Here is a 72,089-nt window from a genome sequence, read left to right as displayed (position 1 = left end):
GTTTTTACAATTCTTTTCTCCTTGTAAGGTATTTATTTAGAAGTTCTGTGTTCAAAATCACTAGGCACAATTTTATTTTTTCTGTGTGATATGGTACAGTTTAGTATGTAGTTCATTTTTGTTTCTATTTCTTGTTAATGTTGCATTGCGCTCCTCCCCTTTAAATTTTTGAATAAAAATATGAAGTATACAATTTAAATACATTGCTGGTAGCAATATAAAATGGTATAAACCCTACAAAGTTGAATTAGCGGTATTTAGCAATTTATATGTATATTTACCTTTGCCTCAGCATTGTCATGTGGAAGAATCTATCCCAAAGAAAAGCTGCAAAAATAACTAATAATTTGTCCATAAACTTATTTATTATAAAATTCTTTATAAAAGAAAAAGAAGTGAAGACATCAGATTAAAATAAATAGAAAGTTGACTAAAGTAAAGTACAACAATATGTAAGAGTTCCTTTTCCCTACAGCTTTGTGAATGGAGTATGTTTCCAAAGTTTTGGATTTTTGCCAAGCATCTGAGATATGAGTTATAGCAGCAGAGTATAGTTTTAACTTGCATTTTCTTTAGGAGTAAAGTGAAGCAGAATTTATAAGTGCAAATGTTGTTTGTATTTTCTTTTCTGTGAGCAGTTTAGTCAGAACTTTTGTGCATTTTTCTATTCCATTGTTGGTTTTGTCTTCCTATTTTTTAATAAAACCTTATAGATATATTAAATGATAGCACTTTATCTATACAATATGTATCAATATTTCCCCAGTTTTCAATTTACCTTTTGATGTTGCTTGTGAAAAGTTGGATTTTCAAACATTTTATTTATTTCTGTGTTTCAACCATACAGCCAAGTTTGTCACTCTTTTTTATTGTTTATGGATTTTGAGTCATAGTTATGAGTTTTCCACACTCTGTCAGATATGAGACTGGGGCCATTTCCTCCCATGATTTTCTAATGACCCACAAATGACTTCAGACCCATGATCTTTCTTATCTGACTTTAATTGATCAATAAAGCTTTCCACTTGAAACTTGGGCTTTGGAGTAATAATAAATTTTTCAATTAAACTACTACATTTTAAAATAAGTTTGGAGTTGGTTTGTTAACCGAAAATGCTAATTAATACATTGTCCAATGCTCCTAGTTACATTTGCTTAAAAGTCCATTATTTCCCCTGCCGATTGCCATGTTGTCTTTATCGTATACTACATTCACATAAAAAGTTGGGTCTATTTGGGATTGGTCTGTCTGTGTGTATATGCTGCATTAATACACACTGTGAAATACAAAGCCTTTTTGCATGTTTTAAAATCTATAATTGCTTTTTAGAATTATGTCACTTTTTAAATAGTAGTAAAACTGTAATGAGCTCCTCTTTTTGATTGAATAAATCAATATTATATAAATCATAATTTCAAAAAAGTTTATGTCATTGAGCAAGATAGTGAAACAGGAAGTCTCAAGCTCCACTTCCCTCCTCACAGAAAGTTCATCTAGCAGCTATCCACAGACCAGAATATCTATTTGAAATACTTTGAAACAAGCCTGAGACACCTGCATGGCCTGCAGAAGTGAATGAAAACCAAATTAGAAGAGTAAGAGTAAGAACGGTATCACACTGACCGTGCTGCCCCTGCCGCTCCCCAAGTTGGCACCGCCCCAGGAGGGGATTTCCCTGGACCTACGGTATCCACAGGGGAAGAGAGAAGTGGAAGCAGTCACTCAGCTTCGCTAGCATTTTGAAACGTTTCCCAGGAAGGCCCCTCCAGTCTCAAATCAGAGAAACACTGCGGGTAAGGGCACTGCTCCATTGCCTAGGGTCAGGTAAAAACGAAGAAGGGAGGCAGAAGTCATATTCACCAGCCTGCGGAACTTGGTGGCACCTCCATACTCCTGCCAGCTGTACCACCCTACTGGAGATATCTGCCAACTTCGCAGCCCATCCCCAAGCTTGAGCTGGTCGCCTTCAGAAGCACGGTGGGAAGTTCAACCTACTTGAGTCCCTAGATGACTAGTCTCCACGCCCAGCCTCGGAGTCCACCGAGGGTGATGTCCGCCTCTGCCCAGGGCTAGACCTGACTGACTGGGGAATTCAAGGAGCAGCTCCACTCAGCCAAAACGTCCACTTGCCAAGGCATTCAGAGAGACACTGAGGCTAGACCTGCTTCACCGGGGAGGTTAAACAGCCAATGAACTCAGCCAAAAGCCCATCCCACGACTCCGCCCTGACAGGGAGGCAATGCTCAGTCGTGCATTTCTGAAGAGCATAGCATCTGGCCCCTCCGTCCTGAGCAGTGACTCTGCCTAATTTCGGGGTCCCGCCTGCAGCCCACCTAACTGCAGATCTCAAATCGCAGAACGGCTCAGCCAGAAAACACATCTTGTGACCCACCTGACCACAAACCATCACAGTACCCAGCCAGGAGCTCCGCCTGGTGGCAGAGCCCAGCCAGTGGCCTCAGCAGAAAGGGGCCCAGAGAGCAAACCCACCCAACATTAGAAAAAAGGCAACCAGAAAAATCCACAACAAGCTCTGCCTGCCCTGAGTTATCATCAGGCAGCCCTTCCAAAATCCAAGGCTATACTAACTAGAGAAGGCCTATCCCTGCTGAACACCTATAAAGGCCAGAAGAGGGGGCTGTCTGTTACGACTTTTGATATAAATATTGACAGATTTGCTTTGACATATTTTTACAAATTTGTATATGACCTTAAAAATGTATGAAAGATTTCAGTTCTGCCTTCATTTCACTTCATTTCTCCTTACCATGTGAATTATAAACATATATGTTTTAAAAATTGTTCCAAAAATAGGCCAGGTGCGGTGGCTCACGCCTGTAATCCTAGCACTTTGGGAAGCCGAGTTGGGCAGATCACAAGGTCAGGAGTTTGAGACCAGCCTGACCAACATGACGAAACCCCGTCTCTACTAAAAATACAAAAATTAACTGGGCGTGGTAGTGAGCGCCTGTAATCCCAGCTACTCAGGAGGTTGAGGCAGGAGAATCACTTGAACCTGAGAGGTGGAGGTTGCAGTGAGCCGAGATTGTGCCATTGCACTCCAGCCTGGGTGACAGAGCGAGACTCTATCTCAAAGAAAAAATAAATTGTTCCAAAAATAATAGGTCATAAAATAATGGCAATGACTTTCATTTACATTTATGGGTGGGAGGTGGGTTGAAAGAATCAGGAAATGTGAGGCCAAAGGTGGTGGCTCATATCTGTAATCCCAGCACTTTGGGAGGCTGAGGTGGAAGGATTTCTTGAGGCCAGGAGTTTGAGACCAGAGTAGGTAACATGAAGGGACCCCCATCTCTACAACAAATAAAATAATTAGCTGGGTGTGATGGTGCACACCTGAAATCCCAGCTACTCAGAAGGCTGAGGAGGGAGGATCCCTTGAGCCCAGGATTTCAGCTATGATGGCACAATTGCATGCCATCTGGGTGACAGAGAGAGACCTTGTCAAAATAAATAAAATAAAATAAAATAAATACAAATAAAAAACTAGGAAACGTGAACAGGGTAGTAGGATTAAGTGTGAGTAAAACTTCCCTTGGTTTAACTTTTTATTGATATGGTTTTGACTCTTAGAACTATGGTAATTTTTCACATACCCTCTCACACCTCCCCCAAAATTGTCACATAAATTGAGATGTGGAGAGAAATGAATGTAGAATGCAAACAGTAGAATTAAGCCTAACTGTATCACAAACAAATTACATAACCATTCTGAGTGAAATGGAGAACAAAAGGACTAACTTAAATGACTTTGGTAAACACTATCCAAATTTTCATATTGTAAGGCTAAAGACAAAAAGAAAAACAAACCTGTACACAAGTTTTATAATCTAGTTAGCATTTTTTATGGGAATATGAGTAAGCAAATATCAAACTACATTATGCTAATAGGTAAATATATTGTGGATGATGCAGGCCAGATTTCTCACTGCCAGGGAAAGGAGTTATAAGTAAGGAAAGAGGAGAGGCTATAGGATTAGTTTAACTAACTAGTGATTAACTCTACTTAATAAGTACTAAAAATAGATCAATGTCAGTAAGAAAGACATAAGTTGAGTCTGTTCATAATAGTGTATTTTATCATATATTAATAATATATTTCACCACATGTTGTTATTGATATCTTGAAAAAGGACATTGATGGACTGCATATCAAATTTTCTGATGACAGGAAAAAGCATACATAGTACATATGCTAATTGACATATTACTTGATGTTTTTACAACAAAGCTATTGCTAAAGAAAAAATTATTCTGACACTTGTTAAAATAGGAAGAAAGACTTTATTCAGGATTATTCTGATGGGTGTCAAGACTAACACAACAGGTGAAAGAGATCAGGCTCAATTCTGAATACAGTAAAAACAGGTGGAGATTTATAGCCAATGAGAAGAGTGAAGGGGTCAGTGGATGGAAAATTACTAAGAGAAGACACCACGGGTAGGGGGATCCTTGCTAAAGACAGAGCAGGGTGATCAGATAACCAGGGTGTGGGATGAGGAATTTGACCAAATATTGAGAATAATCACGTATCAAGAGTGGCAGGTTTTCTCTAAATTAAGTAAAATAGGAATCTTTCTAAAACGAAGCTATGCAGGACTAGCAAGGATAGGAGTCAAGGTGAAGGCCCAGTAGAGAAAAATGTGCAGAGGAGCCTCACAAATGTTGGGTCAAAGAGAGTCTGTCACTGTTATTGCTCCAAAAGTCTCTAGTATACAGATTTAAATGACAAAAAAAAAATGGGAAAATTAAAAAAAAATTGATTATTTCATTTGTCACATGGAACAAAAACCAAATATGCTCAGATGAAAAATATTTTCTAACAGCTATCATAGATAACATTAAGTGCACTTATTCAAAAATATTATTTATATATTGTTCAACATTGGCTGTTAAATAAAGAATCACTGTTAATGATTATAAGTACTAGCAGAGTTCACAGAAATGGGAGATGGGGTGTTTGTACCACAAAAGTCTGTATTGTTCAGGGAGGACGTGAATTGTGTAGGTGGAAATGGGATTGTGGAGAGATCTAGCTCCTGTTTAGGGTCACAACTTTATGCAAGATCCAAGAAAGGATGCAGGTGAATTTAAGACTGTAAAATGGATATTTTTGAAGTGGTTAATAATTTTTACAGTGAACAACTAAAATAGTCAGAGAAATATACTTGTTTCTAACTCAGCTAGGAAAATAAGTACTTTGAGGTATATCATGCTGGCTTACCCTCCCTTTCCTCATAGAAGTGGGTGTAAGAGACATTGGATATAGAGGGGTTTGGTGAACAATTACTCATAATTTGTGCACACATGCATGCACACACACATAAGCAACTGAGTTTGTCTGACTCAGGTCATTTAATATTATACTGTTCTGCCTATTACCACTAGTTTACTGGCTGCATGTGCTTTTAAATAAAATTTTCCTCCAATTCATAGAAAATCTATAAAAAATGAGGGATTTAAAAAACCCATCTCGGTATAATATAAGCTATTGGAAATTCTTAATTTAAACAAGTGGAGAGATCAATTATCATGTCATTATGTCAAGATACTGCATCAGAAATATTTAATACAAATTTTCCATTGGGTAGCAAATAAATAGATGGTTATAATGGAACTCTAGTTAGTCTATCAGCCAGAGTTCAGTTAATAAAAGAGAAGTTACAAAAATATTTCAGTAAGTAAAACATTTATTATTATTAGATAGCTACAAAACCGTGGGACAGGCTTAAGCCTGAAGGTCTGTGAGAGCTGCTTCTAGCTCTCAGATCTGCTGCTAACTTTTAGAAAATCCAAAACTTATAGAAACTACTAGCAATTTGGGAAACTGCTGGCAACAATCCCTCCTGCCTTCTGTACTCAGGTAAGCGATTTCTAGAAAAAGGCTGAAAGATCTTTGCGAAGTACTATGTTCGCCTAGGAATATCTAATTTGTTCAGTTCTGATAAAAGAATGGGTAATGTTTTCATTCTTTCTTCCAGATCTCAGGTAAGAGCTTCTACTTGGTAGAATCTAGTCTGGCACTCTTGAGCACGGCTCTGTAATAGAAGGAAGACGTTAGATGGGGAGAGATGGTGTCAAAAATAATCTGGGACTATTAAAATATTATATCTTGGGTTCTGAGAAAGGTAAAGATAGTTAAAGTGGAAAAAGAGGCATTGTTATTATATGCAGTAATACCGTGGGAACAATTCTAAAGCATTTTTAATAAACTTGGTCACACACACTGGTTACTGTCATAGAATAAATATTAACTACATCACAGTGTATATAATGCTACTAATTAGCCTGGATAATACTTATATTATGTCAACTTTTCAATTACGTCTTGATGATAGAGACTTATCATATACATTTGTCCATTGCAGTCCCCTAGACTGGTGTCTTAAAAATGGATATTTAACATGTATTTTCTGAGAAATATATACACTTTTATTTAGTTAGAGAAGCTGTGGTAAAATATGTCATCCACAAACCTGCCTCCTGTCTTCCTTTCCCTCCCTGTCATTTCTTTTTATATTGCTAAGAGACGTTGCTAAGAGCTGATTTCCACTGAGATTAGGAAGTATACAAGAATATTATGTTGTTTTAGTAAACACAAAATTGAAAATCAGACAAATATAGGAAAATACAATTGATTCAAAGAGTTTAAAAAGTATCCTTAAAAATAAAATGCAGAAAGGGAAAAGTGGAAAAAAGGTATCAAGTTATATTCTACAAATAAAAAATGGCAATACCTAAATAATTCTAATAAGAATATTCTCAATTTAGAAAAAAACTTAAAATTTTCTTTTTACCAGTTGAAACAGGTAAAAAGCATTGGAAAAACTTATAAACCCCCAAAATGAACCTATCAAAGTTACCCGTGAATTACCTGGATGTAATCTTAAGAAATATAATGGTTTCAGATAACTTTTACATGGGTCAACAGTGATGTGGCAAACAGAAAATCTCCTGGAGTAAAGGCTGAAGGAAATTCAGCTTACTAAAAGGACATAGAAAGACAAAACATATAAATTTTGCTCTAGGACTTTCTAGCTGTGGCACTATGCATGTGTGTGTGTGTGTGTGTGTGTGTGCGTGTGTGTGTGGGTTTCTTCTCTAGAGTTCCATAATAATTTCTATCTATACTAAAGAGGTATGATTCTGAGTACTTTGCTGAAACTATCCTCATGGCCATGTTGGCGATAGTAGTCCTTCAGCTCTTCCACTGTTGAAGTCCTGGTACAAGATTAGCTGTTTACAGTAAATTTTTCAGTATTAACTGTTTTACTGGAGAAATACGCTAATATGTGAGATAAGGATGCTTCCATGCAGTTTCAATTTCTTCAAACTATGTTATCTTGGGATAGGTGACAATTTTGAGAAGGAAGAGTAATGTCACAAGCCAAACAAAAATTTTTGCTTTGAAATAACAATTTCTAATAAGTAATTTGACAGAGTATATATGAATACAAGCATATATTTTGGAATTGGACAAAACGTGTCTGAATGTCATCATAAAATACAAGAAAAAATGACTTTTGTTTGCAGTTTTGCTAACTCAAATGTCATATTGTAGACTAGTCTGAGGAGTTCCAATTTCAGTCATCAAAGAGGAAAGACTGTCATCAGTAAAATGATGGTGGTAAGGTGGTAAAGCACCTATGTTTCTGTCCTCTTCTCCACTCAGGACTCATTCAAACTTAGTAAGTAAAACAAGAAATAGAACACAATAGTGCAGGAGACATCTGCAACCACAAAACAGCATATGTAAGGAAAAGCTGCCAAGTGTGTGAAAATGTGACAAGAGTGTGGCAAGATACCAGGAGGGGACACCATTGGTGCTGTGTTTAGACAAAGCAGCAGTGTGCAGCTCGGCAGATGCAAACTCTTAATCAGAAATAGAAGCGTCCAAAGATATTGTTGGTAGGCATTACCCTGGGGTGTTTCCGGTAATAGAAAAAGGAGAGGAGGCAGGGTACATGGGGAAACAGACATGTCATTATTTTAGAATGTCTACTATTAGAAAAGCAGTGTGGAGAAGAACAGATGAACTGAAGGCAGCACTGCAGAGGTGACTTCTGTTTTCTGGGAAGAAACAGTCTGAAGGACACATCCATACACAATGGTTTTCCCTGCAATTCCCTGGGAACTCTCAAGGATTCCTGGGAATACTCAGCACTACTATTGTGCTTCTTTCATGCAAACCTCTTATAAACAGTGGTCTCCAAAAGAACTTATCTCTCTCAAAAATGAGAGTATTTTCTAAAAGAAGCCAGCATACGATCTATGCTTTTTTCTTAAAAGAAGAACATAAAAGTAAAAGAATAAAAAACAAATGGCAAACAAAAACTATTGAATAGGATAATACTGTCATGAAGCAGATGAAAAATATGAACAAATATATTTCTGAATTAAAACAAAATCTAATGATTCACTTGCTATTTTTTTTAAAGAAAAGCTTAAATTAGTAATCAGGAAATATCAGTGAAACAACAGACGGGTTGAAATGAGCTGGCATAGCTCAGGAAAATGAAGAAAAACAAAATCATCACAGAAATTAAAGCCACTTTGAAAATTATACAAAGGAGAATATACTACTGAAAACACAAGAATAAACAAAAGGCACAAATATGAGAAAAATAAAAAATATAAAAATATAGATAAACAAAGATAAAATGGTTTGGAAGAGACACAAAAAGGAATCAATTTACAGAAAGTCAGCATCCCTGAATAAGAGATCTAAATGACTGAGATAGAAGTGTTCAAATATGTAAAGAATTTATTTTCACAAATATTATTAGCTTTGAAACTAAAAATATAAGGGGCAGATTGTTTCCTAATAAAAATTAGATTTAGACGGCTAAACTAATATAAATCCTAACAAAGTTCCTAGATTTTGAAAATATAGAAACTTTTAGAAATACTGACCAGTCACTTGCTAATAAAAAGAACAAAAATAGTTTGACCTCAAGATTGACCACAGTAAAACTCTGTTCTAAAAGACAGCAAATGACTGGCTACAGATTAGCCTGGGAAATAATTTCTGACAAAACAATTTTAGATGCGGCAAAATTTTAATTTTATTATATATAAAAATGGCATTTTTATTCACAGTAAGGCGGAATCTCATAAGACTTTTTGGAAGAGAGAGGATGAACTGTAGGCAACAAGACATGAAACATGACACTACAACTACGACACATATATGAGCATGAGCATTCAATTTATTTAGCCATAGGACCAAGTGATTAAAATTTGTAAAAGTAGAATGAAAAATGAAAACTTACGAGCAATATGTCACACATATTTTTAACGTGGTTGCTGCCTTAGTATCCATTTTTAGGCCTTACATAAGTTGTTTCAAACCCATCATTTATATCCCATCATCTTTGGCCTCATTAAAACTTCCTATGTGATTGTTTATGGCACTGTCTATGTTTGTTTTTCACTCCACTGACCCCCAAACCCAACACACCTTTCAGCTGCTGACCATGATGAAACCTAATGGTCCACACCAGAGTGATTTAAATGAGTCCCCTCTTCTTGTGGTTTTCTTTAAGCTAGCCAATCCACAGCCTCAGATACAAAGCCTGAAGGATAATACCTACAAACATTGATAACGGCATCATCCCACAGGCCCTCTCTTTTTCTCACTCCCCACCCACTGGCTGAGCTCCCTGTCACTTCTGGACTTCCCATAACCTCTCTGGTACCTGTGAGTAATAAATTTCTTGTTTCATGTATTTTGCTTTCACCTCCTCATTGTGTCTCATCTGACACATGCACCTGAACCTCACATTCCTCTGGTCAGAGCTCTCCTAGAGAGTGGCTATCCTGGCTTATGGCCACATTTCCAGAGAGATCTCAAGACTGAATTAAAAATACAAACAAAAATCACAACATAAAATAACTAAATTTTAATAAGTAGAAGGTAGCATATCTTTTATAATCACATTGTTGGTCAACAAGTATAATTGAAAGTTTAGATATTACTAAGATAAAGGTTTAAGTGTATTTATTTGAGCATGTAGTGGCCAAGAAAAGATGCCAGTCAGTTCTCCTGCTCTGGGAAGCAGCTGATGACCTTAGCTGTGGTTGCTCTGTATCCTACATCCATTCCAAGTTCATGCTTCCTGCAGGATTTTCCAGCAAATACCTGAGCACTGTAGAGTAACAGTGCAGGCCCTTTTCTGCAAAATGTGGGACTCCCTTAAGGAGTGACTGTTCCAAAATTTCCCCTTGCTCTGACTAAAACTTCATTAGAGCTCCTCTGCATTCTAAGACATTTCTTGCCACATCTTGCTTCTCTCATTCACAGGAGTTAGACATGACTTGTGATCTAACGGCTCTGTTCACCCCCACTTTTATCTTGCTGCCTCCTCTCTATTCTTCAAAGTTTTTCCCCTCTGATTCTTGCATATTTATCCCATTTAAGCAGCTGCTTCTCAAAAGATCTGAATTAACACTAGAAAAATTATTAACAAATAATAACAATTGCATTTAAATTATGTGGTATAGAGTGGGAAATAAATTTGAAGCAATCAGAAAGATATTAAATTTGTTCTTGTGCTTAGTGAGAATCCAATAGGTAGTCTAAATAATAGAGTGTAAATGACATTATAACTATTACAACTGAATTTATTATAATTATGTATTTTCTTTAACTGCAGGACACCCACAACGACACAGCACACACACAGGGAAAGTAAAATCAGACTGTAATATACTAGATATAAACCAAATAACCATAAAGAACTAAAGACGTAAAATTAAAATTCGTTTAGTCAGGACTAAAACCATAACACTTGTAATTCAGTAAATGTAAATGAAATAAACTTAGTTAAAAAAAAAGACAGAAAGAAAGAGGGAGAAAGTTGAGTAGTTGTATGACCTCTATGTCTGTGATTATTTTACTTTTAGGATTATTATCATTTTTTTGTATATTGATATTACTTTTCTTTAATTATTTATATAATGTTCCGTCTATTATCTTTTCCCATTTTGTGCAAATATCTCTTGTGCACATTCTACCTAAAATCCTCATTATTTCTTTTATGGATATTTTGAGTATATTTTTTAACTTTGTGAGTAGAATGTAGAGTTTGCTTATTATCCTATTTTCTTAAAGCTATTAAGACTCTGAGCATTTCTTTGAGCAATGCTTTATTTTTATCCCATAAATTTATTATAATATAATATATATTTATTATAATATATATATCCCATAGATTTATTATAATATAAAACAATCAATATTTTATATTTAGAATGTACCATATTCTAAAGATAATTTGATTTTTACTTAATATGATTTTTAGTTTTTTTTAAGCCATAAGGGTATTTTATGAACTGAATGTTTGTCTCCCTCCAAATTCACTTGTTAAAATCCTAACCCCCATCGTGGCGGTATTAGGAGGTAGGGCTTTTGGGAAGCAGCTAGGTCATGAAGGTGAGTCCTCATGAATGGGAATTAGTGCTCTTATAAGAAGAGGTGTGAGAGTTTGCCCTCACTCTCTCTGTTCTTCACCCATGTGAGGAAACAATGAAAAGGCCATCTGCAATCCAAGAAGTTGGGCCCTCACTAGACATTGGATATGCTGGCATTTTGATCTTGGACTTCCCAGCCTCAAGAACTTTGAGAAATACATTTCTATTGGTTAAGCCACCCAGTCGATGGTTTTTCTGTTATATCAGCCCAAACCATTTATTTCCCCATGTTGTTAGTAAAATTGTATTAAATTGTGATTGGAGGATGTTATACGAACTGCTTTTACATTTCATAATGTCTATATGTTAGCATATGTACAATTTTATTTTGTCAGTGTTACATGAATGCTGGGAAGGAAGGCATAATACTTCAATTAATTCCAAATTATGAATTATGATTTTGGGGGGACTTCCTTGTACTTATTCATCTTTTCTCAGCTTAACATTTTCTAGTCTGAAAGTTGTTTCCACTGTTATTCCCTTCAAATTCTCACCACTCTACATTGATAGGAAGGCAGCAAAAATTTTTTCAATGCTTACAATAAAAAACTATCATATCCTCAGCGGGGGCGGGGCGGGCACTAAAATAATGAAATCTGCCATAAACAAGATACAAAGATTACAAACTTGTTTCAGAAAAACCAGATACTTCTTGGACAAAAGGTAGAAACAGCAAATACATGGTTGCTCATCTTACTTCTGCCTTCCAGATGTCACCCAAATATGTCTGATGGCTGATCCTACACCCTATCTAGGACCTATATGGAGGGGAACTTAAAACTATAGTTTTAGCTTATAATTTTCTGCAGTCAGTGTAGGAAAACTTAAATAAAGGTGAAAATAATGTTCTGTACCAATTCATTCTGTCTGCCAGAACCACTTTTAGGTATTGTGAAAGTTGTAATCAATAAAACTATCATGCTCTTATCCAGCAAAATGCAACTACTCTGCTATTCTGATATCATGGAAAACAGATTTATCCTCTTCCAAAAATGGGAACCCCAAGGCCCCAGTGGTCACTACACTCATGTTGGGGAGACAATTATTTCTCTACTAGATCAAGCCTAATTAGACTTTTCTGTATCAATGAAAACAATTATATATGCAGTTTAAAAATATACCTTATACAAAATATTAGGAGAAAGGCATCTGAGAAGAGGATATTAGAAATGATAGATTAGATAGTGAGCTAGCTAGCTAGCTCGCTAGCTAAACAGATAGATAGATCGAGAGATAGATGTTAGATAGATGATAGAAGAACAATGAAGAAGAGATATGTAGCTATTCCAATGTCACTTGTTGATGAAACCATAATTATATTTATTTAATATATTTCTTTCTCCACTACCCCATTCTATGTTCCATTTCACTCAAACACTTGAATTGATCCAAAACTTCATTTCTGTGATGATTGTTAGGTTCTTTACAAGTTCCTGACAACCAATCGACTCAATAGACACTTCATAGGAACCACTGTGTACCATACCTCTGCTTATATATTCTCATAGGAAAAGTGGACACCATCATATACAAAACAAATTTCTACCCACTGGGAGAAATTACATCCCTGACTGTATTTAATACATACTCGTTGAGTGAGACGGCAATGTTGCTCTGTCCAATTCTGGGAGGTGTGACCTAAAGTTGACTCCCGCCCTGGACGGCTGGTCACTGTGAAGTTCTGAAGCATCTTTAGATGTGAATCGAGGAACACGTGGTGATGCTGTGGCGCACCACCATAGTTAGCTACCAACTCTAATGGAACAATGTTCTTCCAATAGAAAAGAGTGACTTAATGCTACTTCCACTTGTTGTTTCTACAAAGTAAACTCTCTTGACTCTAATCTAAATCAATCAACCTTCTTATGATGAGTTATTTTTTGTAGGTTCCTTTGCAGTTCTTTTGAGTGGCTGGAGCCCTATGGAATACTTTAAGGCCTTTGCTGCATGTTCCTCACAAGGAAATAAAACACTTAGGAATTAAAATTTCCTGTTGAACCAATGATCTCACATAAGCTGGAAAAACATGAATTAATTTTATAAACCCAATATGCCAGGTAAATTAAAAGAACCTTTTTTTTATTTGACCAGATTAGGTTCTACAGCACAATACTTTGAATAAATTTCAGCTTGTATATTGAAGCTATGTCTGAAGTAGCCCGACTTATCATTGTAACAATTACTTCATGAGAATTGGAGTGCCAGGCTGAAAACTCATGGTTTCAGAGATTTTATATTAAAAACATCTCTACAAAAACAATCAAAAAGGTGGCAGTATAGAAATTTATTAACTTACTATTTAATTAATTTAGATTTAGTTTGTCAATAGCAATATTATTTGCATAAGAACACTAATAAAGAAAATATTACAACAAGCCTATATATGTAATGAATTATTTTCTTGAGTAATTGAATTGAGTGGCTTAGATGTTGATTTATAAAAAGTCAAAGTATCTTTTATTAAAATTTAAATAGCTACAAATTCAAGTGGAAAACATCAAAATATATTTTAAAAAATGCATACATTAAATAACATAATAGTAGTAGCCAACACTATATATATGTAAACATTACCTTTCTTTTTGGCATTAAAGTTAATAACCTTTTATAGAAATTAAGAGGAAGTTATTCCAGATGACAATAAATGGTCTTATAAAATAATGAATGTCTCATCTGTGTATCTAGTGAAATAATTCACTCTCACCAACATAAACTCAAAATTCTTTTATAAATTATTTTTGGCATGATTCAGTTATTAAGTTTCAATATTTTACTAGATCTAAATGAAATAAGTGACTTCCTGACATTTAGAACTTGATATGATACAATCATGTAAAAATGTAAAAGTTTCAAAAAATGATTACGGAAAAAAATAAGTGGATTTTTTTTCCTTTCAATGAATACTGAAAAGTGTGTTGCAAATACCCTAAGTCTTTTCTTAATATGTAAATTTCTCACATAAAACAAGGTTGCTGTCTGTGTAGGCTGGCATGCAATTGCGCCTTTCTTTGGTAGCAGCATCTGCATCCAAGTGCACACTAACACTCTTTTTTCCTTTTTCAATGTCCTCTGGTGCTAATTGAAGATTTTTGTGATGAGCTCTGAATGTGCAGGAAATGCCTAGTAGGAGTCCAGGCATTTGCAAATGGAATTTCTGGCTTGCTTATTATTGACTATCTATGCTTGCATTTGAGCTTTATTTTTACTAAACTTAAATCCCCTCTGTACTGTTTAAGTCATCATTTGCCAGTTTAAATTGAATATATAATACATGTAATCTAAAATATGTGATTTTAATGTGTTTTATCACAGACTCGATGGTTGGCTCAAAGTTGAAATATAACTAAAACAGAAATCACTAAAAGGTCTATTTCAGGAAAAAGCTTCAATGTCATGACATTTATTTACACGGTAATTTCCATTAGAATCATTAACGTGTTGCACTTTAAATATGTACTCTTCATTATAAAAATAAACCATTCCATTATTATTGAAAGAATGAAATACCTGAATTGAAAGGATCATATTTTTAGAGCTAACAAGTTTTATTTTTCACAACTTTCATGTAACATAGCCTTTCATAATAAGCTACAATGAGTTGCTAGTAAAACAAAGAGCTCCTACATCATTTAAAAGCAAAAAGAATGTGCTTCTCTGTAAGAGACAGGGTAAGAACAAGGGTTTTACTATTATCAAAGGCACAAGAATGTCATGGCAGAGTAGGAACTGAGACTGGGATGGAAGAAGGCAGGAAAGATAAAAAATGAATCCATGAAAAGTAGAGTAGGTACGTTATGGTTTGTTACATTAGTGCAGTTATCAGCTCCTTTCTGGCTTCCCTTCCCACCATTTATCATAAGCAATTTTTACTAAGATAAAGGATGTTATGAGAAATTAGAGTCTTGTATTAATTCCATACAAACTAATCAACCTATTGACAAATCTTCAACGAAACAATCAATAGATTGATAAATCAGCAATTCAATAATTTGATCACCTACTGTGGGTAAGGCATTTGTTGACTGTGATAACAAGGCCAGTAAACTGACACGGCAATGTGCAAAGAAGGATTCTCAACAGTAGTATTATAACCCTAGCCTCCCAGAGTGATCACATTGAAAGAGAAGATACATTTGGATTTTTATTTTAATTGTGATAAGAACACTTAACATGAGAACTATTAAGTTTTTAAGTATATCATACATATAATATTGCTAACTATAGGCACAATATTGCACAACAGATCTATAGATCTTATTTATTTTGCATAATTGAAACTTTATACTCATTAAACAGCAAAGGAGAATGTCGTTTTTAAGGTCAGTCTTAAAGACAACTGTAAAAGTCATATTGAAAATAACCACACAAGGTCTAAAACCCCCAGAATAATCTTTGCATTCTCCCTTTCTCTCACAGCACTATCTAAAGCCTATTCTATTTCTTAAATTTGTCTTAAAAGTATTACATCTTGTTGATTTTTAGCACAACTTTTCTAGTTCAGGTATTTGTCATTATTTAGTAATCTAGGATAAAATGTCTCTACCCTGATTTCCCTGCTTATAATTCATGTCAAAGCCATACTTTTCACTGCTGACTGAGAGTTCTTTAACTTAGAGAGAGTCAAGTAACTTGCTCCCTTAAAATCCCATTGGCTTTAGAAGAAAATTTCTTCAAATTGTGCTACATTCATATTTTCAGCATCTTCTTCTCCTACTATTGATCTTATTATAGCTGGAAAAGACTAATCTTCATCAGAGATGTGAAGATTAAAAATTGTAATTTGTGGCCTTCCTTTCGATGTCTAGGTTTTGATGTCTGGATTTATAAAGCCCTAATGCAATGTCTGGCTAATCATGGACTCACACTATAGCTGATCAAAGTGACAGGACAAACAGCTATTAATATAAAAAAATCCAAGATGGCAGTAAACAAAAAATTCAGATTTCAAAAATCATTTTGTAATTTTGTTAAATGTACCTAAATTCGCATTTGGCTCAGAAATATTTTCTAATACAGAAATATATTTTTTAAACCCTGGATTTAAAATCCTGTGAGATGCAAATAGATTGTCTTTTGTATAAATTAAAAAAGATAAAGGTTTTATGAAATAGACCAAAAAGGATAAAGCATGTTACTAAAACGAGGCCAATCAAAAGACCAGTTAAGTCTCCAAGAAGTATGGCATCTTTTATGAAAATATTCCATGTAGTTTGAAGAGTTATATTACCAAGGGCAGGAGAGTTAGGTGAAAGAAAAAGTACTTTTATAAACAGGAACAAAAACCTCAACATCTCCAGGAACATAAGCCTGAATTTTTAGTGTAATTCTGAAATATCTTCTAACTTTAAAATTTCCTGTGGAAATATTTCTCAAATATATACAAGAATAAGACGTGATTATAAAGTTATATGATAACTTGTTTTGTGAAGCATAAAATGGCATTTGCCATTTGCTACATCCTTATTCAAATGTTTTAAGTAAAGATTATAATTTTGAAATAAGTGAACTTCTTCACAAAATGACGTTTGGAAGACCACTAATTTGAAAGCAGAGCCAGCCTTTTACATAACAAAATGTGACAGATAATTCAATGGTACCTACTAGCAACTGCTGCCTTACTCTTATCCCTCAGTCTCCAATGGAAGGTCTAGAAGATGCTTTGGTCTAAGGATACTCAACACTCACCTCCTTCTTTTCCTTCCACAGCCCCTTCTACCCAGAAAGCCTCAGTTGCCCAAGACTTCTCATGACACTTCTTCCTCACCTGAGCCTTTATTTCATCTGTAGCTATCCAAATAGTAGTCACTCAAGGTGTTCCTGCTTCTCATCCACACAACACCACTGAAACACCTATTCCCTGAAGGGTTTTGGAGACTTTTCTCTGCCTTCTTTTTCCAGAACAGTGCCCCCCGCCCCATCTCCCCATGTGACTTCCCACCTTTGTTCACAGCCTGAAGATTGTCTGCAACCACACATACAACCAAATCCATTCTCATCCCATTCGCAGCAAGAACACTTATGGCAAACCTGAATGAAACAGAAAGAAGGTAGGCTTAGGGAGACAGGGGCTTCTGACAAGTCTCCACAGTTTTCTTGGAAATAAGTTTGGTGACAGAACGGATAGTGTCCTTTTAAAAATTAATTAGTTAATTAACTGATATAGAATTTTTGTACATAATTTGGGGGGTACATGGGATATTTTGATGGGTGTATACAATGTATAATGATCAAATAAGGGCAGTTGGGATATTCATCACTTCAAACATTTATCTTTTCTTTGTGTGGGGAATACTACAAATCTTTTCCTCTAGCTATCTGAAATATACAATAAATCATTGTTAACTACAATTTCCCTACTGTACTATCAAATACTAGAACTTATTCTATCTGCCTCTCTAATGATTAATTAGAATATAAGAAAATCATATTTGTACCTATAAAATATGTTTTATAGAGTTTTTCTACATTGTGGAATGTTTTGTTCATATTTTTTGTCAAATGCCTAAATGTCTTCTTAAGTATAAAACATTTCTCTCAGACACATCCTTTTCGGGTGATTCTTCTGTCATTCTCTATTTTATTGGCATATAAATATATATTTCATACTAAAACAAATGGGACTATTTAAGGTTTTAAGTCTTCATATGTGACTGTCATTCAGGAAAAAAAAGTCAGGACCTTTCCCCCAGAGAAAGCATGGATTATTATAGATTTTATATGTGCTTTATAACTTGTTTAAATATAAGTTTATAAAGTGGCAGGGATGATAACTATCCTCCAAACTATAGCATTTGTTTCCTGTGGAGAAATACTGCAAGTCTTTAACCATTAAGTTAACAAGAAGAATCAGAATGTCAAATAACACTCTCATGAACCAGTTATTTTGCCTAGTATTGAACATTACTGATAAATTTAAAGGCACAGGCACCCAGGGGGCTCATTTCAAGCAAGAAAAGATGTGTAACAATAGGAGTGGCTACCCAGGTCCTTTCTTTCGTCACTGAACAGAATAATAGATATCACCAAATGAGATTTTGTGGATTTATCTGAAACAATGGAGGAGCATTTTGTTTAAAATCCATCTCCATTAGTTTAATTGTATGAGTTTAGTCACTTTCAGGAAGTCATTTTAATTGCATTCGCAAAGTCCTCAGCAACAGGACCCTTCTTACATTGTTTAAAAAGTTATCTGGATATGATTATGGCAAAAGAACGTGAAGCCAAACTGTAAGAGCACCCAATGGCCAAAACTGGAGTAATTTGAGAAGAAAAAAATGTAGTATTGGATTAAGTAATCTGATTATTACTTCATTAAGTAATCAATGTAGTATTAGTGAGAATAAAATAAATGTCCAGTATTTATTTATACTAATATACATAAGTAATTGAATAAATTAATAAATGAGGTAGAATAGACAAATCCCTTGTACAGAAATATTCCAAATTAATTATGAAGATATGAAGATATTCCCCCTCAAGGAGGTGAAGCTTAACTCGCCACCCTTTCTGAGTTGTGTTTAAGGACTGCTTCCAAAGAGTATGGTACGGAAATGGAGGAGGGACCATAGAGCAGAAAAACTTGGCAGAAACTACCTCAGCTAGGTGGCCAAGGTTAACATGATTAGTGATGTGTCGTGTCACATTGATGGCATGTATCCTCGATATGACATGTTAAGAATGGCAGTTCAACTGTGTAGTCTTTCTCCTCAAAACCTATAACTCCAGTCTAAACATGAGACAAACATGATACAAACACATCTTGAGGAATATTCTACAAAGCACCTAACCAATACTCCTAAAATCTATCAAAGCCATGAAAAACAAGGAAAGTCAAAGGAACTTCGAAGACCGAAGAGGTTAACGACACACCAAACTAAATGAAATACTGTATCTGGGATGAAATTCCAGAACAGGAAAACTAAAGTAGGGAAAACACTAGTGAAATGCAAATAAACAATGGAGTTTAATTAGTAGTAATGTAACAATGTTGGTTGGTGCGATATTATAGCAAAAGCACGGTTGAATATAACATGTTAACAATAGAAGAAATTGAGTGTAGGATATACGGAAACATTCTACACAACTTTTGCAACTTTTCTAAAAACCTATAACCACTGTAAATTAAAACTTTAAAAAATTATTAGTATATGCACATGCTTGTGCACACACACACAAAGAGGTATCTGGAATGAAGACACTCAAATGACAATTATAGTTAAGATATTCATGCTTCGAGATATTCATGCTTTACAGTTAAGATATTTATGAGAAGGTTGCGAAAATTTTCTCCCATTTTGTAGGTTGCCTGTTCACTCTGATGGTAGTTTCTTTTGCTGTGCAGAAGCTCTTTAGTTTAATTAGATCCTTTGTCAATTTTGTCTTTTGTTTCCATTGCTTTTGGTGTTTTAGACATGAAGTCCTTGCCCATGCCTATGTCCTGAATGGTAATGCCTAGGTTTTCTTCTAGGGTTTTTATGGTTTTAGGTCTAACATTTAAGTCTTTAATCCATCTTGAATTAATTTTTGTATAAGGTGTAAGGAAGGGATCCAGTTTCAGCTTTCTACATATGGCTAGCCAGTTTTCCCAGCATCATTTATTAAATAGGGAATCCTTTCCCCATTGCTTGTTTTTCTCAGGTTTGTCAAAGATCAGATATTTGTAGATATGCGGCATTATTTCTGAGGGCTCTGTTCTGTTCCATTGATCTATATCTCTGTTTTGGTACCAGTACCATGCTGTTTTTGTTACTGTAGCCTTGTAGTATAGTTTGAAGTCAGGTAGTGTGATGCCTCCAGCTTTGTTCTTTTGGCTTAGGATTTACTTGGTGATGAGGGCTCTTTTTTTGTTCCATATGAACTTTAAAGTAGTTTTTTCCAATTCTGTGAAGAAAGTCATTGTTAGCTTGATGGGGATGGCATTGAATCTATAAATTACCTTGGGCAGTATGGCCATTTTCACGATATTGATTCTTCCTACCCATGAGCATGGAATGTTCTTCCATTTCTTTGTATCCTCTTTTATTTCCTTGAGCAGTGGTTTGTAGTTCTCCTTGAAGAGGTCCTTCACATCCCTTGTAAGTTGGATTCCTAGGTATTTTATTCTCTTTGAAGCAATTGTGAATGGGAGTTCACTCATGATTTGGCTCTCTGTTTGTCTGTTGTTGGTGTATAAGAATGCTTGTGATTTTTGTACATTGATTTTGTATCGTGAGACTTTGCTGAAGTTGCTTATCTGTTTAAGGAGATTTTGGGCTGAGCCAATGGGGTTTTCTAGATATACAATCATGTCATCTGCAAACAGGGACAATTTGACTTCCTCTTTTCCTAATCGAATACCCTTTATTTCCTTCTCCTGCCTAATTGCCCTGGCCAGAACTTCCAACACTATGTTGAATAGGAGTGGTGAGAGAGGGCATCCCTGTCTTGTGCCAGTTTTCAAAGGGAATGGTTCCAGTTTTTGCCCATTCAGTATGATATTGGCTGTGGGTTTGTCATAGATAGCTCTTATTATTTTGAAATATGTCCCAAAAATTTTCGCAACCTACTCATCTGACAAAGGGCTAATATCCAGAATCTACAATGATCTCAAACAAATTTACAAGAAAAAAACAAACAACCCCATCAAAAAGTGGGCGAAGGACATGAACAGACACTTATCAAAAGAAGACATTTATGCAGCCAAAAAACACATGAAAAAATGCTCATCATCACTGGCCATCAGAGAAATGCAAATCAAAACCACAATGAGATACCATCTCACACCAGTTAGAATGGCAATCATTAAAAAGTCAGGAAACAACAGGTGCTGGAGAGGATGTGGAGAAACAGGAACACTTTTACACTGTTGGTGGGACTGTAAACTAGTTCAACCATTGTGGAAGTCAGTGTGGCGATTCCTCAGGGATCTAGAATTGGAAATACCATTTGACCCAGCCATCCCATTACTGGGTATATACCCAAAGGACTATAAATCATGCTGCTATAAAGACACATGCACACATATGTTTATTGCGGCATTATTCACAATAGCAAAGACTTGGAACTAACCCAAATGTCCACCAATGATAGACTGGATTAAGAAAATGTGGCACATATACACCATGGAATACTATGCAGCCATAAAAAATGATGAGTTCATGTCCTTTGTAGGGACATGGATGAAATTGGAAATCATCACTCTCAGTAAACTATCGCAAGAACAAAAAACCAAACACCACATATTCTCACTCGTTGGTGGGAATGGAACAGTGAGATCACATGGACACAGGAAGGGGAATATCACACTCTGGGGACTGTTGTGGGGTGGGGGGAGGGGGAGGGATTGCATCGGGAGATATACCTAATGCTTGATGACGAGTTAGTGGGTGCAGCGCACCAGCATGGCACATGTATACATATGTAACTAACCTGCACAATGTGCACATGTACCGTAAAACTTAAAGTATAATAAAAAAAAAGATATTTATGAGAAACAGCCCTAAATAACCTTCTTGCCAAATCTGAACTTCCCTATGTGTACTCTGCATTGCACTGATGTATCATTAAGTTCTATTAATTATCTACTTCCACTCTCAAAATAAAAGCAATCTGTGAGTATGTTGACTCCTAGGAGATAGGCAGGTATGACACAAAAGAAACAACATGAAATGGAATTAGATAAACATGCCCAGAGAAAGTGATCTCTAGTATTGCAAATTTTCATTGTTAACCTCTATGCATCTAGTTGAATTTCATCAGCTAATAGAACTCAATCTTGATATTGGGTTGATCTTGAAAAGCCCATCTCAAAACCCAAATGCTCAAATTTATGCTCAAATTTACAAACATAAATTTGCTTATAAGCATTTATTTTATGTTCAAATTTATGAACATAGGACTCTTTGAATAAGCCCTTAATCACATTTCAGTCCAGAGCTATTTCTTTCTCTGCATGGTCTCACAGCACAAGATATTTGCATTTCCACTTATACTAATTTTTTTTTATTCATCTAATGGTCATTTCTCACAAAGATAAATATTTGCTGCAATTTCATGAGTGATATTATGCATGTGTAGAAATCAGCAAAGCTACACAGAGGCAGATGATAGAAAGATCTGCCAGGCTTACCCTCTAGCTAAACAATATGATTCAACAAGCTACCCCCACAGGAATCTTAATTCAAATGTATGTCTCAGCAAAATTGCAAATGTCTTTATGGCAGTTTCTTTGAGGGTCTTCCAACTACTAGTTGAAACTAAAACATTAATCTGAAAAGACAAAATTATACTGTCTTTTGTAACTAGAATTTTGTTTGTTTAGAGAATAGCTTGGAAGGAAGTTCCTAACCTTAATGTATTCTAACAGTATTGGCTTTCTCTTTTCTGGCTTTATTATTATACTTAAGAACTATTTTATAATTAAAAGTATCCCACATGTTCGCTTTTCAGTTACCTAAGAGTAGTTTCTCTTTTCCTAGGTGTGTAGTGGGATAAGGAAATGGAAGGAGACAGTCAGGAGAGCTCTCATATTAATCATGTGTAGAGTTGCATGTAATAAATGCGTGCTTCTTGACATGGGTACACATTTATGCTGGATGGCTCTTCTGGTTTCTACATTTACTTGGCAGGACAACACAAGGATAACACAGTGAAGCTAGTTCTATTTTAGTATCATTTTAACACAATGTAGTCTACAAATTAAAACTTAGGAGAACAAAAATACATTTTCTATAGCACATTTTTAGTTCTCATCTTAACTGATCTACAATAATATTCCATAAGTTTGAACTCCCTGTTTCCTAAACACATATAAATGTTTATATACCACTAAGCATCAGCCCTGCCATTTTGTTTCCATTCCCTTGTGCTTGCATTCATATTATTTTTCAATCTGCATTTACAGGAATCTTCTGCCCACTTGCCAATTTATTGAAGTAACTCAGCATTTGCTCAGAATTGCCTGTAATGTGCAGTTAATTATAAAATGGTAAATATACCATTGAATATCTGCTTATACTTTAGAGAAAATGAAACTAACTGATTCCCACATTTATAATATTGTTCCCCTCTCATTTGCTTGGACAGCTATTTTTAATATTATCAAATAAAATGGATAAAATTATCCGAAAACATTATAACCCAGTTTATATTGCCTTTTATTATGACTTTTCTTCATCAAAAAATGTGTAGATACCGTATCGAAACATGATACTATCCAGTGTTACATTTAAAAAGAAAGGTTTTCTTTTATTTTTTTCTTGTTGTTATGTGTATGATAGAGTATGACTAAAATGTAAGGCTTTACAATCTCTAAGGAATGTTTATATGCATTTTCTTAGTAATATACCTTATACAGATTTTGTTCCCATTATGAGAAAGCATGAAATAAATACATCTATTGCTACTGACTTGATTTGGATGCTCAGCATCTCCCACCACAGCTATTTCAATAATCCTCTAACAGTTCTCACTCTCTTCAAACACATTCTCTAGCTTTCTGCCAAAGTGTGATTTCTGTTACACCAGTCTCATAATATAACTGCACTCTTTAATCTCTTAGCCTTAAATGGGTAAAGTCCATTTGCCTGATTATGGTAGAAAAGACTCTTCCATGAATGAGGGTTTAATTATTTGTCTAGACAATGACACACTTTAAGCTGCAACTACACCAAAATCTTGATAGTTTTTGAATGTGTTAGAAACTTCCATATCTCCACATTGATTCCTTGGCAATGAGTTTTCCTCTGCCTTACTCAGGGACTACTTTCTGCCTGCTTCTATAACATGTGTCCATTTGTTAATCTACTCATATTTCCAGATTTAGTATATACTATGTGCATATTTATTTTGTCAGGCAAATCGTTACAGACAAAAAAATCAGGAGAATAAATACTTCGACCTAACTCATCCTTTGACTATGGTTTCCAGTTAGAATCGATGGGAAAGACTGATCAAAGCCTACTGGAAAGTGGAAGTCCTGAGAATGTGTTGATAGAATGCAGACAAGAGTATGGTGGAGAAGCATGGAAAAATCTAGAAAGTCAAACAGAATATTTCCAGCACAATAAAATTTATGTCCCTGTACTTGATTGGAATTTGAATTTTAAAGCAAGAATGGTAAATTTTGCCACATTGTTGTAAAATCTACCAATGTACATTGAGACATTTTAAGCATAAGGTCTAATTTCTTTTTTTTCTTAACAGTAAAAATGAAGGAAAATAACATAAACATGATTTTTGTAATTAATGTTTAAATAAGGAAAAAAGAATTAGCTTTTAGAAAACCAAAAATATAAGGCTTTAATTAGGATATAGCATATTCTTTCTACAGAAGTCTCAATAAATAAGAAAAATTTCTGGAGCTGTAGTTAATTTTAATATTCTTTTTGAGTCCTAGTATTTCAATTGTATGTTTTCTGTCTTGGTTTCTTGTATAAATCTGTATTTATTATAATCATTATTCATTTAAGCCAAGCAAGATTTACTACTTGGAATTAAAAATTCCAATCTCGGGGCTGGGTGCAGTGGCTCACACCTGTAATCCCAGCACTTAGGGAGGCCTAGGCAGGTGGATCAACCTGAAGTCAGGAGTTCAAGACCAGCCTGACCAACATGATGAAACCTTGTCTCTACTAAAAATACAAAAATTAGCCAGGTGTGGTGGCACATGCCTGTAATCCAAGCTACTAGGGAGGCTGAGGCAGGAGAATCGCTTGAATCCAGGAGGTGGAGGATGCAGTGATCCGAGATAGCACCATTGCACTCCAGACTGGGCAACAAGATTGAGACTCCATCTCAAAAAAATAAAAAAAAAAAGGAAAAGAAAAATTCCAATATCGGAAAAAATTAAAGCCAGGAAAGGAGAAGTAGATGGATATTGGATAAGCAACTGATTGAGTGACCTGTGATCATTAGGTACTTAAAAATATTCCCAGTGTCTCTTATTTTACTTAGAACTAAAATTGAAAAAAATATATATAGGCTGGGTGTGGCGGCTCAATCCTGTAATCTCAGCACTATGGGAAGCCAAGGCCTGAGGTCAGGAATTCAAGACAAGGCTGGCTAACATAGTGAAACCCTGTCTTTACTAAAAATATAAAAATTAGCCAGGCATGGTGGCTCACGCCTGTAATCCCAGCTACTAGGGAGGCTGAGGCAGGAGAATAGCTTGAACTCAGGAGGCGGAGGTTACAGTGAGCAGAGATCTCACCACTGCACTGCAGCCTGGGCAACAAGAGCGAAACTCCGTCTCAAAAAAAACAAAAAAAATATATTAATGTGACTTCATTTGCAACAAAAACTGTAGTTTATTCAGTACCCCAAACTGGGTTACAGTAATGAAGATATAACAAATATAACTAGATATCTAGTAGTTATTGATATAAAAAGATGCCTGTAAGTTACTCAAAAGTAGTGCCTCACAACACTTCCTCACTTTATTGGTTGACACATTTACTATATTTCATCTGCTGCAATGTCACTTAATTTTCATTAAATATTAGTTTCTGAGTTCCACTGATGTTATGTAATGGCATAAGCCCATAACTTTTGCTGATTAGAACTAAAAATGTTAGACAAAATGCAAAAACAGCTACCTGGGAACATGGAAAGAAAACAGAAGCAAGCAGACTATGGAAAGATGTCAAAACAGAGATGTGACCAGAATGGAGGTGAGCATCTCAGTTTTCTTTTTTCTCTCAAGACTAGTCCCCAAGTGAGGGGTTAGGGGAATAGAAAAAGAGCAGTATAGACACATGGAGAATGAAACTTCAAGAGAAATCCATGTTTTATTTTCACTCCCATGCTTTACTGTCTCCTGTGGTCTGTAGAATATAGCTGGATTCCATTAGAGGAAGAGCCAGGGAAAGAGGTTCTCCTAATTCCATGCATATGCACCCACAACAATCTCAGCCTTATTGTAAAGTATTTATACCTAAGTCAGATTCAAATCAGCATAGCAGAAGCTTAGAGAGCTAAGCTGCGGTTTAAATCATTGTACACAGAAGGCAAATCGGAAATTATAATCTCAACATGGCCAGCTTGGTTTTCTGATAATATAAAAACTTCAGCATTCTTCAAAGAGTATAGCAGGACTCAGAGACTACATGATATTTACAATATCCAGATACAATTTAAAATTATCAAAGCTACAAAGTACTAGAAAAGTGTAACAACTTCTCATGGGAAAATATGATCAACAGATACCAACCCCAAGATGACCGTGACGTTGAAACTATCAGACAGAAACTTTAAATCGGTTATAAAACTATGTTTTATGGGGTAAATAGGAGCATACTGAAATGTTTGAAACATAGGAACTTTCAGGAAAATGTAATAAAGAACCAAGTACAAAATTTAAATTGAAACGTACTATGTCTGAAATAAAGCCTCATTGAATGGGTTTAACAGCAAATTATAAATGGCAGAAAATAGGTAAATTTTGTGAAAGCAAATATTCAGATTCTTCAGGAACAGAGCCTGAAGAATCTGTGGAATAAAATAAAAATATCAAACATGCATAATTAGAGTTCCAGAAGAGAGAATAGAGGTTGAGGCACAAAAGATATATGAATAAATAACAAGCACCAATGTCTCAAACTTGGGAAACACAGAAATGGATAGATCCAAGAAATTCAGTAAATCTAAGCAGGAAAACTTAAGGAAAACTGTGCCTTTTAGATGCTTCATAATCAAGTTGGTTAAAAAAAAAGACTTAAAAAAAAAGCTCTGAATGCAGCTAAAGAATACTAGACATTGTTTACAGAGGAGCAATTACTTTTTCAAATGACTATGAGTTTCTTATCACAAACCATAGAGGCCTGAAGATGGAGGAACAGCTTTTTATAGTATTGAAAGAAAATAACTGATTCAAAAAAATGACCAAATATATCCTTCAGGAATTTAAAAAAACCCTACATTTTTAGATTAAAGAAAGTGTAGAAAATTGATCCTTAGGAGACTTAGACTTATAAGAAATATTAAAGGAAGTTGTTTAGGCTGAAGAAAAATGGTACCATGAGAAACTTGTTTCTTTAGAATGAAGGAAATGCAATGGAAAGGTAAATATCAGGGTAGATGTAAAAAACATTTTTACCTGAGTTTTAAAATATGTTGAATATTAAAATGAAATGTTCTGGTGTGATTTTCAATCTATAGAAATATAACATATGTAAAAACATAATGTAAAAATCAGTCAAGTATTAATCCATAGGTTTGCAAGTTTCTGCATTTTACATCTAGTGGACCATAAAAGTTTAAGTATACATTTATTGACCCACAGAGCAACCACTAAAAAAAGTGCAATGAGATATAGCATGAAAGCCAATAGATTAATTAAAAACATACCAAAATCCATTTATATAGTACAAAAGAAGCATAAAGATTGGAAACAGAGAGACAAAAACAGAAAGAACAAACAGAACATAAATAACAAAATGGTAGATCTAAATTCAAATATGTGAAACATTATATTAAGTAGTAATAACCTCAACATTCCAATAAAAGGCAAACCATGAAAAAAAATTTAAACTAACATCTTACTATGAGATAACTATAAGAGTTGAAATTAAATGGGCAGAAATAAATATAAAATGCAAAGAGGAAGCAAAAAAAAGGCTATAACAGCTGTTTTATTATCTGTTACAACAGAATTTGAGACAAGAGCACTCCTCAGAAATAAACAGGAGCTGTTTTCTATAATAAAAGGAAAAAAGTCATCAGAAATATATGCAATATTTACTGACCATGTGCCTAATGATAGAGTCTCAATGCATGTTAAACAAAAACAGACAAAATTAAAGGGAAATCCAGACCAGTCCACAATAATGGCAAGAGATTTTAATATTTCTCTCTTGGCAATTGATGGAACAACTAGACAAAAAAAATCACTGAGAATATAGACAATCTGAAGAACACTACAAACACTACAAACCACTTTGATCTACAGCCAGGAATTTCACAATATGAGCTCTTCTCAAGTGCAAATGGAACATTCACCAAGATAGACCATACGCTGGTTAATAAAACAAATATTAAATTTAAAAGGACTCACTTCTCACAATTCAATTAAAGTAGAAATTAATAAAAATTAAGAGATACAAATAGAAAATAAAAAGTAGATATCAAAAAATATTTTGAGAAAGATGAAATATCCAGGGTTTAAATACTATACTTCTAAATAATTCAGAGATCAAATATGAAATCACAATGTAAATTGAAATCATAATGAAAATGCAACATTTCAAAATTTGTAGAATGTAACTAAAGTGGAAAACTTATACTGTTAAATGCTTATAACAGAAATAGAAAAATAAAAGTAAACATTTAATCTTGAATGACCTAGAAAATGGTAATGCTGTTGATAGAATCAGGGCTTTAAATGAAAATATCTGGGGTGGTGGAGAGAGTTGTTTGAAGCAGGTGGAGTGGGAAAGAAGTGCTGATATTTCATCTGCATAGACAGCTCAATAGAAGTTTGAGGGAAAAGCCAGAGAACGGGTCTTGCTTTGGGTGTAATCTACATACAAGTCTCATTTCAATGTGACTGAACATGGGGAATAGTGATAAAGGTGAGTTTTGTATTTTCGATTTCGGTATACTCCTAAGTACAAACAAAATGATAAAATGAGAACTTTAGTAAACCCCCTCACATGTTTCAACTAATTTGACTGAACACAAAGCACTATATTACAGGGTAGTTCTGGTTGCTTTGCTTCACAGTTTCTCTCTGGAATAACTTCAGCACCTACGTTCAGATTTGTGTGATGATACAACAATGTGGGGAATGTAATAGTAAACCTTTATCAATCAGTGTGGCACACTATTGGGTTGGGGATTGTTGATGGCAACAAAAACTATGGGGTGTTGAATCAGAGCAAAAATCCTACCATTCCATTCTCAACATCACTATGTAAAGGACATAAAATGTTGGCTCTGTTGAAATATCTACAAGAAACTAAAATACACAACCATCTCTTCATCATATCTAGGTCATTTCAAAGTTAACCTAAGCAGGAAAAGAGAGTTTAAAGAAAACTTATGTAAATCCTTTCCCTATGTGATCCCACACTGAGCAGAGGCTTACCAGCTAAAGGGTACTTTTGTTCCTCTAGCATTCTTCGCAGTAGCACAGAGATTGATTGGACAGAATACGTCTACTGAACTAAACTACAGCACTTACAGATAATGCCTCACTCAGCATAGAAACTCTCTGCAAAAATTGAACAATATATCCATGTATGAATGCGCTTACCACCTTTGAAAGTGTACTTTTAATGGAGTTTATATCAAAGAGATTTAAACGAAGGCTGAGGACTTTTTAAAATATGGTATAATATCCTGAAAAATATGTCATTTTTGTCTATTCCTTACCTAAGTCTCTATAATTGTTACAGGAGGAAAGATGGTTGGGGTGGAAATATATAAGAAAGTGATCTAGATGGCTGTATTTTAAAACAACAAAAGCACCTTAATATTCCTCAAGTCATTATGTTTCCATTAAGGCCTTGAGGGTCTAGTAAAGATAGCTACAGCTATCTGCAACTCCCAGTCCATACCACAGCCTGCAAGGACTTGAAATCACTAAGATTTTTTAATGCTGCAATTTAATCTTCACTATCCTAGACATCATCGCTATTCAAAGAGGAGCTTTAAACTCCAAGACAATTTTCCAACTTATGAAATGAATATATTTTATAAAGACTGATTCACTTATTTCTAAAACCACATTATCTCTTTCAAGCAGCTCAATTGCAAAATGGTCTGGGCAGGAATGTTGCTCTACCTTGACAAAATGTGTTATACATTGTAGGGACAATCCATCTTAATTTTTAAAAATAAACATTGTACACAAGTATATTAATCATATGCTCCTCTAATAACCAGTAATGTATAAATGGTTAAGAAGATAAATTGGGAAGTTTTCTTTTGTAATTCTCTTGGCACTGTGAAAGTAAAGTATTAAACGTGAGTCATCAGTGCAAAGAACAAATGCCACAGAGCCCAGAGTCTGTGGCACTGCATGGCTTTGGCAAACACCTACATCTTTGTAGGTCTCCATTTTCTTATTTGTCTGGTAAAGTGGTGGCTTAGAGAATGCCTAAGAGTATTTTCAATCATAACATTTACAAACTCCTCAATCCTAAATCACATTATGTGATAATGTATAGAATTGGGTAAATAGAATAAGTCAGCTATACTAATGTTAAAGAACAGAATTTTCATGAATAAATAAAATGTGGCATATCCATAAAAATTATATATAAGAAAATTTAAAATGCAACAATCACCATCCATTGATTATCAGACATAATAATCACTTTTCACACTCTTGATTATATCCTCCCCAGACAAAAAATAGAATTTGTTCATTTTAATGAACTTTGATACATGGAGTAGATATAGTATAGCCAGCCCTAAGATGAATGGCACAACCTACAATTCCTCTCCCTGAGCTGTTAAATCTTACTTCCTCACCTGAAATAGAGAATTAGGCTAATTCTTTATTTTATTTTTAATTCACACATAATAATTGTACATATTTATGGGATGCAGTGTGATGTTTCAATACATGTATATACGGTGCAATGATAAAATCAGGGTAATTCTTCCTATCTATGTGTAATTTTGTACCCCTTGACCAATCTCTCCCCATATTCCCTATCTATCCTTCCTCTCCAGTTTCTGGTAACCACTATTCTACTGTTTACTTCTATGAGATTGGCTTTTTAAAGTTTTGCAAATGAGCGATATCATGTGATATTTGTCTTTGTTTGCTTGGCTTATTTCACTAAGTATGTCTTCAGGCTTCATCCATGTTTTTGCAAATGGCAGGATTTCATTTCTTTTTCATGGCTGAATAGTATTTCATTGTTTGTGTGTGTGTGTGTGTGTATATATATATATATTACAATGTGTGTATATATATATGCAATGTATTATATATATATATAATGTTTTCTTTATTCATTTTCCAATGATAGATACTTAAATTGATTCCATATCTTGGCTATTGTGAATAAGTGCTGCACAAAACATGGTAGTGCAGACACCTCTTCAAAATACTGATTTTATTTCCTTTGGATACACACCCAGTAGTGGAAGTGATGGATCATATGGTAGTTCTATTTTTAATTTTTTGAGGAACTGCTATACTGTTTTATATAATAGTTATACTAATTTACATTCCAGCAATGTATAAGAGTTCCCATTTCTCCACATCCATTGCCAGCATTTGTTATTTTTTGTCTTTTTGATAATAGTCACTGTGACAAGTGTAGGAATAATGACCGATTTTTATTTCCCTGATGATTAGGGATGTCAAACTTTTTTAGTATACTTATTGGCCATCTGTACATCTTCTGGGCTGCTTCTTTAAATCTTCTTTGAAGAAACCTGTTGCTTCTTTCAGAAAGGTTCATATACTTCCCTAGAAATGAAAAGGATCTAGGAACAAGTGTAAATGAATGGAATATAGAAATTCTACGGGTTTATCTTTTTATAGCTAAAGAAGAGTCCTAGATTACTTTCTAAAGTTTCTGAGATAAGACCACAGCTTCATTTTTGGTGATTTCCCCTAACTACAACCAAAGAGACGATGTAACCCTGTGGTTAACACTGTAGATTTTTTCGGTAAAACAAGCTTGACATTCTTACTTTATATCATGTAAAGTATTTCTTATGTAATAACTATTACACTCTTCCCAACTTGCAGAAATGTTAGAAATCATAATTTTGTGGTTGTGGCACAAAATTAGGAGAGAAAATGTCCTATCTTTGATATTGGTATATAAGCGTACCAGCAAATCAAGGTCTTCAGAGTAATTTTGTATGGAAGGCAGCAGCAGGGTGACAGGGCAAAAAGACCAGGGTAGATGAAGAATAGGCAGCAGTTTATATATGTGGAATGGATATAAAGTGGAATTCTAGGCCACTTTAAAAAGTAGTTCATAATGAGATATGTATGGTTGCAATTTCATTTTTATTCATCGTCTAGGGGAGGTGAAATACATATCTTACAAAAGTTGCAAATATGGAGAACAATTTATAGATGATGAATCCATAAAGTCTTCATAGACTGAATGATTGTAAGAGCTTGGACTAGACCCATCAATAGTGAAACGGCCTTGCTAGGGAAGTAAAAGGCTGTCCATCACTAAATGTGTATAGTTTGGGGAATGAAGAAAGTCAAGTATTTCATGACTTTCGTGAGTTGGTGTAGACCACTTGTAAAATCTCTTAAAAATTTTGGACTCTATTTCTAGGTTCATCTTTTTCTGTAATTCTTGGGAAAATATTCTAAAATGGATATTGGTGATAATTAGCAGTAGTATAAACAAGCTGTTTCAATAACACATTATCATAACTAGCACTCAATTATGCCAAATTATTTCCATCTGAATGATTCAAGGGTATTATCTGGTGTGCCAATTATATAGTAGCTTGGAGAACTTAAAAAAATTGTATTTTTGATTTTACAACCTTTTCTTTCTTTTTGCTTTAAAAATAATAATCAGAACACATATCATATGTTATATGTATTTATAAAGGCATTTAGAGCAGTTCTCTAAACTAAAGTGGAAACATACATACATACATAGAGGGAGACTAAATATTTAAAATGCCGTGGTGGCTGGGCGAGATGGCTCATACCTGGAATCCCAGCACTTTGGGAGACCAAGGCAGGAAGACCACTTGAGGTCAGGAGTTTGAGACAAGCCTGGCCAACATGGTGAAAACCTGTGTCTACCAAAAAATACAAAAAATAACCGGACATGGTAGCATGCACTTGTAGTCTCAGCTACTCAAGAAGCTGAGGCATGAGAATTGCTTGAACCCGAGAGGTGGAGGTTGCAGTGAGCTGAGATTGCACCACTTCACTCCAGCCTGGATGACAGAGAGGGACCCTGTGTCAAAAACAAAAAAGAAGAATCCATACATTTTAAGCAATTTCTTTTTATGTACACATTCTGTCTCTGTGAAATAGATTTTACAATTTAGCTAAGTTCAAAAGTATATTCAGCCAAATTCTAATAATTTATAAAATAGTTCATTCTATTGGATTGAATATCTCCTATATTCTTTAGCGTAAACACGATACTGCAAGAACAATGTATGTATTACATTTCAAACTGCTTTCTTCATTTAAAAAACCTTGAAAAATATCTTAAGAAATATAGATATTAGCAAATATTAAACAATATATTTATGAAAACTGTGTGGAAATATCTATCTATGCATATATATGTGTTTGTGCATACACATGTATTTGTATGTGTATGTGTTTTCAACCCCTCACAATTAACTCTTTGGTGTTAATTGTAAGATTACTCTATCATCATACTGTATATACATGCAAATTTTGGATATGCCTATCGCCAGTATATTAAAACATCTGTTCATTCACTTCTACACTGAGCATTATCACTCATTCTAATCTAAGAATCTGGCAGGCAAAAAGATAACTCACTTTAAATTTGCATTTGTTTTCACTACAAACAAATATACTTCCTGACAATTGATGTGTCAAATATATTTACTGACCATTGGTGTTTCATATTGTATGACTTGCCTGATTACGTACTTTGTCTATATTTCCAATAGGTTGTTCAACTTTTTCTTACAGTTTTTCAACATTTTTGTGTATATATGAGAAAGTTTGTATTTTATAATTTATGATTTTGTTCCATATGTCTATCTGATTGTTCGATAACATTTTTGAATTAAACCATCTTTTCCACATTGATTTATAAATGACATTTTATTCAAATAATAAATTCCCATAAGTCATTTGATCCATATCTATTATTTATTTGCGGTTTATAGTTAGGACCAGTTTTGCTACTTATTTGCTTGGAGATTTATTGATTCGTATTGATTTGTATTAAAAATTGCCACTTTTTCAGATATAAATCACATGAAATATTAAGGTGATCATCTAAACAATTTGACTCAAAATTTATCTTGAAGTATTCACACAGTTGAAGGGAAAAGTAGACCTGAAATCCAGACACCACTTACCTGTAAAATATGTTATTCAAATTTTCACATATAGGTTTGGAACTCTTTTCATTATCGATTATGAAAGCAAATTACAATAATAACTCTTATCTCTGTCCAAGTTTTAGACACATCAACAATTCTATTTTTACAAACCCTAAAATTCAAAATATATTTTGGAAATGATGAAGATGATTATGATATTTTTGAAGGCTGACTTTGTGATCAAATATCTGTCAGTGTAAAGAAAACAAGATAACCTTAAAAGAACTTTTATTAAAAGTGCCTTTCTGTGCCCAGAAGAATAAATCTTGAAAGTAATATGGAACCTTTCAAAGAGCTGACAGAATCAAAATGTACACTGAGATTTGGACAGGAGAACTAGTATTTTTACTTACCATAAAATGTTGAAATCAATAATTAAATTCTAAGTTTAAAATGATTACAATCTCTGTGAAATTTAATATAACGTTTAAAGTTTTGTTACAGTTTTTATCATATGCAATATATATGTCTGTATCTACATTTGTTAATTAAAGGGGAAGCTAAAGAGTTGAATTAATTACATGAATAGTTTCAAATAAAAAAATTATCAACTGTGCTGCATTTATCTATCATCTTCTTATGAAAATAAAACCAGATGTTCTTTGCATATATAAATATTTATAACATATATTAAAATCTCTAGAATTTCATTTATAACTTTAGTTTGTTGAAACAAACCAGGAGATATGAAAGAACTAAAAGTTTTTCTTTTTTAGTTGATACATACATAGTAGACAGTCTCTGAAGAAACTTAAAAGCTATTAAATAGGGAATATATTTTATTGGGGTTAGGGGACAGAGTAATTCTGAGGACAATGAGAAGAATTTGGAACAAGAAAAGCAATTAAATGTAATTTAATTTTAGTACAACAATTTTTAGTACAACAGCATGCTAGGTGGGGTGTTTAGATGCAAAAGAATCCTCGCAATTCCATGATAAGGTGTGAATGGTTATTTCTCTTTAACTTAGGTCTAATTTAGGACCAAAGAGAATATTTCAGTTGAAGTGAGTGTTGGCTGGGTAAAATGTTGTTAAAAACAGACATTCAAGATAACTGAGGAAAACAATCTTTTAATTCAACTTTCAAGAAACTGAATTTCTTTTTCAGAGAACAACTTTAAGTTTGAAAAATTTATTTTTCCCCAAATTAGAAAGTTTTCCTTAAGCTCATTTCTCTATTTTGAAAAATAGTGCAAAATTTATTAATTCAATGTATTATGAAACACACACAAAACCATAGGATAAATGATTGAAAATTATTTTTTAAAGACAACAGAAAAACATTTTGACAGAACAAAACTAAACATGTATATTCTAGCAGCAAACAAAATTTGACTAACATAGCTACTTAAAGAAAAATTAATCTTAAATTGATTAAGTAAATACAAGTTATTAACTATTTTCTAGAAGAGTTCCTAACAAAAAAGCTCAGACAACTTCTAAAAAAATGGGCAAGGACATCCCAAGCAAGTGAAAACAATGAGAAAACAGGGTCATGAATTTAATATCAAGCAGGTCCAGAATCAACAGTAAAGCATCCACAAAGCAAAAAATTAAATTTTACAATGGCATACTATATAATCCACAGTGAAGAACTAATATCTTTGTACCCAAAACAGAGCATAAACATTTTTAACACAAAAATTACAGGAAATACAAAGAGAAATAGCAATACAATAGAAATGCAAAGAGAAAAAGCAATGCATATTGCTATTGCTTGAATGATGCTTGCAATATCATACAAGCAATAGGTTTCTAGTTATCTCTCTTTGTTTTATAACAGGTCAAGTGGATACAAAATATTTAGAGATGGAAAAATTAACATAAATTATGAATATATCTAGTTGATACATATTTAAAATATAAAATGAAAGAAAACTACATTTTATTTTAAACTGCCTATTCTATATACAACATAATCGTAAAACTGACCATAAATTAAGCCACAAGAAAAGCCACTATAAATAATGAGGTGTATCCACCAATATTATATCATACAGAATAGTTTAACTGACCTAAGAATCACCTTTCCTTCACCTATTTATCACTTATACACTGACTACAAAGCAAACTAAAAATAATGCATATAAAACATTATAATCATAAATCAACAAAATTGGGAATAATCTATCACTTTCTGTCAAAATTTAAGGTGGCTACACACATTGGCACAGTTTTTTCATCAAGATGTGGAATAATGAGTGGATCATTCTTATACTAAAAAATAATATTTTTGATTTATCTGAAATTCAAATTTAACTGGGTGTCTAGTTTCTTGTTTTTGCTAAATCTAGTAAACTCAGTTATCTGAATTTTTTTTCTCCCTCTGAGTCTGTTCTATGATATTTCTTAATTCTCACAGCACAAGGAATGTCATCAAGCCAATAAAGTTTCCAAAAATGCTCTCACACAAATTGTTGCTCTTAAGTTAGTAATATACGATAATATGTCTGTCTCCTAATAACAGAATTCATAACATCATGTTGAGCTTTCACCAGTCAAAAATTGCAAGTTGTAAAGCAGCATGCGTATTACATTTTTTGAGGTATTATACACAATGTAATACTATTCACCCATAAAAAATAATGAAATGGATGCAGGATTTTCTTCCTGATCACTTTGCAAGCCTGGGACCTCTGGCCAGTGACACCCAGCCTAGGCCTTGCTTAGCCATGCTACTTGCTGCAGGAGACAGCCAGCCCATTAGTCCCAGCTTGGCTGAGTCTGGCTTGTGCACCAGCACCTGAGTTCTTGTCCCATGCCGAAGAAAAATAAGGATATGCTGACAATCTAAAAGTGAGCAAGTTGCGGAGTTTATTGAGTGAAGTTCTCACTCTGGGTTGCAGGTTTAATCTGTGACCAGCAGTCTGCTCTGCCAGCCTTCAAGCTGTTTTTTTGGCTTGAAGATGGGGTTTTGTCAGGAACCTCTTCCTAACTACCTAGGCATTTAGTTGCCTCCTGTCCTATCACTTCCCCCCTCTGAAGAGGTACATCTAACTGCCATTAGTTTAGGGATGAAGACCAATCTTAACTGCTTCCTGCTGACAGGGGGCACTGCTTTGGAAAAATGGCAGTCAGATCTCCCTCAAAGGCCTGTCTAAGGGTCCCCGGTAAAAGGGAGCCATTGTTTGAGGCTCCGGTTGCATGACCGTTTGGCGTTTGATGGCATGAAGGTGAGAAGAGACAAACTGGGTTTGGTACATGAAGACATCTATCAAAATGAAACAAGGCAGCAAGGAAAGATTTAAAATGCTGGGGCTGCTGACATGCTCAGATAACTGTTATGTCTGCTAAGAATTATGTGCATGAGGCTTGGCTTTTGTCAGTTTCTTTGGTTTTATTTTCCCAAAAAAAGAAACCTCTGGGTTATGGACACCCCATTTACTTCCATCGCCTGGCAGGTTTTGCAGGATAATTGCTCAGAATTAGAATATTGATCTAGATTTTTACATTACCCCTCCCTTTTGTTTCTTTTGAGCTGCAGCTGGAGATTCCTGGTTGGTTTACAGAAATAAGTAGGTTTAGTCTAAAATGTAGGCAAAAACTTAAAAACAACTAACTTAAAAACAATGACAACTGTACACATTTTGAAACATAATTATTCTTTCTCCAGTTCTCATTTTTGTCAAAAACAAATCATGATAAGACAGTGTTGTTTGCAAAATAAATTTTAGACTTATACTTGTCCTGCTCATTCTCATAATGTGCAGCAAAAACAATTATTTTTCACATAGCCTTTTTAAATTGGCTTTGATGGAACTCTGTTCTCCAAGGAATCTCAGATGAGACCTTTTAAAACCAAGCCCAGCCATGGGTTTGTGCCCCCAAACACATATGAGTTGGGCAAATGACTCTCTTTCTGAGATTCCCAAGATAACATGGTGCTCCTGGGGCTGTAAGAAAGTGACATTCTTTACTCACCACAAGTTAAGAAACCTGTACAATGACTGTGTAGCCAAGGTATGAAGCCAGTTTTCCCAAGGGACTTTTATTGGCTCTGCAAGTCAAGACTGATTCTTTAAAGGGGAGCAGACCCTTCCAGTCAAAGCCTTGGTAAAACAACCAGTCTCCAATGTGTCCTGTTGCAGAAGAAAATGGATTCTTATTGCACTGATTCAGATAACTATATTGCCATAAGTTAAGAATACTCACAAATACCTTCCAAATTCTAGATAAACCAGGCACAAAGAAACAAACATGCTCCAAATTTTGTTCACAGGTGTATACATTACTCAATTGTTAAATGCTGTAGAAAGCTCAAAAGGAAAGTTCCACTGATTCTGGAAAACAAAAAAAGGATCAGCAATGTTTTAAGCAGAGTTACAAAAGATTACTTCAGTTTTCTGTTGTTCACACCATTCAGTTAACTCTTGTTCTACTAGATATTTATGGGAATTTCAGCTCTTCATAAGTCCTACACATTTTTCCTTTATTCCAATGTCATAATCTTTAAAGATATCAGACACCTGGATTTAAAAGTACCTGTCAAAGTACTATAGCTGATTATAAACCATGTTTTGAAAAGAATCAATGCAAGGCAATAATTGTCTGTGAATGACAAAATGTCCAGTGTAGTTACCATCAAAAAATAAAAGTTGACAAAGAAATTTGATTATTTCTGTGGTTTACAATAACTTAACATGATAACCTTAATTATGATTGATAGCATATACTCAGACATTAAAATTTTAGAAATCCCATACAGTTTGGGAACATAAATTGATATTATTCACTAGAATATAACCTGAAGAAGATTAAGCTTTACTTTTGTTTTAGCAATCCCATGTAACTAAACATGTCAAATAATCCTGTTCACCTCTCTTTTGAATGTTCCAGGGGCCCTGTATAGCATCCAAAATTTGGGGGTCAGAAAAGACCATTTTTGAAGGGGAAGTTTGATTTTGGGAAGCCTGTTAAATATATTATAGGTTTAAAACACTTGATATTATGAAATAGAATACCAGATTACCATAAGTCATTTATTTAGCCAAAATAATGACTCAAAAAAATTTTAAAGGCAAAAACCTTTACCCATTATGTGGGAAGACTTAGCTTTCCAAACATCTTCACCCATTTTTAGTAGTTTATATACAAAGCAAACAAAAATATTTCATTGTCCTTTATTATTACGTGGAAATCTTGTTTTAGGGAGGAAAAGCCAAATTTCACCCTTGCGTTAGTCTACTGTTAATGTCAACCCCAATTTTTTAAATGAAACCTTATAGATAATTCTATCCAATCTGACCAGTTTGACTATGGGGTGAGATTCCTGTAATCTTTTATAAACTTTAGAAATTTTTGTTAAAGAACAGATCAATGCCTTAAGAAAAACTTGTAGTGCTTTTATTTCAATGCTCAGTTTATGGAAAAACCATATAACACCCTTTTGAATTTAGTCAGTATGTTCACACACAGAATTTCTTTTGCAAGATTAAATTTGACAGAGCTTCCACAACTTGCTTAAACCTTCAGCTTTATCTTATCCAATTTAAAACAATCCTTTAACCTTCTAAATTAGGCAAAATTTTATTTCCATGCCTTCTTATAATGTTTTAGTAAAAACACATCTCACTTTCCTTACACAACTTTCTTGTAAATCTATTTTCATGCCACTCAACTTCTTCAGATTCAATTACATGTTATAATGGTAACTCTTAGCAATTTTCATTTTTATTGTAAAACCTGATAAGTTATTGTAGTTATGTCCTATGTGTAGCTAAGATTTGACTCCTTCTAGCACAGTTAGGGGCATGGTTAATTCTCTATGTCCCCAGGCCTTACCAAACTGTAAAGCAGGTGGGTTGAACAATTTTCAAAAGCCAAAGAAGCAGTTTGCAACCTTAAAGCATTTAGAGAACGTAGTATCTGAGATGCATAATTTAGACTACAGATTTAAATTTTGAAGACAGTTGTATTTTACCAATAATCTTTAAAACTGTTTTTATTTCTCAAAGATTAAAGTCATATGAACTGCAAGGCATTACAGCTTTTATTTTTTCTTCTACAATATTTAATCTAAGTGATTATTTTTCTCTAAGCCAACTAACTAGAGATCTTTTTTATGTAAACATCACACACATAATATATATAAAACTACACAGACAGAAGAAGATTCAGTAGTTGTAAGATTTTCTCATTTGGCAATCATCTACCTGCGTTACTGACTGGCCTCAAGGTGGAGACCTTCACAAAACAGGTTATCCAAACATGCAGTTTCTAGGGCCTGATAAGCAGATATAGCTGGAAGACACAAACAAAATTTGAGAGGGATCTATCTGCTTTTAATTCCTGGGTTTCCTTAAGGAAAACAGAGGATTTTTCCCAAAACGAGCTCTGTGGCATCTTCTGTTTTTCTTAAGGAGTCCCATGCTCTCAGAAGTTATCTTAGGACCTCTCACACATGCATCAAGAGTGTCGAGTCAAAATGAAGAGAAGTAATTAAGTTTACTGAAAAAAAAAAAACTTTCCAGCAAAACAAGGTCCAAGAAGAGAAAAACATAAAGGCCTTTTAAATATACCTGTAACTTAGATATCCGCTTTTAATTGTGCTGACTTTAACCATACTGCTCTTTAAGAAAATCCTTTTAAATCCCTTGCTACCTGACCTTAGCCATGCCAAGTGGCTGATATTTCTGGCTTTTGAACTTGATCAAAAGTAACCTTACAGGTGAAACCAACAATCCTCAACTAAGGTTATGACTTAACCACAAGTGTATGAGGTATTTCCGAAGATGTGGTAAGCAGTTTTTACAAAATCTGGAATCTTTATAGGTAGCTCAGAAAAAGAAGGATTTAAGAACAGAAGCTAGAAGTTGTTCATGGAGGGAAAGAGAACCAGCAAATGATATTAACCAGAAAGTACTCATCCCCTAAGCCAGGCTTGAACCCTGACTGCCATTGTAAAATGGCAGAGACCAAAACAAAGTACTACCATGTTACAAGGTTAAGCTCCCAAGAACATGAAACAAGATGGAGACCTGCAGCAAAGTTTGTTACTGACTAGTTTGCTGGACTGGCTTGACCAGCAGGCTTATGCAGTCCTAGAATCACATTTTATCCTAAGGTATTCCTCTTTCTGTTAGAAGGATACAGAAGGATAGATTCTTAGCAAAAGTACAGCAGATTCACTACAGCTTCAGACTAGCCTCACAAATCCATTTTTTCCATTAATCAAAATGTTACAGAGGATACAAACTGATTTTTATAATTTATTTTACCAGGTTGCACAGAGAGAGGGAGGGCAGGAGTCTTGACTGGTAAAAACTCAAAACAAAAACAAAACAAACAAACAAACAAAACACATTTACCTTTTTGCCAGCATGTCAGACTTATGCGTTTCCCTCCCCTGAGCTATGGAGCCCTATCTACCCTGGAGTCTTGTGAAGGGGAAGCAGACAAATAGGTATTTGCATAGTGTAAAAGTTGTCCCTTCTCAATAAATTTGCTCATTTAGATCTACAATTTCTTCCCAGTTCATTTTTAAGCCAAACAGTTTAATGTTTGGGGAAATTAAACTTCTCCCAGTTCTGAGGATGCATCTGAGGGAAGCATGCTGTGGTATGGGGATACAATTACCCATTTATGAAAAGAGGATAGAGGAGGAAACAGAAAAAGAAGGTTTTTTTTTTTTTCAAAGGAGTTCCAGTGATTCAAGATGCCTTCAAGAGAATTACAGACTGAAGATGGCTGGTTACCCATCTGGAAAGAGGGGAAAAAAGCATCCCTTAGCTTCTTTCTCTTCCCAGTGAATATCTGGGGTACACGAGAGAGAAAGAAAATGCATTTTCTTTCTTTTTTCCCTCTTTATATCCCAGAGGCCTGGTGACCTCGGCTGGTTGCTGTCAATGGGTGTCAATGTGGCCTTCATCCATGTGAAACAGGGAGGTCTAGAGGGTCTGGAGGGTCTAGAGGGTAGGAATTATCCCCACTCACCCATACATTGCCTATCCTCCCCGCTATTGGTAGTCTCATCTGTGCCATGGATGCTAGCATGACCTCTGTCCATGAAATGGTGTTGGGGTGGTAATTAGCAAGAATTAGTCGTGCTCATCTGCACTGTGCCCCTTGACTTCCATGGTCATCTGTCTCTGGATCCCTCAGATCCAGTTTTTTCTTTTTTCTTTTTTTTTTCTAAGGCTTCAATCCAAAGCTTGGAATTGAGTTTGGGACAAAGGGGTACCTCAGAAAGGTGCAAGGACTCATTAAGTTAGGGAGTCTAGTGAACTGGTGAACTGGGGGTCCTGGCCTAATAAGATGCCTTTCAAAAGGAAATAAAAAAAAAACAAAAACAAACTCTTGCATAGAAAAGCTCCCTGTGTTCACATGGCTATGTTAACTCCTCACATGTGGAGAAAAGAAAATAAAACAGCTTAAGTGCAGGGCAGGGAAAATGCCTGAGGGAAAATGCCTCCTCTTACTTTATGCAAATGGGTTCCTCCAACAGGAGAAAAACTCTTAATCACTGTACCCTCCGTGCCAGATGGAAACCGTATTGTTCTGAATTGCATTATCTGATGGTTGGGCTGTATGCTCATTCTACCCAGAAATATCTCTGCTGTTTGCAGCAATACCTTTAACATTATTAAAAAAAGAGATAGGAGCCATTTCAAACCATGAAAGACATAAGGAAACATGTCATAGAAAAGTCTGAGGGTCTTGATTGATGCCCTAACGGGCGGTGGGGATGGAACCAGTTCAGGGACCTTCTGGCAACACCACGGTGTGGCCTCAGCCAGATCCCATCAGTTGCCCCAGGATCTTATTCTGGTCTCACACAATGGCTAAACCTCCATGAAGGGAAACAAAGCCAACGTTCCTTTCATCTGAGAGAGACAGAGAGAGAGATAGCAGGGTCACACCCCATCCTCTATAGTTGTGCATTCTTTTTCAACTGGCTAGTCAGAGATTTGGTGCTTCATCTGCCTTCAATAGAAAATCTGAGGGCAAGAAGTGTCAGGAAAAAGTGCCCCCCTCGGGTATCCTGGGCAAGACCCTAAAATGACACAGGATTTTTTCTTGGTCACTTTGCAAGCTGGAGACCTCTGGCCAGTGTCCCCCACGTGGGACTTACTCAGCCACACTGCATGCTGCAGGAGACGGCCTGCACTCTTGGCCATCATGGGCTGAGTCTGGCTTGCTCATGGGTTCCCGAGTTCTTGTTCCATGCCCAAGAAGTATAAAGATGTGCTGAAAATAAAAAAGTGAGCAAAGTGGGGAATTTTATTGAGTGATAAAACAGCTTTTAGCAGAGATGGGATGTGGAAATGGTCCCCCTACCCGAAAGTGGGAGAGTCCCCTCAATGTGGCTGAGTCTTGGGCTTTTACGAGCTCAGAATGGGGGAGGGGCAGGCTGTAGGTAGTATTGGAAAAGGCAACATTTGATTGTTCAAAAGGTTTTTTCAGAAAGTATCAATCAGGAAAGGGTGGGCAAACAGGAATAGAAGTTCTCTGTCTGGGTTGCGGGTTTCATCTAGGACCAGAAGTCTGGTCTGTCAGCCTTCAGGCTGTTTTTGGGCTTGAAGGTGGGATTTCACCAAGGACCCACCCTTATCTGCCTAGTCATTTGGCTACCTCTTGTCAATGTCAAAATCTTGTATTTTATAGCAACATGGATGGAACTGGAGGCAATTAAGTGAAACAACTCAGAAACTGAAACTCTTTAATCTTAAAAGTTAGACAATAGATATGTAGAAACTGAAATTTGGGAATGACATCAGAACAAGAGAAAACAAGATATTCAAAAGTAGAGAAATGTTAACCTGTATAGGTGCCTGGTGTTAGTCTGGAAGAGCATAGGTGCAGTGTTCATGTGGTGAAAAATGATGCTGGAAAGACAGCCTGGGAGCAGAAATTTAGCTTTTACTTTTTGGGCAATCAGGTGATTTTAAAAATTTTTAATTGGACACCTATATGATCAGATTATATCAATATAATGTTTCCTCCATTGTTACTTAATAATAAATACTCTTTATTGCTACACAATATTTTTAATTTTAAATGCAATGGCTGCTTGTATTTCACCCAATGGGTTATTAATGTGTCTATTTTTAAAACCTATAATTGATATTGACTTTTCCATGTTTGTATTTTAGTGTAATAATTTTTTAAGTATTTATATTTTTTGTTCACGGATGTGAAAACTATTTTTTGTTTGTATAAATTTAAGAAATACAAGTGCAGTTTTCTTACATCGATATATTGCATAGTGGTCAAGTCTGGGCTTGTAGTTATCAATGTCACTTGAATAGTGTACATTGTATCTATCAAATAATTTATCATCCTTGACCCTCCCTCCACCCTCCCAACGCTCTCAGTTATCGATGTCTATTATTCCACACTCTATTTCCACGTGTACATATTATTTAACTCCCACTTACAAGTGAGAACATATGGTATTTGTGTACTACTGTGTAGAGGATTAGGAAAGGCAAAACAGCCATTTTCTTTGAATTTGTCAAGCTTAGCCCAGTAAAAAGAGAGGCAAAAGAATGTAAGTTTTATTGGAAGTTAGGTGGGCATTCGGGAGGAGGGGTTCTTGCAATGAGTCTAACTTAGAGGGTTTCCAAAAAGAACAATGGAAGGGAAAATATGTCTCCTCCACAGAGACAATGGGAAAAGAGAGAGGGAGAAGAATATAATGAGAAAAGAAATCTGGTGTAGCTGGAAAGTAGACAAAGGGGAGAATGGCACTTGGAATTTTGGTAATTTCATGAAATAAAGTGCAATTGATTTACTGGAATATAAAATATTAGAGTTGGAAACAGGCTAAGTTCAAAGTAAAACTAAAAATGATTTTCAATGCTCATGTTTTAGAGATGAAAAAACTAAAATACAGAGATCTCATGAGATATTAGTGCAATCCAATCTGAAACATTTTGGAAGTGCTAACATGAATTATTTTTGGATGGATAATATGGTTGCCTGTATCATTTTTTGGATGATTTTTAGAATTGTTCTGTGCTACATCACTACTGAATTCTTTGAAAATGAAAATAAAGTGTCATAGCAATGCTTTTACATTCTGACTCATTCTTTCATTTTAATAACAATTTACATAAATGTCTATATTTAATTCCCAACATACTGAAACACACAAGGTCAACTAGAATAATTCTTAATTGAATGATTTATGTTAGGGAAGAATTCAGTGGAAAAACTAAATGAATAATTTAGTGCTAAACCGTGAAATAATTTATTTCAAAAGTCAAAACAATAGAAAATTACAATACCATTGACATTATTAACTAAAATAATTTGATATTACAAATATTATGTCTTAATTAGTCACTTGTTTTATGTTTGTATTAATGATGAGTGTGTAGCAGAGAAATAAAACAGGAAAGGAACAAAAGAGTCGAATAAATAGAGAAGGGCTGCAATAATATATGGGGTCATCAGTGGAGGCCCAAAGGTTATATTTTAGCACAGGCTGGTGATTTGTCTTCTATGCACTCTTGAGATTAAATTAAAGCTGGGCAAGGTTTACAATGGTGACCCTTGTTAGCAAGTGATTGAAATACTATGGCAAGAGAAGATGATGATTTCCTTCAGGATTATAGTGCAGGTGGTACCTTTCCTCAGAATTGTATATGACACATACATACATATATGAGAATGTTAATATTTTAATGCATCTAACCTGGCATGTATAAAAATCTAGTTATATATAATTCAGTTTGATTCCCCTCCCCCAAATATCCTATGACTTTTAACAATTTGTCACAAGTATAGAAAGTGACAAGCATACTGCAGTCCATCTCTCTTTATGAAAGCTCGATAGGTATTTTTCTCATCATTTTGTTCCATTTCAGGCATTTCTTTTTTCTGCCACACTTATTTTTGTTTCACTTCTAGATAAAATAGCTGTATGTTTTTAAAAGTATATGCCATTGAAAATCACAATTATTTTCTTAAAAAGATAAGCCTTGAGGTTCGTGTTTCTTGATACTTGCTCTGAAGAATGTCATTATTCATGATCAAAATGCAATCAATGACCTGTTTTGTTTTCATGTAACTATTTTGCCCCATTCTTTTTTTCCTGTGACAGTGCTCTGGCCCTTGTATATTTGTCTTATCATATTATTTTTCATGTTGTTTTTAATTGAATTATTACATGTGCATAATTTAAGGAATCTATTATTCTTATGAACTTGAAGATCAAGAGCACTCCCTAGCACCCATCTTGACCCTGCCTTGCTGCTTTCCCAGTAAGAATATTCACAATTCTCTCAGCTCATTTTTTTTGATATTCAGTAACAGGACTCTAAATACCATGTTTGTAGGGCTATTTTTTTTCTTTTCAAGTTTTAGGCATTATTTATGGATTTCTTGTTACAGAACATAAGAATTTATCTCTTGTTCTTCTCCCCAGTTCAGGTATCCCAATTCTGAAATCCTTATCCTTGCCATTGTGTTTTAATTGCATAATTGCAGCTAGATCAGCGTTTGGTATTTACAGTATTGTTACTGTGTAATTGATATTCACAACTAGGCCATGTAATATTTATTTGCTCTGTTAGATTTTTGTGGATTATTTAGGATTTTCTACATATACTATCATGTTATATTTGTGAACAGAGATAATTTCACATCTATTCCAGATTGGATGCCCTTTCTTTTTCTAGTCTGCTTACTATAGCCAGTAAATTCTATGAAATTCCAGGAAAATGATGAATATATGTGGAGAGGATGGACATCTTTGTCTTATTCATCATCTTAGGGGAAATCATTCCAAGTTGAACCTTTGAGTATTATGTTAATTGTGGGTTTTTTTTATACATTCCCTTTATCAGGTTCTGGAAATTCCCTGTGTTCTTTGTTTGTTGAGTGTTTTTCCATGAAAACATGTCAAACATATTTTTTTACATCAGTTGAGGTGACCATGTGTTTTCCCCTTTATTCTATTAATATGATGTATCACATTTATTGATTTGTATTTATTTGGCCTCTGTTGCATTTCTGGAATAAATCCCACTTGGTCATAGTGTATAATCTAATATGCTGATAGATTCAGTTTGCTAGTCCTTTGCTGAGGATTTTTATACCTATATTCTTCTACAATATAGGCCTTTTGTTTTCTTTTCTTGTAATTTCCTTGGCTTTGGAATCAAAGTAATACTGGCTTATAACTGTTAGGAATGAGTTAGGAAGTATCCTTTCCTATTTGGTTTTTTGGATGTATTTGTTTGGTATAATTCACCAATGAAACCATCTGGTCCTGGGTTTTTCTTTGTTAAAGTTTTAAATTCACTGACTTAATCTCTTTATTTGTTATAGTTCTTTTGAGATTTCCTATTTCTTCTTGAGTTAATAATGACATATTTCATGTTTCTAAGAATTTGACCATTTCATCTATGTTCCCTATCTTTTGGTATAAAATCTCTCATAATAATCTCTTATTTTTTTCTTATTTCTGTATGGTCAGTAGTATTGTCTCCACTTTATGGTTTGAACAGTTTGAGTCTTCTCTCCCTCTCCCCTTTTTTTAGTCACTTTAGCTAAAAGATTTGTGAATCTTGTTGATTTTGTCAAATAAATTTTTTTTTCTTAAATCTCTTTCTTTTTCTTGTATTTTCTATTTTATGTCTTAACATCTTCACTCTAATTGTGATTATTTCTGTCCTGCTAGCCTTGAGTTTACTTTGCCCTTTTTTAAAAACTATTTATTCAAGGTGCAGGTTAAGTTATTTAATTGAGATCTTCTTTTTAATATAGGCATTTACAGCCATAAATATTTCTCTGAGTACCACATATCCTACATCCCATAAATCTGGTTTGTTTTGAGGTTTTTTATCTCTAAACATTTTCTAGTTTCTTTTGCGGTTTGTTATTTCACCCACTAGTTGTTTAAACTGTGTTGTTTAATTTCTGAATATTTAAGAATTTTCCAGTTTTCCTTCTGTTATTCATTTCTAGCTTTATTTCTTGGGGTTAGAGAAGACACTTCTTATGGTTTCAAACTATAAAATTTTGTTGAGACTTGTTTTATAATCTTCATGTATCCTATCCTGAAGAATGTTTAATATACATTGGGAAAGTATGTATTCTGCTGTTGTTGGGTGGAATGCTCTTTATAAGTTAAATCTTGTTGATTTATAGTATTGCTCAAGTCTTCTGTTTCCTCTTTTTATCTCAAAAGGCTCTTCACATAACATTCCTCAGGTATGAAGGACAGACTTCCAGCAATTTGAAAGGCAACAGGAAAGCAGCATTTTTGTCTCATGTTTCATTCCCACTAAACTTACAAAGAAACAAACAAACCTTTTTTAAAAAAAAAAAGCATAAAAGGTCTTTTTAAACTTTCTTTTAAGTTGAGGGGTACATGTACAGGATGTCTAAGCTTGTTACATAGGTAAATATGTAACAAACATGTTTGTGTTTCATGGGGGTTTGTTGTACAGATTATTTCATCACCCAGGTATTGAGCCTAATACCCATTAATTGTTCTTCCTGATCCTCTCCCTCCTCCCACCTTTCACCATCTGATAGGCTCCAGTGTGTGTTGTTCTCTTCTATGTGTCCACATGTTCTCATCATTTAGCTCCCACTCATAAGTGAGAATATGTGGTATTTGGTTTTCTATTCCTGCATTAGTTTGCTAAAGGTAATGGCTTCCAGCTCCATCCATGTCCTTGCAAAGAACAAAATCTCATTCTTTCTTATGGCTGCATAGTGTTCCACGGTGTACATATATGTACCACATTTTCTTTACCTAGTCTATCTTTGATGGGCATTTGGCTTGATTTCACATCTTTACTATTGTGATTAGAGCTGCAATGAACATACGTTTGTGGTTAGAGCTCCAATGAAAATACGTGTGCATGTGTCTTTATAATATAACAATATATATTCCTGTATATCCCAGTAATGGGATTGCTGGGTCGAATGGTATTTCTCTCTTTAGGTCTTTGAGGAATTGCCACACTGTCTTCCACAATGGTTGAACTAATTTACACTCCCATCAACAGTGTATAGCATTCATTTCTCTCCATAACCTTCCCAGCATCATATTTTTTGCCTTTCTAATAATAGCCATCCTGACTGATGTGAGATGGTATCTCATTACAGTTTTGATTTGCATTTCTCTAATGATCAGTAATGTGTATCTTTTTTTCATATGCTTATCGGTTGCATAAGACTTGTTTTTTGTTACAAAACAAGCCTTATATTATTGTTCCCATGAGGTTTCAAAAGAGCATATGCCATCAGTTTTAATCACACAGAACTAAGATGCAGCTTTAGACACTTTGGTTTGATTCATTTAGTAGGTTACATGCTTTTTAAAATTAATAATTATTTTTATATAATAGGACCAGGAGAATAAGTCTTTGTACAAAGATTTTAAGATTCTCAGATTTAGCTGACAGTTAAATTATGTGGGTTTTGACCCAGATCAGTCGGAATTTCTCAGGATGGTTCGTACCTGGGTATGATGATTTGTATAAAGCTCCCAAAGTGATTTAAAGTTGAGAAGCACCAATAGAAGAGATTATCTGTGGATATTATCATCAGAGTAGTTATTTCAGTAGTTAGTGACACTCATCGATCTACGCATTTTTCTGAGAGTAAATAGATGAGTTCTGATATGTGTATCCTGTTGCTGATGAGTTCCTGAGTGACTTTTTCAGTTGTGTCCATTTTGTGTGGATCATGTTTTTTTATCACTAATTGACAACTAACAACTTTTGGGGTGGACACTACTATTAATCCTAGTTTATAGAGGAGAAGATGAAACTTAGCAAGGATAAGAAATGTGCCTAATGCAACCCATATAGCAAGCTGAAGAGCCTGAATTAAAACCCAGCTAAACACAGCACATCCAAAATCAATTATAACCTTAATAGAATAGCCAGCATGTTTTGTTGGCCACTATGTTCCAACAGTTTCCATTAGGATATCCCTGTTATCACTCTTAAATTATTATTTAGCATATCACTTTATATTCAGTCACTCAAGTCATCCTTTTCTTTTTATCATTAGAATGACTCTTTTCAAGAGACCAACGAACTTCACTAAGGAAGATTTCTGCCATTAAAATTTTAAGTCAAGTCACACAATTTTGCCGGTTAAGTTTAAAGTGTAGATGAAGTGGTGTGATTTCATCATTCTGATTAACTGAGTGTTTCGTAAAAAGAAACTTGGAAATGTAGGAATAATTGTGCTTTGTATAATTTGAACTTATTTTTACATAGATTTCTGAAGGGAGGAGAAAGAAAAACTTAATTCTTGCTGGTCACCTACAGAACTAAAAGCACCTGGCATCTTTCCATCTGGTAATAGCAAATAGATCACAGACTGAGAGAAAAGTGTGCCTTGTATGCTGGGATTATTAGAACTCACAAGTGCCGGGCGCGGTGGCTCACGCCTGTAATCTCAGCACTTTGGGAGGCCGAGGCAGGCGGATCACGAGGTCAGGAGATCAAGACCATCCTGGCTAACACGGTGAAACACGTCTCTACTAAAAATACAAAAAACTAGCCGGGCGTGGTGGCGGGCGCCTGTAGTCCCAGCTACTCGGGAGGCTGAGGCAGGAGAATGGCGTGAACCTGGGAGGTGGAGCTTGCAGTGAACCGAGATCGTGTCACTGCACTCCAGCCAGGCATGGTGGCGGGCGCCTGTAGTCCCAGCTACTCGGGAGGCTGAGGCAGGAGAATGGCGTGAACCTGGGAGGTGGAGCTTGCAGTGAACCGAGATCGTGTCACTGCACTCCAGCCGGGGTGACAGAGCGAGACTCCATCTCAAAAATAAAATAAAATAAAATAAAAAAACAACAACTCACAAGCTTCCAAAAGTTAATGAAAGGCCATACAAGAATGAGAACTAACTTGAAAATGAGAAGAACAATGAACGTGTTGATGCTTAGAAAACTTAATGAAGAGAAGGCAAAACCAGCTGCTACATGAGCCAAAGACAGAAAAGAGCAGAACACAGAGAATCACATTTTATCCAGAGGCAAGTAATACCAAAGACACAATAGTGACATCTTCGACAGTATGTTGGTCCATGGAATTCTTTAATATAACATCACTAGAAAGACGCTAGTACTTATTACGCCTGGTATAACAAAGAACTGATCAAAAACACTTCATAATTCAGCATAGATTTTAAATGAACAAGAGGCTTTTAGGGCCAAAATTTAAAGAGTAATTTTTTCCAGTTACTATGCCAAATGAATGTGTTTAATTATTCAAACGGTTATTTTTTTTTATCCCATGCCAAAGTAGATAATCCTATGCTGAGAAACAAGACACTTACAAATTTATTTCCAGTCTCTTCAGAATCCAAATTGTTGCCAAGTCACCAAAAATATAAAATTGGAATTTGTTGCTATTAAGAAGAAAAAGATATACTTGTATTGATTCCAGCAGGAGGAGAAAGACAGTGACTATCCATGCCCTCTTAATTATGTCTGATATTGTAACATCAGGAAGCTTTGCTCTTCAAAGCTTTGCTCTTCAATAACATCAGGAAGCTTTGCTCAATAGAGTTTTAAACAAGTGTTATAATTTATTACTACTTGCAATAACTTAGTAAACCTCATTTATCTCATTGGAAAAGTTAGCACACTGGCTAAGAAAAGCTTATTTTTATATCCTATTCATTCAAGGGTAGAGTAGAAAAATAACTTATACCATGATAAGCTATTGAAATTATATATATTTCTGGGTAAGAATCATGTCTATGTTTATTTCCATGAGTTTTATTTCATCTCTGGTGCAGGCCATTCCGACTGCAGTCATCAGAGGGTGAGGTTACTCTTCTCTTGCAAACAATACAGATTTCTAAATTAGTGAGCAGAAATGTTCTCCCTTTATTCCTATAGAGCCCAGTAATTCCCTGGGCCTCAGAAAAGCTGGAAAGTTTCAGTTGTAAATTTGGCGAAAACCACTCTAAAAGCCCTGATGGCTTTTTTTTTTTTTTCTATCTCTACGTTCATGCTTCTGTCTAGCATTCTTTTCTTGTGAGTGGCAAAGCTTTTCAAAAGTAGTGATACCCAATTTTGACTCAGGGAGAAAAATAGTTTGACATATAGCCCTCTCCTGCTTCCCGTTCCCAAGCCTCATAAACTTCTTTTCAAAGGCTTATTCTTCTAGGTTACTTAGATGTTCTTTTGACAGAATTGGTCCAAATTGGTTCTGTTAAGCTCCCCAAAGGTACACAGTGCATAATACGACCTTTGCAGCTTTCTTGTGAATGCAGTCGTGTCAAACTTCACTGAGCCTTGACAGAATTAGCTCTGCTAATCCTGACAGGGCAGGTTTCACAACCAGCATACAAAGCTCCCTTGTTTGCCTAAAATAGCAACCTTTCCTTTCTCTCTCTCTGTCCCTGTATTTCTGTGATTTATGCCTTAATGCATGTTAATACCTGTACAATGCATTCCTACAGCTATTGCCATAAACAGAAAGTAAATCATACTTGAATTGAGGGACTCCTTTCCTGGGAGGAAAACGATTACAATTGTTCTTTCACATATTCACAAGGACTTATTAATCTCTTGATCAGGTTCACCTTGAAAGCAATAACGAAAATAACACATGAGAGTAAGTGTAAATAGGCAAGGATTTTGTCAATGGTATTTGCCTTCTCCAGGCAGTAAAAAAGAAAGCACAGATGTTTGTGTCAGACTTCTATCAAAACTGAAAGAAAAAAAGGTGCTTTTGAACATGGAATAATTTTTTTCTTTATTATACTTTAAGTTCTGGGGTACCTGTGCAGAACGTGCAGGTTTGTTACATAGATATACATGTGCCGTGGTGGTTTGCTGCACCCATCAACCCGTCACCTACAGTAGGTATTTCTCCTAATGTTATCCCTACCCTAGCTCCCAACCCCTGACAGGCCCTGGTATGTGATGTTCCCCTCCCTGTGTCCATGTGTTTTCATTGTTCAACTCCCACTTACGAGTGAGAACATGTAGTGTTTGGTTTTCTGTTCCTGTGTTAGTTTGCTGAGAATGATGGTTTCCAGCTTCATCTATGTTCGTGCAATGGACATGAACTCATCCTTTTTTATGGCTGCATAGTATTCGATGGTGTATATGTGCCACATTTTCTTCATCTAGTCTATCATTGATGGGCATTTGGGTTGGTTCCAAGTCTTTGCTATTGTGAACAGTGCTGCAATAAACATAAGTGTGCATGTGTCTTTATAGTAGAATGATTTATAATCTTACAGGTAAGAATTTTTAAGATGAAGTCTTAAATGCCATATCTCAGAGACACATCTAGGTTTTTTTTTTTTTTGCCAGCTATGTTGAGACCAGTAAAATAATAAGTGAATTTTATGTTTACCCTAGTCCCCAAAGGTAATTTAATGAACTAAAAGCATAAAAGCACAATACAGTGTTAATTATTGTTAACAAAATGAGTCCTGCAGACAATCCTTTAGGTTACTTAACTCATTGAAAATTTTTAAATCAACCTTAATATCCATCCATGATAACTAATTAGTGTCTCTTGATTAAGCAAACAGATGTTTGTTTTTTGGTAAAACTTGAATCTGAAAAGGTGCCTACAAATGATATTTTCCACCCTGCTTTAATCCCTATCCCAGATATAACTTGTAATATAACATAGTAAATATATTTTTACTCCAGGCAAATGATCAATCTATCCCACAGATTTTCCTTCACCAGTCTAGGATGTCAATTACTGTGTCTATTTCCACTGGTTTATCAGAATGGCCTGTAGTATAACAAGGTAGTCTCGTCATTTTGATCCTGCATTAGATAGAAAATCACTCCATCACTACTTCCTTCCACATAGGTGTCCTTGCATGCACAAATATACTCCAGCACTCAAGGGTTCTATCAGTAGGTAGGTCTCCTATTGCATGCATGAAAGAATATATTTAGTAAGTTCAGGTGAAGAAGGAAATTAGGATTTGGTAATATTGAATTATTGTAGGTAATGAAGGTGAGCAGTAGAGAAAAAGGAACAAGAAAGGAATAAATTATATGGGAGGTCTTTGGTCCTTCACTTGATCCTTTAAGCTGGTATTGAACCCCCAAGAAAAGTAAAAAGTAGATATTTTAAAAATAAATATTCTTTATGTTTGTGTACATGTGTGTATTTGCAAAATGTGGCACAGAATTAAGAAGGAGGTTCTTCTTGTGTCTCACTGAGTAGAATACAACTCAATTCAGAGCCAAAACGATAATTCACTTGAGTAATACACCAGTATCACTGTCTTCATAGACACCGGCATTCCAGTCATGGGCAATGACATCTCCAAGACAAGATGCACAGTTAACAGAGATCTTCAGCAGAACTGGCAGAGAGGGATAAACACCAAGCTACATGGTGTTTGTGGGATGACCCAAAACATAATAATCAGGGACTTGTTTAAGAGAAGGTGCTATGAAACCTGTAGATATCTCTGTGGTTTTTACAAAAATGTTATTTATTCAGATCCTTTTTTTCCAGAAAGAAAAATTGTCATTGTATCCTGTTCTCTTAAATGAAAAACACACTTAGACCTTCAAGATGAAAGTGATTTAGGAGAAAAAGAGGACCTGTCATGACGACTTGAGAGGGGATATTAAGAAATATTTTTATGTAGGTTTGTTGAAAGAATAATTATATGAGAGGTGAGGCCAAACTATTTCACAAGTTATTGATGTGTGTTTTCCAAATTTCTATTAAACATTGTTTTTCATAGTTCATTGTCTTCATTTAGTTGATATTTTGTGTATAAGTGTCTATTCCAAATATCTGTGAGTATAATTTTACATTGCTCGTTCAAACAATACATGTTATTTTTAACTCTTTTCCTCCTGTATATTATATCAGTGGCTTTATCCCGTGTAATAACAAAAGTTCTTGATAAATAGTATATGTAATGACCCATAACACTCAACCATAAGAATATACAATAATTTATTAAATTATTTCTCCATTGTTGTTTCAAAGTTATAATGTTGTGATGATAATATTGTGGATATATCTCACAGACATTAATCATATTTTAAAACTGGAAACCATGAGGTTTTTAATTTTTTAGGGACTTGGAACACTTTATAAACAGTATTCACAATTCAAGTTTTAGCTTGCAGTTCTGCCAAATCTACACTTTAGAAAAAAAAGAAAGAGAAAAAAGGAAGGGAGAAGGTGTCAATTATCTACTGTGCTGCTATGGGAAATCTAGCTATTTTAAGCACATCCTTCAATGTGGGTACTGACTTCACTTATCCTCTTCCAAACAACTTCAGATTTAGAATGCTCCATTTCATTAAGTATTTTAAAATATTATTTAGTTGAAAAGAGGCCTATCTCATAAGGAACTTTTAGGTAACTGAACAATTTGATGCAGGTTCTACCTCCTCCAGATATTTCCTGTTGAGATTCCTGGTCTGAAACTTATTTAAAGTGATTACATAAAAAGAACTCCAATCATCCCAGACTGCTCTCTTTTGCTTGCATATAGGGATTCTTTTCTGACTGGTCTTTAAGCAGCACACAATTTCTGTTAGCTTTAATGGTGCTTATCATAATAGGTCTGGAATGCACAAATAGTAAGATTTTACATTTTCTCTAAATAACAAAGCAATAAATGTTGCTTTAAATAAATGATGGAAAAATTTCTTTGTAATCCTGTATGCAAATCCACAAAAAGTTAGGTAACAAAACCAATATCTTTGTTAACCTTCAGACTGAGAAACCAGAGTAAAATTCTCTCTGCATTATTTCCTCTTTTAAATTAATAAAAACAATGGGAATGAGAAATCAAAATAGAAACTGTGTCATTGATGACACCAGAAGACATTGTTGTTCCCAACTCATGGTAAGAACGAAAAGTTGTCAATGGCAATAAAATAAAATGGACAAAGGTAAGAAAGGATTCTGAAGGAGACTGAATCTTATACTACCAGAGTTTCACAGGATTCTTTAATAAATCAACTGGAAAAAAATATGTGGTGTATCTACCTCATCCCAATATACACAAACATGTTCTGCAAAGATTGTACATAAACTATTCCTAAAAAAAGAAATTGAAAATGTATATCATAGGCAATTAGTCCATAAAATTTAACTGAGTAAGACTTTAAACAACTTACAAAGAATGTGAAGGACCTCTTCAAAGAGAACTACAAACCACTGCTCAAGGAAATAAAAGAGAACATAAATAAACGGAAAAACATTCCATGGTCATGAATAGGAGGGATCAATATCGTAAAAATGGCCACACTGTCCAAAGTAATTTATAGATTCAATGCTATCCCCATTAAGCTACCATTGACTTTCTTCATAGAATTAGAAAAAGCTACTTTAAACTTCATATGAAACCAAAAAAAGAGCCCGCATAGCCAAGACCACCCTAAGCAAAAAGAACAAAGCTGGAAGCATCATGCTACCTGACTTCAAACTATACAACAAGGATACAGTAAACAAAACAGCATGGTACTGGTACCAAAACAGATATATAGACCAAGGAACAGAACAGAAGCCTCCAAAATAACACCATACATCTGCAACCATCTGATCTTTGACAAACCTGACAAAAAAAAGCAATGGAGAAAGGATTCGCTAGTTTATAAATGGTGTTGGGAAAACTGGTTAGCCATATGCAGAAAACTGAAACTGGACCCCTTCCTTACACCTGATACAAAAATTAACTCAAGATGGATTAAACACTAAACGTAAGACCTAAAACCATAAAAATCCTAGAAGAAAACCTAGGCAATACCATTCAGTATATAGGAATGGTTAAAGACTTCATGTCTAAAACACCAAAAGCAATGGCAACAAAAGCCAAAATTGACAAATAGGATCTAGTTAAACTAAAGAGCTTCTGCACAGCAAAAGAAACTATCATCAGAGTGAACAGGCAACCTATCCACCTGAGAAAGAGCTAATATCCAGAATCTACAAAGAACTTAAATTTACAAGAAAAAAAAAACAACCCCATCAAAAAGCAGGCGAAGGAGATGAATAGACAGTTCTCAAAAGAAGACATTTATGTAGCCAACAAACATATGAAAAAAAGCTCATCATCACTGGTCATTAGAAAAACGCAAATCAAAATCACAATGAGATACCATCTCATGCCAGTTAGAATGGCGATCATTAAAAGTTAGGAAACAATAGATGCTGGAGAGGATGTGGAGAAATAGGAACACCTTTACACTGTTGGTGGGAGTGTAAACTAGTTCAACCATTGTGGAAGACAGTGTGGCAATTCCTCAAGGATCTAGAACTAGAAATACCATTTGACCCAGCAATGCCATTCCTGGATATATACCCAAAGGATTATAAATCACTGTACTATAAAGACACATGCATATGTATGTTTATTGTGGCACTATTCACAATAGCAAAGACTTGGAACCAACCCAAATGTCCATCAATGATAGACTAGACAAAGAAAATGTGGCATATATACATTATAGAATACTATGCAGCCATAAAAAAAGGATGAGTTCATGCCCATTGCAGGGACATGGATGAAGCTGGGAACCATCATTCTCAGCAAACTAACACAGGAACAGAAAACCAAACACTGCGTGTTCTCACTCATAAGTGGGAGTTGAACAATGAGAACACATGGACACAGGGAGGGGAACATCACACACCAGACCCTGTCTGGGGGTGGTGGTGCTAGGGGATGGATAGCATTAGAAGAAATACCTAATGTAGGTGACGGGTTGATGGGTGCAGCAAACAACCATGGCATGTGTATACTTATGTAACAAACCTGCACGTTTTGCACATGTACCCCAGAATTTAAAGTATAGTAATTAAAAAAAAAAAAAGAAAATGAGTACAATCAGGGCAGCAACTTCCTCTGTTTTTCTATTTCCCTGGTTGAATTAATGAAGACTCTATAACCTAAAATCTGAAAAGAATTCATGAAGATCTAAATCTCCAACATGCTGTCACTGCCTCTATGTTCTAAGAAACAAAGATAATTCTACCTTGAAAAAAATTTAACCAAAAAGTAAAATAATTTTTAATATGCAATTAAAATGTATCTTTGTCTAAATGAAAAGTAAATTGAGAAAAATACTGGGAAATCATTGGAGATAAAAGACATACTGGAGCAAAGTAATATAATAGACAAAAAACTAATTATTCTAACGTGAAAGAATTTTTAAGGCACAAGTAATTGAATTAAATATTAACAAAGCTATAAATACATAGATAACAGTAAAATAAAAACTCACATTTAACATGCAGATTCAGCTTTACTTAAAACCAAAGAAATGAAAAAAATAAATATTTTTTTCTCATCAAATTGATGTTGAAGTTAAATATTGAAAATATATCATTATGGCAACCGTGTGGGGAAACAATTCTCATATATTGTTGCCAACCATAAAATTGAGAAAGCTTCTTTGGAGGACCTTTTGGAAATATATATTACAATTTAAAATTCATATATCTTTTCTCTCTATCTGTTGTAGTCTTTACAATTTATTTGAAAAACCATTCTCACACCTATGCAAATGTGTACACAAATATAAATGGTATGGATATAAAAATAGTATATAGATATATACTATGGTGTTTCTTTTTTTGTAAGAGCAAATGGCTACAAAGAATTAAAATAGTAAGGATAGACTTCTGGTTAAATAAATTATTGTATTGTCAAGTGGAATATTCCACTATATTGTGCTGCTATAAAGCCCATTTGTGTGTGTGTGTGTATGTGTGTGTGTGTGTGTGTATGTGTATTTACACACAGAGCATTAGTGATTTATCTGGGAGGTTAACTAGTCATCTGAAAAAGGAGAGACTTCTTTTTGGAAAGTCGTTTTTATTGTGCCTGTGTATTACATTTTCTGTAAAATATACTACAGTGATTTAAAATATGATGTATTTCTGTAAGCAGTTATGGGAAAAAAAAGTTCCAAGTCATTTTGTTAAGTAGAAAAAAAAAGATGAAATTTAGCATCCCCAGTATACTCGTGAGCACACTGTTAGGGATGAGAAGACTTAGGTTTTCTTCACATGACTTTATCATCCAAACAGGCATCCATTATCTTTCAGATCTATTAATAGACAGATTGATAGATATACACTAATATATAAAGATACATTATGCATATTAACACCATCTTAGCGTGAAAAGTAAATTGATCAATCTTAGTCATCTCTTTATGAATTTGCAACATTAGAATGCTTATCATTCCCTTAACATTTCAATGCATTAATATATTTTTCTTTTCACTTTTTTGACATTGTATTTAAAAAGAAAATTGAGATTATGCACATTGCATGATAAAATAATCTAAATTTTTACTTAAAGTCCTGCTTTTGTTTAGTATTGATTTCTTTCACGCAATTATTTCTTCCTTTTGTGTTTTGTTAACTGAGGTATAAGTATTACTAGATACACATAGAAAATTTTTGGCCTATTTGCCCAATGATATTAGTTAATTAAAAGAACAAATGTTAAAGCTTAATGTATTTTAGATATTATATCAAAGGTTAGGGACTCTGGCGCACTGTTTTTCTAGTTTAATTCTTTAAAAATAATTAAAGAGTGACTAATGTAAAATTAGAATATTTTCTCAAAAATGGAGAACAGTGGGTTTTATATACGTAATTTAACATTAATATGCTTTATTTAAAATAAGTTCTCATTCCAGTTTAAACAATAAAATGTCCCCATGTGTTTTAATATTCATTTTGAGAAATTCTTTCTGCATTATTCTATATTGTATCTGCAAATCCTAATACAATAAATGATCTTTAAAAAACTCTCAGTAAATGTATTATATTTATTATTTTATTGAATGAAACTATCACTGACTCACTGAATAAATCAGAAGATGTGTCAGTATTCTGGGAAGCTTGATAACACTTACCACCTTCACATTGATTCAAAGTACTTGTGTAGCCAAAAGAATTCTGAGTTACACCTGCAGCCTATCACATTGCTATTAATTACTGATTAGGTGTTCAATTCTTGGGGTATTTAGTTTCTTATCTGTAACCAGAGATGCTCCACTCATTTTTAACATACTGCAAGAAATTTACTCAAAATTTCATAAACTTTATAGACAAATTATCTCATAATAGCTTTAATTTTTAGCTGGCATTTTCTGCTCTTTTTTCTTTTTCCCCAAATATATAGGTTTTCTTTTAAAAGTATGGAAAAGAGTCAATCCACTCCATTTTCACACAGCATAATCTCTGCAGAGTGCAGCTTCAACCTAATTAGTGAGACATGAACTCTGCCAATAGCCAGAAGCAACCTCTACATAACGTCTCGGTGTGGTGGAAGGGTCAACAACATACAGCAATTCCACTGGCTAGAAATGATGATGACAACTATTAAAGAATCTTTTTTTTTCTCCTGTTACCTGCAAGGACCAATCAGAAATGATTTATGTTTTTTAAAATAGTATCTCATTTATTTATTATTTGTTATTTTTAGCTGATCTATGAATCTCTAATAGGAACATATAAAAACTAAACTTCAGCTCAATAGCGACCACAAATGATATAGCAACACTTTTGCTTTCTATACATAAGAAGAAATTTGTGAGAAAAGCGACAACACAATTAATGAAGACTGTTTTTATTTTTTTCTCATCTGTGCAATAAACTCTTGGAAAAGTTTACCACTAGCAGAAAGGGGGAAGAAACAAAACTTACCAATATATTTGGTATCTGTGGAATTTAATGTCATTGGGTAGGTCAAATTCATTTTTACCAGTAGCAATGAATCCAGTTTTAATGTACAGTAAGCCCTTATAGATAGGTAGATATTTATCTGAGTAACATTTCTTTGAGTTATATTTCAAGACTGTCTTAGTTAGCACCTTGCTATTTTCATGTCTTGCCCGGTGATGATAATAAAACATTTATTTGTAGTTACCTTTAACATTTCTTTTGATTTATGATATTATTTAACACCATCCTTTTGTAATACATTACTTATTTATATTATCATAAAGCACGTTCACAGAATCTGTATTCCTCTCTAAACTTCAACTCACTACTGTGTAGTTACTTTGATATTTCCTCCCACAGACAAGTATGGGCACAACTTGTGTTAATTGAATTTTCTCTTTTGGATTACCATCCACAAAATATTACAATTCATTAAATTAATAATTTAACTATTTTTTTCTGATGCCCTTAGATGTTTCATTCTGTTCCTCATCAAATGTGAATAGTGGCCCTTCACATAGGAGACAATCTGGTAGTGATGATTTTCTATTTCTATGATAAGCCTCATAAATTTTTCAAAGAAACTTAACTTGAATAGGATAGAATAATATCAACTTGTATTGTAGAGTTCAAAGAAATGTCACATTTTCCTTTCAAGATTATTTTGTATTTCCTTACCGTTTGAAAATGGTATTAATAAACACTAAATCTTTTTGACTGTGTAATCTGAATTCATCCAGAATTATCAGCTTAGTAGCAATAGCACTTGTATATTTGTAATTACTTTATATAGAAACATAAAATTTCATACGTTGAAAATACTGAAGAAACTACTACATCAAATTTTCTTTTTTTATTCAAGTGGAAATAGAGACCTGGAGAGCTTAAGATAATTTCTGTTTAGGTAGTTTAAGTACCAGCGGGTAAGGTCAAGAACTATGGTCTTATGATTCCTGATTCAATGCTTATATTAACCTTTTGTCATTAGACAGCCTCTTTCTTCTCTAGTGTCACTTATCTTTGCAGATATTCCATATTCTATTATGAAGTGTCCCTAATTATCATATTGTGTCTTTATACCATTGGAAAGTAGTATTTTTCCACTTCCTTTAAGTTAAATATAAATCAGCTTCCTAAATTGCTGACATGACATCAGCAGAAAACTTACTTTATGAAAAAGTCATATTTATATATATATACAAGGGATATATATATGCATGATATATGTATATGCATTATGAATGTATATAGCATGCTTATATACATAGTGTATATATATATTCTAATAGTAAGACTAGAATCGTAGTAAGATCTAGTCAATGGAAAATAAAGCAGTCTGGACTTCTCTGAAAGAATACCCAGTAGTCTCTCTTAGTTATGTTCAAGTTTTGAATAATTTTTCTGGAAATTATCATCAACCCATCGATACACTGAATACTCCTCTCTAAAGGTCTTTTGAAAAAAAAATTATTTAACAAAATTTATTATGAAACCAGCGTTTCTGCAGGTGGATTGCAGTGAAAATATTAGGCAAATGATTTGGATTTTGCTCTTTTTCAATGCTGTGGGCTTCAGATTCTCCCTCATGCCCACCCCCCTCCCTAGAAGCGTGAGAGTATTTTCATGTGTGTTATCAATGTCCATTGTTGTGGGTTCAAGATCTTTGAGAATATCTAAATAATATTGAAATCTGTCACTGAAATCTCATGAAATATGTTCTGTTGAGGATATGTAGAATCCTATTTTGGTACAGTCCTAATGAACTGGATTCAGATTCTGAAATATGAAGCATTACTATGCCATTCTGGAATAGAAAGAAAGGAGAAAATTAACATGAAAGAAAAGCCTTAAACTTTTACCTAGTTTTGTCTTTTGCAGAATGCATTAAGTGCTGTTTATCCTATTCAATCCATCACAAAAAGGAACCAAGAACCAAGTTGACACAGTAGTCATGCCTTAGGCAAGAGGAAGGCTGCACATCCATAGCAGAGTACTTTGAATGTTACTCACATTGGACACAAGATGGAATCTGAAACCGTGATTTCCCTGGTTTCTGAATCTCATGTTGTCCCCAGAGGCATGAATTTAGAAAGGGAGATTTGCACATCGTTGCATTTCCTCCATCATCTGAAGGAAGTTGAAGTAATGAATCTGTGAAAAGATAAATTAATAGCGATGTGACTTCATCTTGAAAACACAGGTTGACAAGCCTATATTCTACCTACTAAATAAAACTTCACTACCACATTACACTCAGCTACTACTGGTATCTTCATCATTTATATAAAGAATATATGTGCCAGAAGAAATCCTGTAGATCCTTTCCATAAACAATCTTAGTACATAAGACAATTGATCAGCATCTTTCCATGTCTCAATAAACTGAATACAATAGAAATTTAACTCGTAACTTTTTGGAAGTATAAATAACAAATATGAGCTAAGTTAAAGAACTTTTATGATAGTCTATGTTTATCAAATTATGTTGATAATTAGATGGTATTTTGGCATTTAAATATTTCTGCCTTTGTGATTCCATATTGTATCCAGATATTTTCATTTAATACATTTATTTATAATCATAAACCTAGGTATTGTATTTTACCCATTATACCTAGTAATTAGAGCAGTACTTGAACAAGAAACTCAATAAATATTTTAAAGTATCACAATATGCAGATAGAATAGATTGTCCTAGATAATCTTCTTCTGAAGCCTGAAAAACATCATAGAGTGGCAAATATTTCCTTTAAGTAGCACAGAACATTCCTCTCAGTCAAACAATAAGTGTATTCATTCATGTTCATTACCTCAAATTCATGATTTGTTGAAATAGACATTTTAGCACTAGTGTTGGTGGTGGTGTGTGCATTTCCGAATATAAAGATGATTCATTCTGCAAAAACAACCTGTTACAAAATCAGGACTTTGAATTTCTTCAGAAGAACTCCTACTTGGTCCCAAACCACTGAAAGTTTGTCATTTCCCTCAGGCTATTGGCAATAATATATCCTTGGCATAAAGTTTGCTCTAATGTAATAGTAATTTCAAATTAAGGAAAATAAGATAAATGAAAGTTGAGGGGAAAGTTCAAGATATTATATCATGTAATTTTATTTCATTTAGATTTGCTCTATTCCTCTTTTTGACCAGTAATTATTATAATGATATTCCCCACTTTATTTTCAAAATGATCACAGGAAAAGGTTTTGAAAGCATTGTTATCACAGTAAAGCCTAAGATCACGCAATTAGTAATGTCAAGCCATGATAAATGCTGTTACTTATCTAGAATTCTTTGAAGTATCTTATTTTATTTCTATTATCCACAGGTTGACCTTGTGAAGTCTAGATAGATTATTTTTCCAAAGAACTAAATCATGTATGCCTTGATTATTATTTATAAACTGGTAGACACCATTTTGTTTGTTTCTCTATGAATATTTTCCAAGGGAATAAAAAGTAATAAAAGGTATTTAAAATTTTTCATGTAATGTTTTCTGGAATCTTTTGTTGCAAAGGTCTTTTTCTCAGTGCCTTTCTTTCTGAGATTTCCTGCATATGGAATTTGCATTGTTTAAAGTTCTCTGTGAAGCAATATGCTTTATTAAGGCATGGCTCTTACCCTAGGGGCTTTCTAACATACAGTACTTGTCATGGTTTTCATTTCTAAAGAGCTGACACAACTCAGGGGTCAGTGCCTTGTAATTTTTGTATCCAATTTCCTGCAGTTTGTGTTGCCAGAGAGATCATACAGAAATTCTGATTCAGGAAGAATATGGTCATTTGATTTTTTTAAGAGTTTGGTTGTGTGAAAAACATCATCAGTGTTCTGCAAGCTGCCCAGGATTACTTTCTACTGTTAGGTGACTTTTTACCTTTACCTTGAACACTGTACCAAGATTTGTCACTCATGGCTGGTGTTCCCCTGCAGGAAACAGTCAAAATATGCAAACACAACTTGACAGGTTTTCTCACCAATTTCTCCTCTCAACTCAAAAAATAAAGAATACAATTTTGTATTCTGACTATAGTCAAAATTTTGTTCTTATTGAAAAAGCTATCCTGAATGAATTAACTTTCAAACATCCCGACAAAATAGTGCATTTGTACTTTATAATCTGATACAAGGGAGAACTTATATATGACTAAGTTCTTATTTGAGAGAAGCTAGTTATAAAGTTTGGAAATTAAAAATTGGGTAGCCTGAATGTTTAAAAATATATATTAAAGTAAATGCTTATTGTCAAACATAAAATCTAGTTTTTCTTTAGCCTGAGAAAACATGTAACTAAGATGATTTCAACATTGTCCTCAACTTAACTAAACTTCAGACCAGTTTCCTCCTAGCCCCCCTTTTTCTTAGAACATTTACTTAAAAAAAACTTGCAATTGTAAATTATTTATCTGTTTTCTTGAAATATAAATCTCCTACCACACTCTTGCTAGTTTTACAACCCAGGAACGTCTTTCTCAAGAACCTGGGAGCCATCCCAATTGGAATGTAATCAGTAAGAAAGAGTGGCCTTATCTACCAGTCTCTGTAGGAAGATGGGAGCATAACTTCTATAAGTACCTAAAGTAAGTACCTAAAGGTTACTTGAACACCAGCACCAATGCATGATAGTCAATCTGATGACAAGATGGCTGCTAAATGACTAGCAGCGGGTTGGAATATACAGCAGGTAGTATATACAGCATGGGCATGCTGGGCAAGGGATGATCATGTCCAGGTGAGATGGAATGAAACAATATAAGATTACATCACACTACTCAGAACGACATGTAATTTAAAACATAAATTGTTTATCACTGGAATTTTTCATTTAATACTTTCAGACTCCTGGTTGACTGCAGGTAACTGAAAATGTAGAAAGTGAAACGATGAATAAGGGGAACAACTATACCAGCAAAACACACGGCCCCAGTAGATATCCCATGATGGCTGCACATCTAGGAAGAGAGGATTCAAGATCTGAGTAAAGGCAGCTTCTGACCTCGTGATTGGCTTTGTAATATCTCTGATATTATGTGGAGCAAGACTCCAAATCGCCATAAGTTCTTATTCAAAACTAGGGGTCAGTGGAAGCAAATACAAAACTCCAAGATGGAAAGGAATAAGCAAGGCAGTAGGGACAGAGATAGAGAAGATACAAACAAAATACTTGTCAACCAAAGTGAGCCATCCACCCATATCCAAAAACATGCTAACACATTGAGGTTATTATAAAAAAGAAGTCAACAGCCAGGCAGGAACCCCTGATAATATCAATTTTATTGAAGAATCTGAAAACTATATTCAAATTAGTCTCTTCAAGATAGTCAGAAAAATAAAAATTCATAATGGTATTAATTTAATCTATAATAATCAGTTTTCATTAAAAAAGGCAAGAAATTAGAAAACAAAACATGGCAAATGTGAAGAAAACAAATAAAAAATAGAAATCCTAAATAAAAAATCATAATCAAAATTTCAAGAGCACTTAGGAATTTAAACTCTAATATGATGTCATGAATAACAAAGCAAGATTAAGAAACTGACCTACAGCATAATAGAGAAGAAAAAAATTTGTTACAGAAAGTAGCTTTGGAGACGCACCAAAGTGGCTGTAAGCATTGCTCCCTCAAAGAGGAAAGAGAGCGGCAAGTAAACTCCAGCTCTTCAAGTGGAACGTCCAGGGAACCAAGCTGGGGTTCATCAAGAGAGCAATGGCCACCATGGAGAGCAGAGAGGAGCTAGGCAGGACAGCTGCCCACCCAGGATGGGCACAGAGGCAGAGGAGGGTCCCTACTATGGGGAAAGGATGAGTGAGCCAGAGCCCTTGGGGACTCACACTTCTGTCGTGGACCTTTGCAACCCTGGGCACGGGAAATCCTCCTGAGCCCCCATCTCCTGATTGACACAGAGAACTTCCTGGAGTCTGGGCAGGGCCACTGCTCAAGCCCATGTGGGGCCCCATGGGCCTTGGATCCCTGAGCATCCTGGTGCCAGTTGCCATAGCCACGTCAACACGAGGAGGCGAGCTCTCTCGAACAAGAGATGGGAGACATTTACGGTGCTAAGGAGCTGAGGGACTGCAGATCACAAGGGCAGGACCACTGGCCTGGGACCTTAGCCCTTAGCGCAGTCTGGCCACCGCCCCACTTCTGGCTTGAGAAACTCTGGCCAATCACAGCCCTGCATTTCTGTAGGACGGCGCTCCCAGACATAACTGACAGTCCCACTGCAATTCTCACTGCCGCAGTCCCTACCCCTGCTGCCCTCAGGCTGAGGAAAGAACCAAGAACCCAAGAATAGTTGTGGGCCTGCAGTATGCTGCAGCTGCCTAACAGAAAAGTAGCTAGACTGTTTTCCACGCAGGTCCTTGCCCCTCTGTCTCCTCCCCGGAGAGGACCTCCTAGCCTGGGACGCCATAGCTGCCACCCACCCGACCTGCTCACTTCAGTCAGAGAGGGCTCTGTGTTTCTGTGGGCTAGAGTTCCCAGAGACAACCGACAGGCCCTCTGCCATTGCCACTGCCAAGGTACCAGTCCTCACTTCCCCCAGGCTAGGGAGGGAACGAAGACCCTGATTGCTTTGCTGGCACCTCCAGAATGCCACAGCTGTCCTATGGAGAGGAGGCCACATTATTTTCCCGTGAACCCCTGATTCCCTTGCTCTTCCCCAGGCAGGGCCACCTGCCAGGGCCCACAGTTCAGCTGCCCCACCCACACCTGGTCACTTCAGTCAGTGGCAGTTCTGTGTTATTCTGGGGTGCAGTGCCATAGACCACTGACAGGTCCTCTGTCACTGCAGCTACCATGGTCCCCACCACTGCTGCCCCCAAGCAGCAGGAGAGAGCAAATAACAAGAGGAGAGAGAATGACAAAAAGCCTGAGCTCACCCCAGGGCTGCTCTGTACAGCTAGGGAGTGCCAAGCTGAGACCTGTAGCTGGCACTCAAGAGGGAGAGGAACCCACACTCTCAGAGCATTGAGCCAGTTGAGCCACATAGGCTTGTGGCCTACGGTGAGAGAGAGGCATGCCTCCATCCACAGGGCTCTGCAGAACAGGTGTGGCCTATCTCCCTGCTGCCGTCTCTGACCAAGGGAGCCCTGTGGCTTGGAACACCTGACGAAAGAACATGAGTGTACCAGTGATCAAAAGGGGCTTCTCCAAGGCTCACAGCGGACCTGGTGAGGAAGTCACCTCTCTCCTCACCACATCACAGAGTAGGGCTGCAAATGCAAGGAAATACAAAGGAGTCAGTTGGCTGAGTGAAAGCCTATCTACCTGCCATTACTTTTAAGCACCATGTACGGAATCACAGCTGAAACTACAACACCAAAAATACTTTGCTAATATACTCCCCATGGAAAACAAAGGGCAAGAATTCGGCCACAAGTAAAGAATTTGGACAGAACTTTGGCCCTCTGAAAACACCCAGAAATGAAGCCAACTGACTATCCTCAACTTACACCACAGTTAAAGGAATACCAGTTCTCCTGGATGAGAAAGAACAGTACAATAACTCTGGCAATTAAAAAAGCCAGAGTGTCCCCTGACCTCCAAACAATTCCACTAGTTCCCCAGCAATGGTCCTTAACCAATTTGAAATGACTGAAGTGACTTACACAGAATTCAGAATCTGGATGGCAAGGAAGCTCGTTGATATTCAAAAGAAAGTTGAAACCTAATGCAAGGAATCCAGTGAAATCATCCCAGAAATGAAAGACAAAATAACCATTTTAAGAAAGAACCAACCTGAACTTGTAGAATGGAAATAGTCACTGCAAGAATTTCGTAATAGAATCAGAAATATTAACAGCAGAATAGACCAAGCTAAGGGAAGAATCTCAGAGCTTGAAGATCACCTTTTGAAATCAACTCAGTCAGACAAAAATTTCAAAAGAATATTTAAAAATGAAAAAAATCTGAGAAATATGGGATTATGTAAACAGACTAACTCTATAACTCATTGGTATTCCTGACAGAGAAGGAGAGAGAATAAACAATTTGGAAAACATATTTGAGGAAAATGTTTTCAAAATTTTGTTTCCACAAAAATTTTCCTAATCTTGTTAGAGAGGTTAAAAAAATACATAATTTTTGTACTTTCTTTTATCTTCAGATATGATTTCTTCCTTTTTTTTGTTGTTTCATTGAGATAGTTATTTTTGTTCCCTTGGAAGATCAAATAAATTCCAAGAATTTAACAGGTTTCTGCAAGTTGTACTTTTTCTTGTACCATTAATTATTTTCCTTTTTGTAAAGATTTATTGTTTTGTTAGCCTTTCTTATACATTTTCTATATTTTCTTCTATGATTGCAATATCATCGGTCTATTATATTTACATTTGTCTACATAGATTATTTGCTATCATTGGCCTATAAAAATAACTTGGGGCTGTCCACTGAAAGCATATTGGGACCTTTTCAGGTGAAAGTGAATTCATGTTGGTAGCCTTCAAATATAAAATTGCAAAGAACGTGACAAGTACATTACTGACATGTATTTCTTGTACTAATAAAAATCTCACAAATTACTTTTTCATATTTCATATAGATCTTGCTCTTTATGTTACTTTTTTTAGATTTCTATAGTCTATGACAGATCTCCATTTCACAGAAGTTTTTTATAAATAAGCTATAATTTTGAATTATATAGTGACATGGTATGTTCAATTATGTCTTCTTCTTAAATTTTCTCTATTATTTTACTATTTTCTTAAATCTCTAATTTATATCAGAGGATAAGTACAATTTGAGCTGGCCTGGGGAGAGGGATACCTTCCCATTTTCTCTATCCTAGCTTCATGGATCTTTTCAATTTTATTCCCTCCCATATACTTTTTTTTTTTTTTTTTTTGAGACGGAGTCTCACTCTGTCACCCAGGCTGGAGTGCAGTGGCGCGATCTCGGCTCACTGCAAGCACCGCCTGCCGGGTTCACACCATTCTCCCGCCTCAGCCTCTCGAGTAGCTGGGACTACAGGCGCCTGCCACCACGCCCGGCTAATTTTGTTTTTGTATTTTTAGTACAGACGTGGCTTCACCATGTTAGCCAGGATGGTCTCGATCTCCTGACCTCGTGATCCACCCGCCTCGGCCTCCCAAAGTGCTGGGATTGCAGGCGTAAGCCACCGCGCCCGGCCCCCTCCCATATACTTTTTAAATCGACCCTAATAATACTGATTCCTATAATGTATTTATTTGCGGGGACAACTATTATTTTATACTGTTTTATATGCCACCCCACAATTTGAATCCACAATTACACACCAATTTAATTATATTTCAATCATTTCCTAACATTTTTCACATTTTGTCTGTGGACATCCCAACCACTGACTCTTTGAGAGCACCTCTTTCTAACAGTGCCTTCTACATACCTTTTCCATCCATCTTAGTGTAGAAAATGCCTGGTTTAAATTTATTCTGCTAATTTCCCTTTTATTTATCAAACTTAGCTTTAAAAGTATAGTTTTATTCCCATGGCATCATTTCCATGCATATATTAAGTATTCAATGTTTTTAGTAGCTGTTATGCTATATAGAGTTTTTTCTTTCTTCTGTAAGTTATATGGACTTCGCTGATATTTTCCTAACCTATGCTGTCCCTACATTTATAGAGGTTCTGAGTATTTATTTAGACTTGGTTCATGTATTCACTTAATCACGCTTAATTTGGCTACTAATTTGATGACCGCTGGTATATTTTTTCCAAGGTCTGAGTGCTGTGGGTTATATCAGAAAATGGCTGTGCTTCATATGCTTGTAAGACTAAGGAATTTGGAACTTTCTCATTCACAGATAGGGCCTTTAATCCTTGATTGAATAATTTAGCTTTACTTCTGATTCTGTTAGAAAGACTATGTCTACCACTTTCTGATACGAATTGAGCCTCTGACAGTCCTGGCTCTTGACAGATATATATTTTGGTAGGTGTTCTAATTCTTTCCAATAATATGTCCTACTTTCTATGACTTCCTTGGGCTTCCTGCTATTTGGTATTTTTCTTTAAAATCATTGGTCTAGCTGGCTCAGCATTCCATAGGCCATCATCTAGTACACTGATTATTTTTGATACCTAGGAAGCCAAACTTAAATTCATAAGCAAAACCAAATTTTTATTGTTTTAAGACACTGAGTATTGAGGAGGTCTATTATGTATTATAATTGTAGAAATAACTAATGATACATCTATATAAAATCCTTATATGCACATTTTAAATAAATCCCATGAACTTTAATATTTAAAGTATTTAATGTGACAAATAAGCTTGTGTTTTTTTTGCTAACTTGTTAATCTATCTCGCCTAGGTTGGATTGAAAAAGCACCGTTTTAGGAAACTATGTATATTTAAATTATTTCATGTCTTTTAAATAAGATGCATAGTAGATAAATCAAAGTGAAGATATTTTAAAGAAATTTCACAATATTTATTTAAAATTTTTTCCCAACTGAATTAAATAATCCCATAATTACAATAATTTATCTTGTGACATTTTAAATAAATTTAAATTATGCATTGATAAAAGATATGAAATACAGATCAATAGATTTTCTACATCTGTACATACTTTTAATGTACATTTTAAATATTTCTATCAAAGTTCTAAGACACTCAGTAACAATTTTTCTTAGGGTACAACACCATGTATTTTTCATACTTCAGTAAAAATTGTAATTATGTTGTGAAATGTGTCATAATAATTTGCAGACACCTTGTTCTCCAAGCTTCTTATTTTTATTGTTGCCCTATGATCATATTTGTCATTGAAAAGCATTGTACTTTTTCTCACATGGAAGTATTAATATCATTACAAATAATCAAGACAACAGACATTTAAGCAAGTCAGCGTGCAATTTACATCTTTAAAAACATAGGGCCAAATTGGTTTCTGGTTTTGTACCAAAAGCAGATCTCCATAAAATATTTTCCTTCAACAGTTTTTGTTTTTGTTTTTGTTTTA

At 34.9% G+C, this 72,089-nt stretch overlaps 1 long non-coding RNA gene across 1 annotated transcript; it reads right to left on the bottom strand.

Moving 5' to 3' along the window:
- Positions 1-38,694: 38,694 nt before the first annotated feature.
- On the bottom strand, positions 38,695-67,093 carry LOC129532976 (uncharacterized). Its single transcript, XR_010133276.1, has 3 exons — positions 66,969-67,093; positions 63,146-63,286; positions 38,695-38,794 (listed from the first exon to the last, which is right to left on the bottom strand). It is a non-coding gene; the product is annotated as an uncharacterized lncRNA (long non-coding RNA).
- Between the last annotated feature and the right edge of the window lie 4,996 nt (positions 67,094-72,089).

This window comes from Gorilla gorilla, chromosome 3 (assembly GCF_029281585.2).
Source record: "Gorilla gorilla gorilla isolate KB3781 chromosome 3, NHGRI_mGorGor1-v2.1_pri, whole genome shotgun sequence".
Lineage (NCBI taxonomy): Eukaryota > Metazoa > Chordata > Mammalia > Primates > Hominidae > Gorilla > Gorilla gorilla.
Note: the sequence above shows the minus strand (reverse complement) of the source record. Positions and strands in the feature narration are given on the sequence as shown.